This window comes from Rattus norvegicus, chromosome 15 (assembly GCF_021556685.1).
Source record: "Rattus norvegicus strain SHRSP/BbbUtx chromosome 15, alternate assembly SHRSP_T2T, whole genome shotgun sequence".
Classification (NCBI taxonomy): domain Eukaryota; kingdom Metazoa; phylum Chordata; class Mammalia; order Rodentia; family Muridae; genus Rattus; species Rattus norvegicus.
In genome coordinates, this window is record NC_141548.1 from 10,892,524 (window position 1) to 10,964,612 (window position 72,089).

The 72,089-nt window shown below is 42.8% G+C and overlaps 1 pseudogene; it reads left to right on the plus strand.

Annotated features, from left to right (window-relative positions):
* The first annotated feature begins 20,981 nt into the window (after positions 1 to 20,981).
* Gapdhl7 (glyceraldehyde-3-phosphate dehydrogenase like 7) lies at positions 20,982 to 28,141 on the plus strand (annotated as a pseudogene).
* Positions 28,142 to 72,089: the final 43,948 nt, after the last annotated feature.

Sequence of the window (72,089 nt, forward strand, 5' to 3'; positions counted from 1 at the left end):
CACCTAAACCACACAAAGGCCCAACAAAGAAAGAGAACTTCAGACCAATTTCTCTTATGAATATGGATGCCAAAATACTCAATAAAATTCTCACAAACTGAATCCAAGAGCACATCAAAAGATCATCCATCACGATCAAGTAGGCTTCATTCCAGGGATGCAGGGATGGTTTAATATACAGAAATCCATCAGCGTTATCCACTATATAAACAAACTCAAAGGAAAAAATCCACATGATCATCTCACTAGATGCTGAGAAAGCATTTGACAAATTCAGCACCCCTTCATGATAAAAGTCTTGGAAAAATAAGGAAGTCAAGGCCCATACCTAAACATAGTAAAAAGCAATGTACAGTAAACCAGTAGCCAATATCAAACTAAGTGGAGAGAAACTTGAAACTATTCCATTAAAATTACTGTTTAGACAAGGCTGCCCACTTTCTCCCTATTTATTCAATATAGTACTCAAAATCTTAAAGCGATTAGACAACAAAAGGAAGTCAAAGCAATACAAATTGGAAAAAATGAAGTGAAAATATTACTATTCGCAGATGATATGATTGTACATTTAAGTTACCCCAAAAGTTCCACCAGAGCACTTTTAAACCCGATAAACAGCAAAGTGGCTGGATATAAAATTAACTCAAGCAAATCAGTAGCCTTCCTCTACTCAAAGGATAAACAGGCTGAGATCTAAAGTACGGAAAGACACCCTTCACCACAGTCACAAACAATATAATATACTTTGGTGTGACTCTAACCAAGCAAGTGAAAGATCTGTAGGAAAATAACTGCTAGTCTCTGGGGAAAGAAATTGAAGGTCTCTGAAGATAGAAAGCTCTCTCATGCTCAAAAACTCAGGTTACAACAGATGCTGGTGAGTATGTGGAGAAAGAGGAACACTCCTCTTCCATTGTTGGTGGGATTGGAAGCTGGTACAATCACTCGGTAAATCTGTCTGGTGGTTTCTCAGAAAATTGGACACAGTACTACCTGAGGTAACTCCTGGGCATATACCCAAAAGATAATCCAACATATAACATGGACACATGCTCCACTATGTTCATAGCAGCCTTATTTATAATAGCCAGAAGCTGAAAGAACCCAGATGTCCTTCAACAGAGGAATGGATACAGAACATGTGGTATCTACACAATGAAGTACTACTTAGCTATTAAAAACAATGACTTAATGAAATTCATAGGCAAATGGACGGACCTAGAAAATATCATCCTGAGTGAGGTAACCCAATCACAAAGGAACACACATTGTGTGCACTCACTGATAAGTAGATATTATCCCAAAAGCTCAGAATACCCAAAAAACAATTTACAAACTGTATGAAGCTCAAGAAGGGAGACCAAAGTGTGAATGCTTCAGTCATTCTTAGAAGGGGGAAGAAAATTACTCATATAGGAGGAAATATGGAGACAAAGTGTGGAGTAGAGACTGAAGGAAAGGCCATCCAGAGACTGCCCTACCTGGCAGCCACCAAACCTAGACAATATTGTGGATGCCAAGAAGTGCATGCTGTCAGGAGCCTGATATAGCTGTCTCCTGAGAGGCTTTGCCAGAGCCTTATAAATACGGAGGTGTGTGCTTGCAGGCAATCATTGAATTGTGAACAGTGTCCCCAAAGGAGGAGAGAAAGGCCTGAAGGAGTTGAAGGGGTTTGCAACCCCATAAGAGCAACAATAACCAACCAGACCCCCAGATTTCCCAGGGACTAAACCACCATCACATGAGCACACATATATAGCAGAGGATGGCCTTGTTGGACATTAGTGGTAGGAGAGGTTTTTGTTCCTGTCAATGCTTGATGCACCAGTGTAGGGGGGCATGTCAGGGCAAGGAAGTGGAAGGGAGTTGGTGGGTGGGTTGGGGAGCACTCACATAGAAACAGGGGAGTGGGGATGTGATAGCAGGTTTCTGGAGGGGAAACCAGGAATGGGGATAACATTTAAAATATAAATAAAATATATCTAAGAAAAGAAAAACATAAAAAAAGAAATGCTAATACTCACTTTGTCAGGATAGTTATTGAATTGATAACCAGAAAGCATGTGGTTTGCTCATGCTCAGTCTAGGGTCATATAGCAAAACTATAACTGCTTTAGGCTTTCTGCACATCTGCAGATTATTCAGATTGATAATCTGGGAGAACAGGAAGTGGGAAAAGAACCTCCCATTCTGCACTGTCCCCAGTCTATTGTGTTTCTGTTATTCCATGCCTATTAGCTTTGTTTCCAGCGTGGTTGTTCCCACCCCCACTCCCAATATCAATGCATGCTATGATGCTTAGCCTTGCCTCCCTTCCAAGACTAGCACTTAACCTCTTACAGTGTCCAGACACCTTCCTGTGGTAATGGATATCCAAGATAATCTTGGCAATCTGCACTGATGTGTATTTTGGCTCAGGCACTAGCTTGTGGCACAAGTCCATGGCTTAGGTTTCATTACTGCACTGTTTTATCTGTCCATGTAAGGTTGCCAAAGACTACGGTGCATTTCTGGATCGCTACTTCAAATGAGAACAATATTCTGAAAGGTCAATGGGACAATCTTAGAAGAAATTCAGTGGCCTTGGGGATAAAAGGGCAGAGGAAAGGAACTTGGCTTTAACTTGAGTCTGATAAGGCCATTAGAAGAGTATATTTTAAGCTAGGCATGGTTGTTACAATTCCAGCAATTGGGCGTGCCGAGGCAGGAGGATTACTATGAATTGTGGCTAGCCTCAGTTATAGAGACTTCCTTAAGATCAAGCTATGCCCTGTGTTACTCTATGTTATATAAAATAGTGATTTTGCATGTTATACACTGCCATAGGGGACCCCATTTTACAAGCAGCTTTTTTTTTTAATTTTTTTTTTTATTAACTTGAGTATTTCTTATATACATTTCGAGTGTTATTCCCTTTCCCGGTTTCCGGGCAAACATCCCCCTCCCCCCTCCCCTTCCTTATGGGTGTTCCCCTCCCAACCCTCCCCCCATTGCCGCCCTCCCCCCCATAGTCTAGTTCACTGGGGGTTCAGTCTTAGCAGGACCCAGGGCTTCCCCTTCCACTGGTGCTCTTACTAGGATATTCATTGCTACCTATGGGGTCAGAGTCCAGGGTCAGTCCATGTATAGTCTTTAGGTAGTGGCTTAGTCCCTGGAAGCTCTGGTTGCTTGACATTGTTGTACATATGGGGTCTCGAGCCCCTTCAAGCTCTTCCAGTTCTTTCTCTGATTCCTTCAACGGGGGACCTATTCTCAGTTCAGTGGTTTGCTGCTGGCATTCGACTCTGTATTTGCTGTATTCTGGCTGTGTCTCTCAGGAGCGATCTACATCCGGCTCCTGTCGGTCTGCACTTCTTTGCTTCATCCATCTTGTCTAATTGGGTGGCTGTATATGTATGGGCCACCTGTGGGGCAGGCTCTGAATGGGTGTTCCTTCAGTCTCTGTTTTAATCTTTGCCTCTCCCTTCCCTGCCAAGGGTATTCTTTTTCCTCATTTAAAGAAGGAGTGAAGCATTCACATTTTGATCATCCGTCTTGAGTTTCATTTGTTCTAGGGATCTAGGGTAATTCAAGCATTTGGGCTAATAGCCCCTTATCAATGAGTGCATACCATGTATGTCTTTCTGTGATTGGGTTAGCTCACTCAGGATGATATTTTCCAGTTCCAACCATTTGCCTACGAATTTCATAAAGTCGTTGTTTTTGATAGCTGAGTAATATTCCATTGTGTAGATGTACCACATTTTCTGTATCCATTCCTCTGTTGAAGGGCATCTGGGTTCTTTCCAGTTTCTGGCTATTATAAATAAGGCTGCAATGAACATAGTGGAGCACGTGTCTCTTTTATATGTTGAGGCATCTTTTGGGTATATGCCCAAGAGAGGTATAGCTGGATCCTCAGGCAGTTCAATGTCCAGTTTTCTGAGGAACCTCCAGACTGATTTCCAGAATGGTTGTACCAGTCTACAATCCCACCAACAATGGAGGAGTGTTCCTCTTTCTCCACATCCTTGCCAGCATCTGCTGTCACCTGAGTTTTTGATCTTAGCCATTCTCACTGGTGTGAGGTGAAATCTCAGGGTTGTTTTGATTTGCATTTCCCTTATGACTAAAGATGTTGAACATTTCTTTAGGTGTTTCTCAGCCATTCGGCATTCCTCAGCTGTGAATTGTTTGTTAAGCTCTGAACCCCATTTTTTAATAGGGTTATTTGTTTCCCTGCGGTCTAACTTCTTGAGTTCTTTGTATATTTTGGATATAAGGCCTCTATCTGTTGTAGGATTGGTAAAGATCTTTTCCCAATCTGTTGGTTGCCGATTTGTCCTAACCACAGTGTCCTTTGCCTTACAGAAGCTTTGCAGTTTTATGAGATCCCATTTGTCGATTCTTGACCTTAGAGCATAAGCCATTGGTGTTTTGTTCAGGAAATTTTTTCCAGTGCCCATGTGTTCCAGATGCTTCCCTAGTTTTTCTTCTATTAGTTTGAGTGTGTCTGGTTTGATGTGGAGGTCCTTGATCCACTTGGACTTAAGCTTTGTACAGGGTGATAAGCAAGGATCGATCTGCATTCTTCTACATGTTGACCTCCAGTTGAACCAGCACCATTTGCTGAAAATGCTATCTTTTTTCCATTGGATGGTTTTGGCTCCTTTGTCAAAAATCAAGTGACCATAGGTGTGTGGGTTCATTTCTGGGTCTTCAATTCTATTCCATTGGTCTATCTGTCTGTCTCTGTACCAATACCATGCAGTTTTTATCACTATTGCTCTGTAATACTGCTTGAGTTCAGGGATAGTGATTCCCCCTGAAGTCCTTTTATTGTTGAGGATAGCTTTAGCTATCCTGGGTTTTTTGTTATTCCAGATGAATTTGCAAATTGTTCTGTCTAACTCTTTGAAGAATTGGATTGGTATTTTGATGGGGATTGCATTGAATCTGTAGATTGCTTTTGGTAAAATGGCCATTTTTACTATATTAATCCTGCCAATCCATGAGCATGGGAGATCTTTCCATCTTCTGAGGTCTTCTTCAATTTCTTTCCTCAGTGTCTTGAAGTTCTTATTGTACAGATCTTTTACTTGCTTGGTTAAAGTCACACCGAGGTACTTTATATTATTTGGGTTTATTATGAAGGGTGTCGTTTCCCTAATTTCTTTCTCGGCTTGTTTCTCTTTTGTATAGAGGAAGGCAACTGATTTATTTGAGTTAATTTTATACCCAGCCACTTTGCTGAAGTTGTTTATCAGCTTTAGTAGTTCTCTGGTGGAACTTTTGGGATCACTTAAATATACTATCATATCATCTGCAAATAGTGATATTTTGACCTCTTCTTTTCCGATCTGTATCCCCTTGATCTCCTTTTGTTGTCTGATTACTCTGGCTAGAACTTCAAGAACTATATTGAATAAGTAGGGAGAGAGTGGGCAGCCTTGTCTAGTCCCTGATTTTAGTGGGATTGCTTCAAGTTTCTCTCCATTTAGTTTAATGTTAGCAACTGGTTTGCTGTATATGGATTTTACTATGTTTAGGTATGGGCCTTGAATTCCTATTCTTTCCAGGACTTTTATCATGAAGGGGTGTTGAATTTTGTCAAATGCTTTCTCAGCGTCTAATGAAATGATCATGTGGTTTTGTTCTTTCAGTTTGTTTATATAATGGATCACATTGATGGTTTTCCGTATATTAAACCATCCCTGCATGCCTGGGATGAAGCCTACTTGATCATGGTGGATGATTGTTTTGATGTGCTCTTGAATTCGGTTTGCCAGAATTTTGTTGAGTATTTTTGCGTCGATATTCATAAGGGAAATTGGTCTGAAGTTCTCTTTCTTTGTTGTGTCTTTGTGTGGTTTAGGTATAAGAGTAATTGTGGCTTCGCAGAAGGTATTCGGTAGTGATCCATCTGTTTCAATTTTGTGGAATAGTTTGGATAATATTGGTATGAGGTCTTCTATGAAGGTTTGATAGAATTCTGCACTAAACCCGTCTGGACCTGGGCTCTTTTTGGTTGGGAGACCTTTAATGACTGCTTCTATTTCCTTAGGAGTTATGGGGTTGTTTAACTGGTTTATCTGTTCCTGATTTAACTTCGATACCTGGTATCTGTCTAGGAAATTGTCCATTTCCTGCAGATTTTCAAGTTTTGTTGAATATAGGTTTTTATAGTAAGATCTGATGATTTTTTTGAATTTCCTCTGAATCTGTAGTTATGTCTCCCTTTTCATTTCTGATTTTGTTAATTTGGACGCACTCTCTGTGTCCTCTCGTTAGTCTGGCTAAGGGTTTATCTATCTTGTTGATTTTCTCAAAGAACCAACTTTTGGTTCTGTTGATTCTTTCTATGGTCCTTTTTGTTTCTACTTGGTTGATTTCAGCTCTGAGTTTGATTATTTCCTGCCTTCTACTCCTCCTGGGTGTATTTGCTTCTTTTTGTTCTAGAGCTTTTAGGTGTGCTGTCAAGCTGCTGACATATGCTCTTTCCTGTTTCTTTCTGCAGGCACTCAGCGCTATGAGTTTTCCTCTTAGCACAGCTTTCATTGTGTCCCATAAGTTTGGGTATGTTGTACCTTCATTTTCATTAAATTCTAAAAAGTTTTTAATTTCTTTATTTCTTCCTTGACCAGGTTATCATTGAGTAGAGCATTGTTCAATTTCCACGTATATGTGGGCATTCTTCCCTTATTGTTATTGAAGACCAGTTTTAGGCCGTGGTGGTCCGATAGCACGCATGGGATTATTTCTATCTTTCTGTACCTGTTGAGGCCCGTTTTTTGACCAATTATATGGTCAATTTTGGAGAAAGTACCATGAGGAGCTGAGAAGAAGTTATATCCTTTTGCTTTAGGATAGAATGTTCTATAAATATCTGTTAAGTCCATTTGGCTCATGACTTCTCTTAGTCTGTCGACATCACTGTTTAATTTCTGTTTCCATGATCTGTCCATTGATGAGAGTGGGGTGTTGAAATCTCCCACTATTATTGTGTGAGGTGCAATGTGTGTTTTGAGCTTTAGTAAGGTTTCTTTTACGTATGTAGGTGCCCTTGTATTTGGGGCATAGATATTTAGGATTGAGAGTTCATCTTGGTGGATTTTTCCTTTGATGAATATGAAGTGTCCTTCCTTATCTTTTTTGATGACTTTTAGTTGAAAATTGATTTTATTTGATATTAGAATGGCTACTCCAGCTTGCTTCTTCTGACCATTTGCTTGGAAAGTTGTTTTCCAGCCTTTCACTCTGAGGTCGTGTCTGTCTTTGTCTCTGAGGTGTGTTTCCTGTAGGCAGCAGAATGCAGGGTCCTCGTTGCGTATCCAGTTTGTTAATCTATTTCTTTTTATTGGGGAGTTGAGGCCACTGATGTTGAGAGATATTAAGGAATAGTGATTATTGCTTCCCGTTATATTCATATTTGGATGTGAGGTTATGTTTGTGTGCTTTCACTCTCTTTGTTTTGTTGCCAAGACGATTAGTTTCTTGCTTCTTCTAGGGTATAGCTTGCCTCCTTATGTTGGGCTTTACCCTTTATTATCCTTTGTAGTGCTGGATTTGTAGAAAGATATTGTGTAAATTTGGTTTTGTCATGGAATATCTTGGTTTCTCCATCTATGTCAATTGAGAGTTTTGCAGGATACAGTAACCTGGGCTGGCATTTGTGTTCTCTTAGGGTCTGTATGACATCAGTCCAGGATCTTCTGGCCTTCATAGTTTCTGGCGAGAAGTCTGGTGTTATTCTGATAGGTCTGCCTTTATATGTTACTTGACCTTTTTCCCTTACTGCTTTTAATATTCTTTCTTTATTTTGTGCGTTTGGTGTTTTGACAATTATGTGACGGGAGGTGTTTCTTTTCTGGTCCAATCTATTTGGAGTTCTGTAGGCTTCTTGTATGCCTATGGGTATCTCTTTCTTTAGGTTAGGGAAGTTTTCTTCTATGATTTTGTTGAAGATATTTACTGGTCCTTTGAGCTGGGAGTCTTCACTCTCTTCTATACCTATTATCCTTAGGTTTGATCTTCTCATTGAGTCCTGGATTTCCTGTATGTTTTGGACCAGTAGCTTTTTCTGCTTTACATTATCTTTGACAGTTGAGTCAATGATTTCTATGGAATCTTCTGCTCCTGAGATTCTCTCTTCCATCTCTTGTATTCTGTTGGTGAAGCTTGTATCTACAGCTCCTTGTCTCTTCTTTTGGTTTTCTATATCCAGGGTTGTTTCCATGTGTTCTTTCTTGATTGCTTCTATTTCCATTTTTAATTCCTTCAACTGTTTGTCAACTGTTTGATTGTGTTTTCCTGGAATTCTTTCAGGGATTTTTGCGATTCTTTCAGGGATTTTTGCGATTCCTCTCTGTAGGCTTCTACTTGTTTATTAATGTTTTCCTGTGTTTCCCTAAGGGAGTTCTTCACGTCTTTCTTGAAGTCCTCCAGCATCATGATCAAATATGATTTTGAAACTAGATCTTGCTTTTCTGGTGTGTTTGGATATTCCATGTTTGTTTTGATGGGAGAATTGGGCACCGATGGTGCCATGTAGTCTTGGTTTCTGTTGCTTGGGTTCCTGTGCTTGCCTCTCGCCATCAGATTATCTCTAGTGTTACTTTGTTCTGCTATTTCTGACAGTGGCTAGACTGTCCTATAAGCCTGTGTGTCAGGAGTGCTGTAGACCTGTTTTCCTCTCTTGCAGTCAGTTATGGGGACAGAGTGTTCTGCTTTTGGGCGTGTAGTTTTTCCTCTCTACAGGTCTTCAGCTGTTCCTGTGGGCCTGTGTCTTGAGTTCACCAGGCAGCTTTCTTGCAGGAGAAAAGTTGGTCTTACCTGTGGTCCCGAGGCTCAAGGTCACTCGCGGGGTGCTGCCCACGGGCTCTTTGCTGCGGCAGCAACCAGGAAGACCTGTGCCGTCCCTTCCGGGAGCTTATGCAGCCTCAGGAGTGCCCACCTGACCAGGCGGTGAGGTCTCTTTCCCACGGGGTCTGGGAGCAGAGAGCTGCTGCGGGCCGGGATCCGCGGGTGTGGGACTTCCGGTAAACACAGGACGTGCCCGGTCCTAGAGGAATTCTGCCTCTGTGTGTCCCGATTTCATCAGGCAGCTTTCTTGCAACAGACAAGTTGGTCTTACCTGTGGTCCCGAGGCTCAAGTTCGCTCGTGGGGTGCTGCCCAGGGGCTCTCTGCAGCGGCAGCAACCAGGAAGACCTGTGCCACCCCTTCCGGGAGCTTCAGTGCACCAGGGTTCCAGATGGCCTTTGGTGTTTTCCTCTGGCGTCCGAGATGTATGTACAGAGAGCAGTCTCTTCTGGTTTCCCAGGCTTGTCTGCCTCTCTGAAGGTTTAGCTCTCCCTCCCACGGGATTTGGGTGCAGAGAACTGTTTATCCGGTCTGTTTCCTTCAGGTTCCGGCGGTGTCTCAGGCAGGGGTCCTGCCGCTCCTGGGCCCTCCCCCATGGGAGCCCAGAGGCCTTATACAGTTTCCTCTTGGGCCAGGGATGTGGGCAGGGGTGGGCAGTGTTGGTGGTCTCTTCCACTCTGCAGCCTCAGGAGTGCCCACCTGACCAGGCGGTGAGGTCTCTTTTCCACGGGGTCTGGGCTACAAGCAGCTTTTAAGTCCATTGTGAGGGAGAAAGATGACTGCAGCCCAGACATTCATCATCTATTTGGAACAATCCACACAGCACAGACTTACATATGATGTATTCCTGGGAATATAAGGTCCTGAGAATTAAAACCATGGGGGCACATGAATACATTAAAGTCATACCAGGGAAACCAGGCCAAGAACTTACCAGACACAGCAGACTGAAGAGAGGGTGGAATGCTCTGGGCCAGAACCCATAATGTGATAGACACAGCATGACTTTATAGCACACAGCATCTGATACCTGGTGTGTGTCTCCCTGACTCATCTGGTCCTCGCTATTGAGACAACTTACCTGACTGCATGTCTTTTAGCTTGCTTGCTTTGTTTGAACCAGACTGGTCAGTTCCTGCTCTGGACTCAACATGACCTTTTTACCTTGGATTCTGTAACCTCGATCTCAAGTCTGACACCAGCAGTTTCTACTGTCAGCTCCCTCATGGCACTGGCCTGGTTATCTATTTTTAATTTCATGTGTGTGGGTGTTTGACTGCATGTATGTCTCTGTAAAACCTTCATGCAGTGCCCAGGAAGGATCCCTTTGAACTCTGAGTTATAGATGGTATGAGTTGTCAATGTGGGAACTGAAAACTGAATCCAGGAAGAACAGTCAGTACTGGACTGGTCTTGTCTGGACTGGTCTGGTCCGGTCTGGTCCAGTCCTGTCCGGTGTAGACCAGTCTGGTCTGGTCTGGTATGGTCTGGTCTGGACCCATCTGGTCCGGTCTGGAACAGTCTGCCCCTGTCTGTTTTGGTCTGTTCAGATTTAGTCTGATCTGTACTGTTCTGGACCAGACTGGTCTGGACTGGTCCGGTGTGGTCTGATCTGAACTGGTCTGGACCAGTCTGGTCCGGGCCGGTCTGGACCAGTCAGGTCCAGCCCGGTCCAGTCCAGTCTGCTCTGGTTTGGTATGGACGGGTCCAGTCTGGTCAGGTCCAATCTGGTCCGGTCTGATCTGGACCAGTCTGGACAGGTCTGGTCTGGTCTGGTCCAGTCCAGACCAGTCTGGACCTGTGTTGTCCGGTCTCATCTGGTCTGAACTGGTCTGGACCTGTGTTCTCTGGTCTGGTCTGGTCTGTTGTAGTTCAGTCTAGTCTGGTGTGGACTGGTCTGGACCAGTCTGGTCTGTTTTCTATAAGAATTATATTAAAATATTAAAATATTATCCCTACCATAGAAGCTTTGAAGCTGCTGGCATCTTTAAGATCAGCTCATGTAAACATTTAGCACCTGGGGAGCTTCCCCAGCTGACCTAGGCTCCTAGCTACAGGCGCAGGACTCCAAAGGCCAATTGAAACTGCTTTTTTATTATTTATTATATATAAGTACACTGTAGCTGTTTTCAGACACACCAGAAAAGGGCATCCGATCTCATTACAGATGGTTGTGAGCCACCATGTGGTTGCTGGGATTTGAACTCAGGACTTCTGGAAGAGCAGTCAGTGCTCTTATCCACTGAGCCATCTCTCCAGCCCTGAAACTGCTTTTTATTTATTTGTTCCTTTCTTGAAAGGAGTTAAAACTAAATCAAGAGGTGAATCAACCAGCATTTAAAGTTTTAACCATTTTTTCTTTTAACCATGAAACACAAAACATTCAAGCAACGAGAAGCAAAACCCAGACATAAATTGACATCCGTGGACAGCTTGGTGCAACAAGGACAGACAATACACATAGACGGAAGGAGCTAGATGGTGTCCCACCAAAGGGACCCAGATACCCTACTTAAAGGACCCAGAACCAGAAATAAGCACTTCTCCAATAGGAGCCAGCAAGTAGGCAGGATGTCCCTAGGAGAGCTCTTAAAAAGCTTAATCTCATTTTCCTTATTTCACCAAAGCATCTGTGGAGAGTCTGGGAGGAATGTTTTTCTAAAACCATTTTCTCTCTTGTCTAGGGTGTAAACTGTTTCTAGTCAGGGTCCAAAGACTAAAAGCATCTATGCTTCTCTAGATTTTAGCATAACTCTAGAAGAACACATACACAAAAACATTTTACCATTATTATCTTGTCCCTTTTAACCTGTTTCCAATCTGGAATATTCAAACTGCCATTAGCTATAAACCAAGGACTGACTTGTTCTATAGTTTTAACAAACTCTTGGGCTGTCTTTACCTTAATATCAGTACCTTGTTGTTGGAGTAAATTTACAAGCTGATCTACGACCAATAATGAGGAACTTGTAGTTCCCATGGCTAAGACAAAACCTTTGTAGCGCTACTTATTTTGTTTTGTCCTGTGGTCGCCACTTGTCCCCAATACATTCCGCTTCCTTGCTGGCTGGTCTTTTGGAATGATCCCGTCAGGTTGTCCTCTCTTTCCCGATCTCGGTGGGACCTCCAAATGATGGCGACACGCCTGTGCCATCAGTGTGTGAATATCGGGCATAGGTCTGGGGGATTGAAAGAAAACACATACACGGGTAACCCGTTTTCAGAGAGTGCCACCAAGGCTTTACTGAGATCTCCTTATATACCCGAGGCAAAAGCAGTGGAAAAAACAACAAGGCAGGTGAAAATCCCCAACCAGGAAAACAGGAGAACAGGAAAATCTGTGTCGTGGAAAGTCCTGGTCCCGCAAACAGGTCCGTAAACAATTTCTTAATAACAACAAGCTGAAAGGCTCGGTGAGGGAGAACAGTGCCATGGAAGGTCTCGGGCCCAAAACAGGGCCAAGAGCAGCTGCCAAGGGTGTAAACAACTTCTTGCTATAACAGGCTAAAAGGGTCAGCAAGGGGGAAGGGAAACACCAAGGTAGGGCCCAATAAACATGGTCTTAGGAGGCAGCTCAGAGCAGGACGTCTGCATGGCCTTTGGTGGTAGCAAGAGTCAGGGACATTGATATAGACGCCTGCTGCTACAGGGCCATGGACTCAGCAGCAGTACTGGCAGACTTCACAATGGCCTCAGGTGGCAGCACGGGCTACTAACATTGGGTTATTTCTCCTCACCCTCTTGTTTCCGGTTCTACCTCTCTTCATAATGCTTAACCCATTCTGCCTCTCTTTCCCATCTCTCCACCACATATATTTGCACATCAGAATGGCAGGCATGGCTGGTGGGCCTCACAGAGTTTTTTACCTGTTCTCAGTGAATGCTGACTAACGCTACAAGAAAACTATCTCATACGTTGTTACTACTGCTACAAGGAAACCCTTACATGTTCTATTACTAGGATCTTCATCCAAGTTCTGTTAAGCTTTGGTATTCTTGGAAACTAATCAGAATAGAGGTCAGTTAGAAATGCTTTATATAGATAGCCACAGTAAGTTTGGATCTGCGACCTCCGTGGAATTGTCATCCTATTTGGCAGAAAGAGACATGGGTAACTGACATTCCAGTCCGCAAGTTGGGACATGAATGCTAGGCAAGTCAAGTTGTCCTCACAGTTGAATAACCCAACCAATGAGAGCAGGATAAGATAAGGTTCCTAAGGAAGTCTCCTGTCCCTAAATTCTGATTGGTGGAATAACTTGGCACAGATGTTTGTGCATTTCAGGCTCAAAAGCTCTGTAGGATTATGGCTTGGGGTTTTAATCAGCTCCCGAGTATAGTCTATGGCCCTGATCAATCAGTCTTGGGGCTAATGCTCAATTAACTATCCCTGTCTGACTGAGACCGGTGTTCATGTGGTGAGTAGGGCAAGTCCTGGATCCCAACACTACATCTTGTGCATTTATTGTTATTCAATGAATTCTAACATTCTGGAAAGACACAAGCAGGTCCATCCATGTTCCTGGCATGGATTGGAGTCTTCAGCACAAACTCCTCTCCAACCAGCAGGAAACAAACACCCAACTTCTCTACTAAAACTTCCAAACAAAAGCAAAATGAAACTGTTGCAGCAGCAGCAGCAGCAGCAACAAAACCAAACCTTTCAAAGGTTAAATAAATTTCAAAACTTAAATTAATCCATTTTCTTCTGGTTAGATTTTTTTTTTTGACAGCCTTGCTCTGTACCCTGGCCCTGCACTTGCTAGACAAATGCTCCCTCTGAGCCACCCCTAGCACCAGCTCTCCCTGCTTCTGACCTTTGCTTTTCAAACAGAGCTCTCTTGACAACTCTCAAGTTTGTACCTTCTCAGCCTCCGAGTGCTGGGATGACTGATCTGAGTCACCACATCTGGTTTGGTGAGAATGTTAATGTTATTTTTATAGTAATCACATTGTTGAGTTTTGTTTCTTGGAAGTCAAGGGTGGATCAAATGATGTATTATGAGTCAACACCCTGGAGCCTGAATGCTGCTTGGATGGTTGATTTTTAAGTTGATTTTTGTTGTTTTAAACTTTGAAGAGCATTTTTTAAAGTTTATTTATTCATTATATATAAGTACACTGTAGTTGTTTTCAGACACACAGAAGAGGGCATCGGATCTCATTACAAATGGTTGTGAGCCACCATGTGGTTGCTGGGATTTGAACTCAGGACCTCTGGAAGAGCAGTCAGTTCTCTTAACCACTGAGCCATCATTCCAGCCCTTGAAGAGTATTTTTACAACCAAATCACCACCTATGGGGATTGTTGGATGGTATTTGCCAAGCATTTTGGTTTTAGAGTTGATCCTTTGTATTGGTAGAGAATTGGTGTTTATGGTCCTCCAGGCCAGCCTTTAGTTTTGGCTTTCGAGTCTGTCATGTTAGAACCCCCAGCAGGGTTTGTATTGCAATAAGTTTAGCAAGCTTTTAACAAACCACTCAGCACCAGAGACAGAGGAAAACCCCTTGTATCTTTGAAAAATTTCTCAGCTTTCCTCAAGGTAACAGAACCAAGCTGATCTTGACTACTCAAGACATTTCCAGTTCACAAGAACAGTTTCCACTGTTTTACTCCAAATTCTGAAATACAGTGACTCACGTGTTGACTCTGGAACTACTGAACTTGGGGTTATCTGCTTGTTCCGTCTCCAACTAGCTGTCTCTATTCCTGATAATGCCAGTTCAAGACATGAAAGTCAAGTCAGACAGAGCGCTGGTGCATCTGTGCTGAGGGTCTCCAGATATGGTCGCCATTTTCATCTGCTATCTCTCTGCAGTTCTGAAATATAACATCTTCAGAAGCAACAGATGCTGTGAGGGTAAGGACTAGACTCTAGGCATACATAGTCTAGCTGACCTGGAATGAGAAACAGCTGAGTGGGATGGGATGCTGCCCACTTTCAGCTTATTGCATTCTGTCTGTCTGCCTGCCTGTCTGTCTGTCTCTGGACCCTTAGGAGTCACTCTGTTTAGTTCTGCTTATGCATTAAGCATTAAGGTCACTCATAGGTATTTGAGTGAGAGGAAGTGGGGTAGCCATGTGTAGGACAGTGTTGTCTTTCGAGAGAGTGGCTCATCCAGGCTCCTGCAGGGGAGACGGAGTGTCCTGGTGTTGGGATGGACTGCACGGTAGGCACGGATTTCAGTCTCCCACACTGCTCAGCCTCTGACTAAGAGAATGGGTTTCATGGAGAGGGCAGATCACTGAACTGAGAGTCAGTTATGAAGTAATGATCCCAAATCGAAGACACCAAGGGCACTCGGTGTGGAGAGGACATAGAGACAGGCTTTCTGAGTGGGAGAAATGCACATCGTGCCTTTCCTGGAGCACAGCTATGTACCAATACATACCTTCCCTTCTGGTCCTAGTTCTAGGAACTGATCTGAAGAGTATAAGGATACATGTGGGCCTGTGTACACACAGGTGTCCACCTGAACATATACTGCACGGTACCCTCTGGTTATGCTGATTAGAGCACAGTGCAGCCTTGATTCCTGTTTTCAATAGTTGAAAATTACACTTAGGTATTTAATTTGTGTGCATGTATGTGTGTGTGGGGGTGGGAAGGGAGGGCACATGCTAGGGGGGCTTTATGAGGTCAGAGTTGGTTCTCTCCTTCTACTAAGTGTGTCCTAAGGCTTGAACTCATGTTATCAGGTTTGCTGGCAAGAGCCTTTACCTGCCGAGCCATCTCTCTACAGCTTTACTTCCTAATAAGCAATGACTGCTGAATAGATTGTGTTTGCTCATGTGGCAGGGTCCTGGGAAGTAATGCTGACAGATGTTTATTACATGGAAGACCCTAATCATAGCCTGTCACAGATACCCAGCTAGGTGAGGTTTACTACTCTTTTGTTTTGTTTGGATTTGCGGGACCCTGAATCACTAAAATCCAGCCACAGATTTACTTTCCCTCAAACACTAAAGCATCCTCCCAGTGTTTTGGAATTAAAGGTGGTAAGCGTGAGTGTGGTGGAATACACCTATACACCTTTAGTCCTGGGAAGCAGAGGTAGGACGGTCTCTGTGAGTTCAAGATCAGCCTGGTATATGTGGTGAATTCCAGGAAAATCAGGCCTACAAAGAAAGACCCTGTCTCAAGCAAGCAAGCAAGCAAACAAACAAACACAACACAACACAACAAAATGCCACCCAAACCAAAACAGCACACTCCCAAAATTTAGGCTGGAAAGATGGCCCTGCAGTTAAGAGCAATGGCTGCTCTTTCTGAATACCTAGTTTCAATTTCCAGCATTTACATAGTGTCTCACAACTGTAACTCCAGTTCTGGGGATCCAAGGCCCTCTCTGTCCTCCTTGAGCACCACATACATGCGAGCAAAACACCCATTTACATAAAATAAAATGGGGGTGGTGGTGGTGGTAAGCACCGAGCCTCTGTAAGAGCTGAGCCTCTGTAAGCGCCCAGCCTCTGTAAGAGCTGAGCCTCTGTAAGCACCCAGCTTCTGTAAGCGCCCAGCCTCTGTAAGAGCTGAGCCTCTGTAAGCACCCAGCCTCTGTAAGCGCCCAGCCTCTGTAAGAGCTGAGCCTCTGTAAGCGCCCAGCCTCTGTAAGAGCTGAGCCTCTGTAAGCACCCAGCCTCTGTAAGAGCCGAGCCTCTGTAAGCGCCCAGCCTCTGTAAGCGCCCAGCCTCTGTAAGAGCCGAGCCTCTGTAAGAGCCGAGCCTCTGTAAGCACCCAGCCTCTGTAAGAGCCGAGCCTCTGTAAGCGCCCAGCCTCTGTAAGAGCTGAGCCTCTGTAAGAGCCGAGCCTCTGTAAGCGCCCAGCCTCTGTAAGAGCTGAGCCTCTGTAAGAGCCGAGCCTCTGTAAGCGCCCAGCCTCTGTAAGAGCCGAGCCTCTGTAAGCACCCAGCCTCTGTAAGAGCCGAGCCTCTGTAAGCGCCGAGCCTCTGTAAGAGCTGAGCCTCTGTAAGCACCCAGCCTCTGTAAGAGCCGAGCCTCTGTAAGCGCCGAGCCTCTGTAAGAGCTGAGCCTCTGTAAGCACCGAGCCTCTGTAAGCGCAGGGCCTCTGTAAGCACTGAGGCTTCTTCCTGTCGTCGTGAATCCCTTCCTTGCCAAACAGTACTTACATTTGGACATCTATACTCAGTGGGTCCTTGGGGGAACTCAAGAGGCCAGTAAAAGTTTTTCCATCTCTCTATGGACAAACCTCCTTTGAAAGTGCAGCGGTGAAGTGGGAGAGATTGACATGACGGCACTCTCATCCCAACCGAGAGAACGGGTCCTCTGAAGAGCAAGGATCGCTCTTAGCTGCTGAGCCATCTTGCCAGTCCCCAAAACTGGTACTTTGTGGGTATGGAGTGGTGACTTGGTTTTACCTTTTGCTATTTGGCTTTATTTCCAGTAGCATTTATTAAAATAGTCTTTTCTTCCCTGCAGTCCTCCGTGGCTTATGTCTAGAGTCTTCTCTGTTGGCTGTGATGCAATCCACGCTATAAGGTTTGCCATATTTAATCCTTATTCTCCTTAATTCGAATAATGTAACTACAAAGATTGAAGGCAGTGGAGTTGTGTTGGATGTTATTGTATCCTTTTAATGCATGTACTGAGACAAACATTTTGATATATTTTGTTCATTGTGTTTTAATACTTTCTTAAAGAATCATTTTCAGCTTTTTTATTTGCTGTTGTTTTTCTTAAAATTTCTGCTTGTCTTCAATCTGTAATAATAATAATAATAACATTATCATCATTATCATTATTAAGTTTATTGATCTCTTTTTTTTATATATTCAAGATCTGTCCTTTCTTACTTTTTTAAAGAAAGGATATATCTGTATAGCCCTGGCTGTCCTGGACCTAGCTCTGTAGACTAGGGTGGCCTTGAACTCACAGAGATCTGCCTGCCTCTGCCTTCTGAGTGCTGTAGCTAAAGGAGTGCAGCACCACCCAGCTCCTTCCTTCTCTAATGAATGCAGGTGCTGCACACGCTGGGCATGTGCTCTAACCACTGAGCCACACCCTAGTTCCATTCTTTTTTTTTTTTTTTTTTTTTTTTTTGCTTACAGTTGCTCTTTTAACATTTAGTGTGAGACAGAGGATGGCTTAGAGCTGGTGATTCCCCTGCCTCAGCTCCCTCAGGCTTGGAGTATGGATGCACACCATCACAACCAGTAAGAATTCATGTTTCTATTCATTGGGCTTGATTTTTTTCTCTTTATTTCTTTTCCTCTCATATATTACATTCCCACTGTAGTTTCCCCTCCCTCGTCTCCCCGAGTCCTTCTCTCTCCCCTCCTCATCCTCCCACTCCCACTCTTCCTCCCCAATTTACTTCCTCTCAGAAAAGATCAGGTCTTTCAGGAACACCATATTTTATTTTTTTATATGCCCAGGAGATTACATTTGTTAATTGTTTTGTTTAAATGTTCTATATTTCTTTTTAGAAAATTATGAGGCATAGCAAAGGCCAAGATTGAAGTAGTTCTGTTTCCCTAATCAGATATCAGCCATGGACGAAGTCTTTACTATTGATTTTAAAAAGATGGACACATGATAATTCCACCTGCTTATGTGATGTGATGCCGTATTTCCACACAGGTGTGCTATGTGTCATGATCAGATCTGAGATCCTTACCGCAGATCTCCTCATTTCTTTATTTGAGGAACATTCAGAACCCTTTGTAGGCTATTTAAACCCACAGAGTCACTTGTGGGGAACCACTTAGCAGACCCCGTCCTATATAGATCACTAGGCATGCTTACCCTGTGCACCCAGGACCCTATGACAATCTCTCTCCACCATCACTTACCTTTACCAGGCTCTGCTAATATTTATTCTATTTCCTATTTTCATGGGCTAAACTGTCAAAGTGTCCACATGTGAGAATATTCAGTGTTTGGCTTCTATGCTGACATAGTACTTACTTACCATAACACCATCTAGCTCTGTCCACTGAATGAGTGATAGGCCTTTATTATTTTACTGAAGAATAGCATCCCATTGTATATAACGTCATCTTTCTTTATCGACTCCGAAGTCACTGGATACCAGTTGAATCAATGTCTTGGCTATTACGCATAGTGACACACATTAAACACGAAGGGCAGGCGTCTCTTTGACACACTTTCTTTTTTCTTTTTTTTTTTTTTCTTTTTTTTCTTTTTTCCGGATCTGGGGACCGAACCCAGGGCCTTGCGCTTTCTAGGCAAGCACTCTACCACTGAGCTAAGTCCCCAACCCCTCTTTGACACACTTTTAACCGTGTTTTGTGAGGATTTAAATTTTTGCACTATTTTAAGTGACATGTGCATACTTTGTCTCCCAATGACCCCATTTTTCACCTCCTAGACATCATCACCCTTGGTTCACACTCCTACCGTCACACAGATCTCTCTAGTGAATTCACATCTGTTTTTAAACTCCTTTTTAACTTTAATTCATTCATTAACTTTGCGGCCCAGCAAGATTAACCTAGGCCACCATTGTGACCAAGCGTTTGCTGCTGTCAGTTGAAGCCACAATTAAAGCCAGTGAATCGTCTTCCAGAACCTTCGGTGGCCATAGTTCAGGGGTGTCGGGGAGACTCTAGGAGCTCCTTCTCCTTCCATAGCAGATTGTTGATCTGGTCAGTTGTGGGTAGGTGGGCTCAGGGCAGGTGCCGTGAGTTAATGATCACAGTAGCTAGATCGATAGTGTTTCAAAGCCCTGTCTCTGTTCCTCATGTCTTACACAGTCCCTCTCTTCTTCCACAAGCATCCTTAGAGGGGGTGGTACAAGTGACTCTCTAGGGCTGACTCCATAGCTGTCACTTAGTTTTGTGCCTCTGCATTCATCCCTGTTTCTTGTACAGAGGGCTTCTCTGATGAAGGTGGGGGCTATGGGCCCGGGCTTTTGATTTAGTTATACACCAAGACAGGGAAGTGAGGGAGAAAAACTCAGAATGCCACACTGGGAAGTCCAGTTACATTCTTCCTCGTAAAAGGAAATGACGGTCTCAGCTTGCTGGTCACATCCTTGGTTACTAAAGGAAGTAGTTAGGAATTTTCATTCAATACTGCTAAGATCAGATCTCACAGAAACACGTAGCCTAAATTCTTGACACTATGTGGTAAACATGCATACCTCACGTGTGGAATTTATTTATTTTTCATTACCGTATATTAATTGTATGCCACAGTGGGTTTTGCTAGGATATTTTTATCAAATAGAGAATTTAAGTTACCTCTAGGTTATCAATATACCAAGACACATGACAGAAGCAAACACGAATCCTCTCTGGGGGAAAAGGAAAGAAAGAAAACTGTAGAAGAATGAGCAGAAAGCACAGTGCAGCCCTGCAGAGCGAAGGAGAACAGGGAGAGGTTGCAGACGGCACGAGCAGCCCTCAGCCCCACACTAGAGTGACAGAGGCACAAGGAAAAGTAAACAATAACGGGCAGGATCTTGGAGGCAGGAGCTGATGCAGAGGCCGTGGGAGTTCTTATTCCTTTGGTCTTTAGAGTCTGCTTTCTTGTAAAGACCAGAACCACCAACCCAGGGGTGGCACCACCCTCCATGGGCTAGGCCATCCCCTATTGATCACTAATTGATAAAATGTCTTACAGCTGAATCTCATGGAGATATTTCCTCAACTGAGGCTTCTTCCTCTCTGATGGCTCTAGCTTGTGTCAAGTTGATACACAAAATCAGCTGGTACAATAGGCGAGCACTCTATCAAAACAAGCTATAGACTATCCATAGGTTCACACATTTGCACATTTGATTCCTGGTTGATGGCACTGTTCTGGGAATTTGCAGAACTTGGGGGATGTGGTACCCATATAGCAGAAACCTATCTCTGGGAGTGGGCTTCGAAGGTCATATCTTCCTCTGGCTTCAGCTTGAGTGCTCTGAGTTTTGGTCCTCAGAGATGTAACAAGCCTTGCCTTGAGCTTCCACTACTCAGGGTGGACTGGTCTCTCTGTCCTTCCCCCCACGAGGGCTAAACGGGACTTCGAACTGTGAGCCTACGAAAATCCTTTACCCTTTAAGTTGCTTCACTCAAAGCGGCAAGAAAAAACACTCTCCTATCAGAACAAGCTTCCCCAGACTTAAAATAGACACAGGCTGAGCACACAGAGGAGTCGACATGCAAGTCTATGGACTGCCAGTTGCGTCCGGACAGTCTCACGTCTCCAGCAAGTCTCTCTCTGCTCTACAACTTCTATACTTCCGCCACACTTGAGGGCTCACACAGCGTGTCCGTGGGCATCCTCTTGCGTCTGCAAGACCCCACTGAGACACTTGTGAGTCTCATGGCTAGGCTGAGTGATATATAATTAATTAATTAATTGTGTGTGTGTGTGTGTGTGTGTGTGTGTGTGTGTGTACACAGACACATACATGTGTATATATACTTCTGTCATAGCATACGTTTGGGGAGTTTTTGAGGTTAGTCCTTCCTTCCCCCTCATGGGTCCTGAGAAGCAAACAGAGCTGTCAGACTTGGTGGCAAGCATCTTTATTGCTGAGTCATCTCTCTGGGCCCACATGAATTTTTGGGAGGGAAACGTTCTTTTTATTTATTTTTAAATGCATTTCCTTCCTTCCCTTTGTTCTTTCCTTTCTTTTTTTTCTTTCATCCTGACTGCAGTTTCCCCTTCCTCCCCTCAGTCTCTTCATAGCTCCTCTCTGCCCGACTCATCCACTCCTCCTCTGTTTCTCTTCAGAAAAGGGCAGATCTCCCGTTGATATCAACCAGCCATGGCATATCAAGTCGCAGTCAGACTAAGGTCCTCCTCTCAAATTGAGGCCAGATGAGGCAACCCAGTAGAAGGAAAGGGCCCCTAAAACAAGCAAAAGATTCAGAGACAGCCCCGTTCCCACTGTTAGGAGTCCCACAAGACCAAGCTACCCAGCTGTAGCGCATCTACAGAGGGCCTGGGTCAGTCCCACGCCGGCTTCTTTGTTGTCAGTTGTTTAGTCTCTGAGAACCCCTATGTGCCTAGGGTGGTTGATTCTGTGGGTTTCCTTCGGGGTGTCCTTGACCCCTCTGGTTCCTCTAATCCTTCCTCCCCCACTTCAGCAGGATTACCTGAGATCCACCTAATGGTTGGTTGTGGGTCTCTGTATCTGTTTCCACCCATTGCTGGATGAAGCCTCTCTGATGGGTCAGCCACCACTCTATGGGTATAGCAGAATATCATTAGAAATCATTTCCTTTCCTAGGTCTCTGGGCGATCCAGCCTCTGGGTCCTGACCCTCCAGACAGTGTCTGGGGTGAGCTCCCTCTCATGACATGGGTCTCAAGCTGGATCAGCCATTGGTTGGCCATGAGGCAGGTTCTTTAGAGACCTAAAACTGTTAGTCCTCCTGCCTCGAGTTCTACAGTGCTGGGATCCTCTGAGTGTGCTGCCACACCCAGCTTTTAGCATACACGCCAGTTGCTGCAGCTATGTAAGAAATCCTAAATGTCTTTGAAATACCTTATGCCACAGGCACAGTATGACCTGTGCCAGAGTATATCCTGAGAGTATGGAACGGGGAACAAGAAACAGCCACAGTCATGATGTCTGTGGGGCTTATCTCTGATCTGTGCCGATTTTGTTTTCTGGAAGATGCAAATGCCACCCAAGACATTACCCCAGAAGGATGGACCAGCATGTTGACTTGGAACGAAGCAGAAAGGGGGAGGGAAACCGACCATAAAAAAATAACATTCTCACTGGAGACTGAGTTCCAGAAATAACTTCAGTTAGCCAAAGAACAAATGATCGCAAGAAAAACACGAATTCAGCCTCGGCGCGGGCTGGTCCCCGTGCTTTGGAGAGCTCAAGACTCGAGACCTAAGTTGAAGGCATGTGGACATAATGGATGCCATGGAGACGCTCTGTTAAGAAACATTAAAAATAATCCACTTCCTTAGAACTGAACACCAATCCCAAGTCGACAGCAGTGCTTGGTGAGAGACAGAAATAGCTTCTCCGCTCCTCAGGGCTTTTTGCCTCTCCCTTTTCATTAGTGGCCGTCTTCACAGCTCACCTCGTCTATTTACTTAAAATGGGACTCCAGACGCCAAGCAGCCCAGCCTCCCCAGCTTGCACGGCCCCCACCCCAAGAAAGTGGGGATTATATAACTTGTTTTCAATTGTGCAGACGGTGGAGGATTCACATGTCCGGGCTGGTGAGCTTCCTGGACAGAATTTTAAAGTGTTTATCTGAAGTTTATCCAGACAGGAAGCCCAGCTGAAAGCAGAATCGGGCCGGGCTCCCAGGGGAGGAAGGCTTAGAGACCCACTTGGCCAGGTTAGATCTGAGTTATGGCACTCCCTAGGAGTCACAACAGGGAGACTAGGGGCCTCTGTTTGACTTAGCATGTTCCTGATGGGTTATCATATCAGGAGTGCTTACTGGTTCCTGTGGCTTTATGGTAAGCTGCCGTGGCACTGCCAGGTCCCGACACTCTGGTGCTCAGGGTCCTTATGAATCTGGAAAGAGCTGGGTAGATTTGTCACCACCTGAAGGCGCTTCCAGGCTTTGATGAGACAGGCTGTTGACCTACCTGCTGCTGGGACCCTGCCTGGTTTGCTACTGAGTGCCATTTTGGTGGTCAGCTTGCCACATGGAAACTGAATCCTGGGGAAAGCTCCCTGGCAGACGTGAGTGGCTTTTCTGACCTGATCTCTTGATCATACGACTGTTAGGTCAAAGTAGTTCCCAGCCCATTGGTACTCAATGGAAGAAGACACATCTCTCATAGGGGACCATGCAAAACCTCACTCCACAGTATTAGACATATGTATTCAATCCCACAAAGCCTTACAAGACATATTATACTACTATAATTCTCCACGTTTTATAGCTGAGAAGGTGCAGATTCAGAGCAATTAAGTATCTTGCTTTAGGTCACATAGCTAATAGGTGCTTGGGACAGTATGAGAACCCAAAGCTGTCTGTCTCTAGGTAGCTGGTACCTCTTCACAGCTGCAAGGTGCTTTAAAGGCCCAAACATGTCAGCTGTTTTCAGTGTTTAGGAAACTCTACCCATCAGGGAATGCTAATACGTGAAGCGTCAGTAAGGTATTCCGCCAGCCTCTTCAAAACCAGGGCACTGGCCTTGGGGTGTAGTCATCAAGTTAGGTAGAGCGGCATTTTGGGTAAGGTTTCAGTTGCTTATCTGCAGATGAGGTCTGGGCCACTCAGGTAGCCTGCACGATGCACGGACTATAGTGACTTTTCCAAGACCGAAGAGACAAGAAACAGGTGGGCCATTATAGGAGTTCACAACTGATTGTTTGCCAGGCAGTGCAGGCTTAACTCCTTGCCTGCCTGGACACACGGAGCCACACAGAGGGATGTGGAGACTCTGTGGCTGAGGTAGATGCTGTCCCTCATTATCCCAGCTGAGTGGAATACTACGAGAAGCAAAGCTGCCACTTCAACCAGGGCAGGGAGGAGGCCAGGAGGCTCCACCTGGGGGAAGCTGAGGTGGAGTTACAGACCTTGGAGGACTAATTTCCATGTTCTTCCTCAATCCTTCCCTCTCTTCTATGGAAGGTTCTAGAAAGAGACCTAGACCAGAAGGTGGGTGAACCAGGGCAAGATTCCTACCTTAGACAGGCGTCAAGGGAGATTGTTGACGTTACACAGAGACTCATCTAGTTGGCAGCCATAGTCACAGTTCGTGTAGAACCCTGTCTCTCTACCTGTTCTTTCCTCTTTTCTGTAAGGGTGGCTTCTGGGGCGGGACAGCTTTTTCTTTTTTTTTTTTTTTTGGTTCTTTTTTTCGGAGCTGGGGACCGAACCCAGGGCCTTGCGCTTCCTAGGCAAGTGCTCTACCACTGAGCTAAATCCCCAGCCCCATGGGACAGCTTTTTCTATAGCTCCCTTGCAACTAGGTTGGCCAGCGGGATACTTCAGACTTCTAGGTCCTATCTCTAAGATGACAAGTTTCCCCCCTCCTTTTCCACCACAAGGAGATGGTGACGGTTTGAGCAGACACCTCAGACAGAGATAGAAGTTACTGATGTTATCTTACTAGCTTATCCCCTTTGTTATTATGACAGAGTAGCTTTTAAATCTCCAACCAATACAGAGATGGGATAATCTACTGCGTTTTAAACATCAGCTTTCACTTCAGCTCATCCTTCTGTGGCGAGAGCCACATAGTTCCCACTGGGCTCTCCCATGTGTCAACTCCTAAATCCATTGGAACTGGAAACTGGAAAGAACCGGGCCCAGGACTGGGCTTACTTAACAGGCTTGTCTCTAAGTTGGGCTTCCTATCTAACACCTTTGCAGACATTCTTTTTTAAGCCACAGACAGAGCACCTTGGTGACTGACCTTGGTGTGAGTTTTTGAATTAGCTAGCTGCTGTGTGCCCCATGCTGACTTTTCCCTCCAGGGTACATTCCCCAGCCTGTCATTGGCTTGCTCCTTAGGGACAGAAAGCCATTCTCTAGGGTAAGGTTTCTTTTGTAAGGACCCCAGGCTCACCTCTTACAGTAGGTTCCACAAGAGTTCCCTAGGACTCACTACACTAGATCTGAGCAAATGCACTTCACCCAGTTCTGGGGCTATGCTGTTATAGACATAGGACTCACTGATTTTTTTTTTTCAGGCTGACTCTGAGAACCATGCTCTGTGTCAGCCTGACAAAATCGCAAGTCACACCGTGCAAGTGAGGCTAGCGAAGGCATGTGCAGGCCAGTGTGATAGAAAGCGCTTGCTTTGCCTACCCTCAATCTGCTAGTCCACCTGTGTTACTACTAATAGAGTATTTCCAAATAAATGATTGCAATTCAAATCTATGGCCTTGGACATGCTAGCAAGTACTTTACCACTGAGCCATGCCCCGAGTACCCACAAAACCTCTGTCTTTTTACTGGTGGATGTTAGGTCAGGATTTTACTGAGCTATATCTGCAGCTTTTAACACGTATTTTTTATCATAGATAGACTCATTAGGTATAGAGCCTAGGAAGGCCTTGAACTTGCAATCCTCCTATCTCAGCCTCCTAAGTAGTTACTTAGTCACAGTCTTACCCCACTTCTTCCTCTCGGGATTGTATTTCCCAAGCTTTTTGTGGGCCCAAGTATCTATCCTTCCGGCTTCTTAGTCATGGTCCCGTCAAAGCAGTTGATCAGAAAGCAATTTAGAGGGTTCTGAACGAGCAAGTTGGGAGTCAGGAATGAGGCTTAACGGGTAGCACACTTGCCCAGCATGCCCAAAGTAGGTTGGATGCCCAACGGACATAAAACTAGGTGTGGCAATGCCTGTAATTTCAGCACCTGGGAGGCAGAGGTAAGAAGATCACGAGTCCAAAGTCATCTTTGTTTTAAGTGAACTCAAGGCCAGTCTGGCTTACCAGAGGCCCTGCCTCAACAAGCAAACAGACATCAAGGTGGACAGACGTGGTATAGACTGAGAGGGAGATCGCCATGTGGGGAACCCATCCAAGTGCCTCTCCTCTGTTCGTTGCTTGGAGCTGCCAAACCCTTTGTCCCTCTAGTCCTTCGTGTCTCAAAAATGAAGAGCTGAGTCGTATCGATGACTGGCATTTTACTTGAAAATTTGTGTCAGCGATGAGCCCAAATCGTTTGCCCTTGCACTGGGCAGGCATTTTTTTTTTGCATCCCCAGCATTGTCTGGTCTCTCACAGCTCAGGTGGGACTTCTGACTTAAGGCTGGTTTTCACTTGTATGCGTTCCCCGCCTTGCTGGTTTGTTATCTGGGCCATCTTTGAGCCACTTTTCTTTCTTAACTTTCAAGTCCTCCCTTCCAGATTGCCATCATCTCTGCCACCAGCCTTTGACTGATGGGCACATAAGACTGCAGCTCTGATGGCTGGGTGTTTGTGATCCCATGAAATCTGGGGTTGCATTCCTGTTCCTTCAGCTATCGGCCTTGGGGAGAGCCTCAGTTTTCTCATTTGAAAATGAGGACGATTGTCCTCTGCTCCTCTCTGTTCCACAGACAGCTGCGTCTTCGTGTGCGGCATCAGCCTTGTTCCGTAGATGAGATGGTGAAGGTTAGGTGTGAATGGATTTGGCCGTATTGGGTGCCTGGTTACCAGGGCTGCCTTCTGCTCTGCACTTGGCAAAGTGGAGATTGTTGCCATCAACAACCCTTCATTGACCTAAACTACATGGTCTGTATGTTCCAGTATGACTCTACTCATGGCAAATTCAACAGCACAGTCATGACTGAGGATGGGAAGCTTGTCATCAACGGGAAGCCCGTCACTATCTTCCAGAGCGAGATCCCGCTAACATCCAATGGGGTGACGCTGGTGCTGAGTATGTCATGGAGTCTACTGGCATCTGCACCACCATGGAGAAGTCCAGGTCACACTTGAAGGGTGGGGCCAAAAGGATCATCATCTCTACCCTTCTGACAATGCCCCCATGTTGATGTTGGGTATTGTCTTAGTTATAGTTTTACTGCTGTGAACAGACACCATGACCAACGCAAGTCTTATAAAGGCAACATTTAATTGGGGCTGGCTTACAGGTCCGAAGGTTCAGTCCAGTATCATCAAGGCAAGAAAATGACAGCATCCAGGCAGGCATGGTGCAGGCAGAGCTGAGAGTTCTACATCTTCATCTGAAGGCTGCAAGTGGAAGACTGACTTCCAGACAGCTAAGGTGAGGGTCTTACGTTCACACCCACAGTGACACACCTACTCCAACAGGGCCACACCTCTTAATAGAGCCACTCCATAGGCCCAGCATATATAAACCATCACAGGTGTGAACCATGAAAAATACAACAACGCAAGATTGTCAGCAATGCATTCTGCACTACCAACTGCCTAGGTCCCCTGGCAAGGTCATCCATAACAACTTTGTCATTGTGGAAGGGCTCATGACTGTGGATGACCCCTCTGGAAAGTTGTGGGGTGATGGCCGTGGGGATGCCCAGAACATCATTGCTGCATCCACTGGTGCTGCCAAGGCTGTGGGCAAGGTCATCCCAGAGCTGAATGGGAAGCTCACTGGCATGGCCTTCCATGGTCCTACTCCCAATGTATCTGTTGTGTATCTGACATGCCACCTGGAGAAACCTGCCAAGTATAATGACGTCAAGAAGATGGTGAAGCAGGCATTCGAGGGTTCACTAAAGGGCATCCTGGGCTACACTGAGGACCAGGTTGTCTCCTGTGACTTCAACAGCAACTCCTACTCTTCCACCTTTGATGCTGGGGCTGGCATTGCTCTCAATGACAACTTTGTAAAGCTCATTTCCTGGTATGACAATGAATATGGCTACAGTAACAGAGTGGTGGACCTTATGGCCTACATGGTCTCCAAGGAGTAAGAAACCCTGGACCACCCACCCCAACAAAGACACTGAACAAGATAGAGGCCTTCAGTTGCTGAGGAGTCCCTGTCCCAACTCGGCCCCCAACACTGAGCATTTCCCTCACAATTTCCAACCCAAACCCCTATAATAACAAGAGAGGCCTAGGGAGCCGTACCCTCCCCTCTGCCCCCGGTTTGTCAAAGCAATTCAGCAATATTCCTGTTTCTTTTTTCTTTTACATTTTTTCTTTTATAGAGTATTTTTATTTACATTTTAAATGTTATCCTCTTTCCAAATTTTCCCTCAAGAAACCTGCTATCCCATCCCCTCTCCCCCTGCTTCTATGAGGGTTCTCCCTCACCCATCCACTTACTTCCTCTCACCTCCTTGCCCTGACATTCCCCTACACTGGGGCATTAAGCCTTGACAGCATCAACAGCCTTTCCTCCCACTGATGCCCGACAAGTCCATGCTTTGCTACATATGCGGATGGAGAAATATATCTGTCCCTGTGTGCTCTTGGGATGGTGGCTTAGTCCATGGGAATTCTAGGGGAGGGAGTCTGGTTGGTTGATATTGCTGTTCTTCTTATGGGGTTGCAAACATCTTTGGCTCCTTCAATCCTTTCTCTCACTCCTCAACTGGGGACCATTCTCAGTTCAATGGTTGGCTGTGAGCATCTGCCTCTGAATTTGTCATGCTCTGGCAGAGCCTCTCAGGAGACAGCTATATCAGGCTCTTGTTAGCATGCACTTTTTGGAATCCAAAATGTTGTCTGGGTTTGGTGTTTGTTTATATTCGGGATGGATCCCAAGGTGAGTCAGTCTCTGGATGACCTTTCCTTCTGTCTCTGCTCCATACTTTGTCTCCATATTTCCTCCTATGACTATTTTTGTTCCCCTTCTAAGAAGGTCTGAAGCCTCTACACTTTGGTCTTTCTTCTTTGTGAGCTTCATATGGTTTGTGAATTTTATCTTAAGTATTCCCAGCTTTTGGGCAAATATCTGCTTATCAGTGAGTGTATACCATATGGTTTTTTGTTTTTTTTTTTTTTTTTGTGATTGGGTTACCTCACTCAGGATGATATTTTCTAGGACCATCCGTTTGCCTAAGAATTTCATGTAGTCATTGTTTTTAATAGCTGAGTAATATTCCATTGTGTAAATGTACCACATTTTCTGTATCTATGCCTCTGTTGAAGGACATCTGAGTTCTTTCCAGCTTCTGGATATTATAATTAAGGCTGCTATGAACATAGTAGAGCATGTGTCCTAGTTATATGTTGGATCATCTTTTGGGTATAGTCTCAGGAGTAGTATAGCTAGGTCTTCAGGTAGTACTATTTCCAATTTTCTGAGGAACCACCAGACTGATTTCCACAGTGGTTCTATCAGCTTGCAATCCCACCAACAGTGGAAAAGCATTCCTTTTTCTCCACATCCTTGCCAGCATCTGCTGTCACCTGAGATTTTTATCTTAGCCATTCTGACTGGTGTGAGGTGGAATCTCAGGGTTGTTTTGATTTGCATTTCTCTGATAACTAAGGATGTTGAACATTTCTTTAGGTGCTTCTCAGCCATTCGATATTTCTTGGTTGAGTATTCTTTGTTTAGCTCTCTACCCCATTTTTTTCTTATAATTTTATTTGGTCATATTTTCTTTTTTCCTCCATCTTTATTAAATTGGGTATTTCTTATTTACATTTCAAATGTTATTCCCTTTCCCGGTTTCCAGGCCAATGTCCCCCTAACCCTTCTCCCTCTCCCTCCCCTTATATATGGCTGTTCCCCTCCCCATCCTCCCCCCATTACTGCCCTCCCCCCCAATAATCCCGTTCATTGGGGGTTCAGTCTTGAAGGACCAAGGGCTTCCCCTTCCACTGGTGCTCTTACTAGGCTATTCATTGCTACCTATGAGGTTGGAGCCCAGGGTCAGTCCATGTATAGTCTTTGTCTACCCCATTTTTTAATAGGGTTATTTGGTTCTCTGGAGTCTAACTTCTTGAGTTCTTTGTATGTATTGGATATGAACCCTCGGTCAAATGAAAGAAGGTAAAGATTTTTTTCCAGTCTCTTGGTTGCTGTTTTGTCCTAATGACAGTGTCCTTTGTCTTACAGAAACTTTGCAATTTTGTGAGGTTCCATTTGTTGATTCTTGATCTTAGAGCATAAGCCACTCGTGTTCTGTTTAGGAAGTTTCCCCCTGTGCCTATGTATTCAAGACTCTTCATACTTTCTCTTCTATTAGTTTGAGTGTGTCTGGTTTTACGTGGAGGTCCTTGATCCATGTGGACTTTTGTTTTGTACAGGGTGATAAGCATGGATCGATCTGCATTCTTCTACATGCTGACCTCCAGTTGAACCAGCACCAATTGTTGAAAATGCTATCTTTCTTCCATTGTATTTTAGTTTCTTTGTCAAAATAAAGTAACCATAGGTGTGTGGGTTCATTTCTGGGTCTTTAATTCTATTTTACTGATCTACCTGCCTGTCTCTGTACCAATACCATACAGTTTTTATCACTATTGCTCTGTAATACTGCTTGAAGTCAGGGATGGTGATTCCCCTGGAACTTCTTTTGTTGTTGAGTATAGTTTTCACTATCCTGGGTTTTTTTGTTATTCCAAATGAATTTGCAAATTGCTCTTTCTAACTCTATGAAGAATTGAGTTGGAATTTTGATGGGGATTACATTGAATCTGTAGATTGTTTTTGGCAAGATGGCCATTTTTACTATATTAATCCTGTGAATCCATGAGCATGAGAGATCTTTCTATCTTCAGAGACCTTCAATATCTTTCTCCAGAGACTTGCAGTTATTTTCCTACAAATCTTTCACTAGCTTGTTTAAAGTCACAGCAAGGTATTTTATATTGTTTGTGACTATTGTGTAGGGTGTCATTTCCCTAATTTCTTTCTCGGTCTGTTTATCCTTTGAGTAGAGGAAGGCTACTGATGTGTTTCAGTTAATTTTATATCCAGTCACTTTGCTGAAGTTGTTTATCAGGTTTAGGAGTTCTCTGGTGGAATTTTTGTGGTCACTTAAGTATGCTATCCTATCATCTGCAAAGAGTGATACTTTGACTTCTTCCTTTCCAATTTGTATCCCTCTGATCTCCTTTTGTTGTCTGATTGCTCTGGCAAGGACTTTGAGAACTATATCAAATAAGTAGGGAGTGAGTGGGCAGCTTTGTCTAGTCCCTGATTTTAGTGGGATTGCTTCAAGTTTCTCTCCATTTAGTTTGATGTTGGCTACTGATTTGCTGTATATTGTTTTTACTATGTTTAGGTATGGGCCTTGAATTCCTGATATTTCCAAGACTTTTATCATGAAGCAGTGTTGAATTTTGTCAAATGTTTTCTCAGCATCGAAAGAAATGATCATGTGGTTTTATTCTTTGAGTTTGTTTATAGTCGATTACATCAATAGATGTAATATATTGAACCATCCCTGCATCCCTGGGATGAAGCCTTCTCGATTGTGTTGGATGATTGTTGTGGTGTGTTCTTGGATTCAGTTTGTGAGAATTTTATTGAGTATTTTAGCATCGATATTCATAAAAGAAATTGGTCTGAAGTTCTCTTTCTTTGTTGGGTCTTTGTGTGGTTAACATATGTGCGTAATTGTGGCTTCATAGGAGGAACTGGGTAGTGTTCCTTCTGTTTCCATTTTGTGGAATTGTTTAGAGAGTATTGGTATTAGGTCTTTTATGAAGGCATGATAGAATTCTGCACCAAAACCACCTGGTCCTGGGCTTTTTTGGTTGGGAGACTGTTAATGACTGCTTCTATTTTTTTAGGATCTATGGGATTGTTTGGATGGTTTATCTGATCCTGATTTAACTTTGGTACCTGGTATTTGTCTAGAAAATTGTCCATTTCATCCAGATTTTCCAGTTTTGTTGAATATAGGCTTTTGTAGTAAGATCTGATGATTTTTTGAATTCCTCAGATTCTGTTGTTATGTCTCCCTTTTCATTTCTGATTTTGTTAATTTGGATACACTCTCTGTGACCTTTGGTTAGTCCGACTAACTATCTATCTTGTTGATTTTCTCAAAGACCCAGCTCTTGGTTTTGTTGATTCTTTGTATTCTTTTTGTTTTTACTTGCTTGATTTCAGTTCTGAGTTTGATTATTTCCTGCCATCTACTCCTCTTGGGTGCATTTGCTTCTTTTTGTTCTAGAGCTTTTAGTTGTGCTGTCAAGCTGCTAGTGTGTGCTCTGTCCAGTTTCTCTTTGGAGGCACTCAGAGCTATGAGTTTTCCTCTTAGCACTGCTCTCATATTGCCCCATAAGTTTGAATATGTTGTGCCTTCATTTTTATTAACTTCTAAAATGTTTTTAATTTCTTTCTTGACCAAGTTATCATTGAGGAGAGCATTGTTCTGTTTCCATGTGTATGTGTGCTTTCTGTCTTTCTTCTTCTTTTTTTGTTATTGAAGACCAGCATTAGTCCATGGTGATCTGATAGGAGGCATGGGATTATTTCTATCTCCTTCTATCTGTTGAGGCCTGTTTTGTGACCGGATTTTATGGTCAGTTTTGGAGAAGGTACCATGAGGTGCTGAGAAGAAGGTATATTCTTTTGTTTTAGGATGAAATGTCCTATAGATATCTGGTGAATTCATTTGGTTCATAACTTCTGTTAGTTTTACTGTGTCTCTGTTTAGTTTGTGTTTCCATGGTCTGTCCATTGATGAGAGTTGGGTGCTGAAGTCTCCCACTATTATTGTATGAGGTACAATGTATGCTTTAGTAAGGTTTCTTTTTATGAAATTGGTTCCCTTGCATTTGGAGCATAGATATTCAGAATTGAGAGTTCATCTTGGTGGATTTTTTGTTTGATGAGTATGAAGTGCCCTTCCTTATCTTTTTGATAACTTTTGTTTGAAAGTGGATTTTATCTGATATTAGATTGGCTATTCCAGCTTTTTTCTTGTGACCATTTGCTTGGAAATATTTTTTCCCAGTCTTTGACTCTGAGAAAGTGTCTGTTGTTATCAATGAACTGTGTTTCCTGTATGCAGCAAAATGCTGGGTCCTGTTTGCATATCTAGTCTGTAAGTCTATGCCTTTTTGGGGAAATTGAGTCTACTGATGTTGAGAGATATTAGTGCCCAATGATTTTTGTTTCCTATTGTTTTTTGTTGTTAGAGGTTGAATTATGTTTTTGTGGTATCTTCTTTGGGGTTAGTTGAATGAAGATTACTTTCTCGCTTTTCCAGGCTGTAGTTTCCCTCCTTTTATTGGAGTTTTCCATGTATTATCCTTTGTAGGGCTAGTTTTGTGGAAAGATATTGTGTAAATTTGGTTTTGTCATGGAATATCTCCATCTATGTTAATTGAGAGCTTTGCTTTATATAGTAGCCTTGGTTGGCATTTGTGTTCTCTTAGGTTCTGTATGACATCTGTCCAGGATCTTCTGTCTTTCATAATCTCTGGTGAGAATTCTGGTATAATTCTGATAGGTCTGCCTTTATATGTTACTAGACCTTTCCCCCTTACTGCTTTTAATATTCTTTTTTTGTTTAGTACATTTGGTGTTTGACTCTTATGTGAAGAGAGGAATTTCTTTTCTGGTCCAATCTATTTGGAGTTCTGTAGGCTTCTTATATGTTTTTGGGCATCTCTTTCTTTAGGTTAGGGAAGTTTTCATCTCTAATTTTGTTGAATATATTTACTGGCCCTTTACATTGGGAATCTTTGACCTCTTCCATACTTGTTATCCTTACGTTTGATCTTCTCGCTGTGTCCTGGATTTCCTGGATGTTTTGAGTTAGGAGCATTTTGTGTTTTACATTTTCTTTGACTGTTGTGTCAATGCTTTCTTTGGTATCTTCTGCACCTGAAATTCTCTCTTCTATCTCTCGTATTCTGTTGGTGATGCTTGCATTTATTACTCCTGATTTCTTTCCTAGATTTTTTTTTGTCTCCAGGGTTGTCTCCCTTTGTGATTTCTTTATTGTTTCTATTTCCATTTTTAGATCCTGGATGGTTTTGTTCAACTCCTTCACCTGTTTACCTGTGTTGTCCTGTATTTCCTTAAGTGAGTTATTTATGTCCTTCTTAACTTCCTCTAACATCATCATGAGATGTGATTTTAAATCATAATCTTCCTTTTCTGGTGTGTTGGGGTATCCAGGACTTGCTGTGATGGGTTAAGTGGGTTCTGAAGATTGAATTGACCTTGGTTTCTGTTGCTTAGGTTCTTGCACTTGCCTCTTGCTATCTGGTTATCCCTGGTGTTAGCTGGTCTTGCTGTCTCTGACAGTGGCTTGACCTTCGTGTAAATCTGTGTGTCAGCATTTCTGAGAGACCAGCTCTCTCCCAGCTGGATTTGATTACTGAGAGGTGTGGCACAGTTTTAGCTCTAGGTGCAGACAGTAACCAGAAAGATCATCCTACCTACTCTCTTGAATACCATCAATAACATTGACCACACTCCTTCCCCCAGCCCCCCAATAAAGAAAATGAAATGAGGACAATTACTTTTCGGGAATGCATGGTAACAAATCCAGTATCCAACATAAAACAAGTTCTGTAATGCTAGGAAAGGTGACTCCTCAATTATATGGGAACTTGCTTCAGAGTTTGTCCTCTTCTTCCTATGAAACTTAAATATAGGTGGTATGACAAGTTGGGAACAAAATAGTCAACAGAATTCTCTCTAATCAGAGCCTTCTTTATTCTTCTGTACACTCTATGCTTGTTGGTAGAACTTGCTCTGGCCAACGACGTAATAGCAATCGCACCCCAAGGAGACATTTTGTTCATTAGAGCATCTGGTTCTGCATCTGAGCCTTGGTAAGAAGTGCAGAATTACCTGACAGAGCACAACCTCAACTGCAAAATTACAGACCCTAGAGGTCATAAATTGCTGTTAAGTCACCCTAGTTTGGGTCAGTTTGTTACACAGCAATTGGTGACTGACACACTGTGGTGTTGATCATCTTAAAGAATAGCTGTAAGAACAATGTCTCTCTGCTTAGGTGACCATTATGACTGTGGAGTATATGTGGCTTTCAGAATTGTCTGTATTGAGGTAAGGGGCTTCTTATGCTACTCGGGTATGACACAATCTCAGGACTCCTTTCTAGACTTCAGGGATCTCCCTCCATATGACTATGGCCACTCCCAGTTGAGGTCAGTGCTCCCAGCATTAGGGCTTTTCATTCCACCACTGTGTTTGCTGATTCTAGTTAGCTGACTGTGGGCTGAAAAACATACAGATTTCCATCTTTTTTGAATTTTAAAGTTAAAATTAGGTAGGAGCCAGCTTACTATAGGCATTAAGGAATAGGGCCCATGCCGAAGACCACAAATTGCTCATACATGTTGCAATGAAAACAGATGCTATGGTTAAAAGAAGATTTAGGGTTAAAGTAGCAGGGCTAGGAATCCCAAGGAAAGTATGCTAAGAAGGCTAGCAGCTGGGTATGTGGTGGCCAAACTGACCTGTTATGAGGCAGATAGGCTCTGAGAGCCAAGGGTAGTGTGGGCTGCCTACCTGTCTGCCTTCTAGCTGCCTCCCATGACCGTCGTTTTTTAATAGAACACATGAGGTACTGTAGTCATTCCAATGTTATCATTTCCAACACAGTTAATGGTACAAGGGTCCATAGTGTGTGTGTTCTTCTAATAAGAAGCTTCCACCTGTTCCCAAACAGAGATTCCTTCCAGATCCTTCCATAGACAAGGAACTCAATATGAACTAATCAAGAAAGATTGTAGCTATACCTTGTAAGCTGTAAAAGAATCAACTCTCTGCCATGGTAAAACTATAAGTTAGTCACATGAATGTGAGAAGACAGGCAATTTAGTCCAATTATCAGTTAACAAGGCACATGCAAGATTGATAATGACAATGCCAGCCAGAGCTAACAAGGTCCGCGGCCAATAAAATAGGAGTCAGGATGTAGAAATAGTGGGTGTCAGTTAGCTTTAGTGGGATGGGCAACACATGAGTCAAGCACCATCATTTCCCTGGTTGGGCTCATGAAACAAGCATAGAGCATGGGCCCTCTAATTGCTCAATTAATGAAATTACTCAGTCTTTGTCAAGTTTCAGTTTTAAGTCCTATGAAACTCACTACACAAAGCTAGACATGGTGGCACACACCATTCACACACTCCAGCTCTCAGGAGGCAGAGGCCGAGGCGGGACGGGGACAGGGATGGGGGTGGGGGCGGGGGCGGGGCGATCTATCAGTTTGAGCCCAGCTGGGTCTAGATAGTTCCAGTCCAGTCCAGTCCAGGCTACCTAGTGAGATACAGCTCAAAAAGAAAACTCATAGACAAAAAAGTTCAGTGACCTTTTCCTTTTTTAGGAACTCCACCCACTCATAGGAATTTGTTCTTATTTTCCTCAGTTTTTCACTTAAAAACACTTCTCTTAATGAAGCTTTTTTGTACTTTGCTTGCTGTCAGGAGGGCCTACGTCTTAACTTCCATTGTCACGAGAGAACAAACTCAAGAGCCACTGTGTCAGATTGGCTTTCGATGGCTGTTGAGTTTCCTACTCCTTTTTTTTTTTTTTTCGGAGCTGGGGACCGAACCCAGGGCCTTGCGGTTGCTAGGCAAGCGCTCTACCACTGAGCTAAATCCCCAACCCCAGAGTTTCCTACTCCTTAAACCCTTGGCTCAAGCACAATTGGATCATGAAAGGTCCCATTTGTCTCAGAACTACACCAAAACTTCTAAAGCAAAGGCCAGATTGCACTCTTCCCTGCTTTTATTGAAGGTAGATTTTTCTTACATAATATATCCTGATTAGAGTTTCCCCTCCCTTTACTCCTCCAAGCTTCTCCCCACCTCTCTATCCATCCAGATCCACTCTCTTTCTGTCTCTCTTAGAAAACAAACAGGCTTCTAAGGGATAAGAATAAAATAAAATATAATAAACAAAAATGAATACATCAAAATTGGACAAAACAAACAACTAAAAGCGCCCCCCAAACAGGGCTCACTCATACACTCAGGAATCCCATAAAGATACTAAACTGGAAGGCATAATATATACAGAGGACCTGGTACAGACCCACGCAGGCCCTGTGCATGCTACTTCAGTCTCTGTGGGTTCATATGATCTTTGATCATGTTGATCTTGAGGGCATTGTCCTCCTGATGTCTGCCAATCCCTCTGGTTCTTACATTCTTTGTACCTCCTCTTCCATGGGGATTTCTGATCCCTTGGGGGGAGGGATTTGAAAGACACATCCTCTTTTAGGGCTTAGTGTTTCAAGGTCTCTCACTCTGAATAATGTCTGACTGTGGGTCTCTGTATTTGTTTCCATATGCTATAGGAGAAAGCTTCTATGATGATGGCTGTGTGTGGCACTGATCTATGAGTACAGCAGAATAGCATTAGGAATCATTTTATTACTACATTTTTTTTAAAGGCCAGGATTATTTGGTTTTACTGTAGATCTTTGGACTATTTTCTTTCGGGTTCTTGGTCACCCAAGCAGTGTCAGATGTGGGTTCCACACTGATTTCTGTAGTGGGTAGACAAGTTTGTACATTTATCTGCAACAAAGGAGTGTTCCCTCTGCTCCACAACCTTGGAAGCATGAAGTGTCACTTGTGTTTTGATCCTAGCCACTCTGATAGATGTAAGACGAAATCTCAGTTTTGATTTGCATTTCTAGATAGATAAGGACACTGAACATTTCTTAAATTGTCACCCATTTGTGTTTTCTATTTAGATCTATACCAGATCTATACCTCATTTTAAATTGGATTATTTGTTTTTTTTTCATATCTAGTTTCTTGAGATCTTTATATATTTTGCATATTAGCCTTCTATTGGATCTGTAGTTGGTAAAAAAGTCTTTCCCAATCCTGTAACCTTCTTTGGACAAATGATGGTATCTTTCGTCATGCAGATGATTTTCAGTTTCATGACATTGCCTTTATTGTTCATCTTACTGACTGCTCTAAAGGAGTTCTGTTGAGACAGTCTATGAGAACGAATTCAAGGCTATTCCCCATTTTCCCTTCTATCAGGTTCAGTGTATCTGGTTTTATGTTGAGGTCTTTGATCCATTTGGAGTTGCGTTTTATACAGGGCAATCAGTATGGATCTATTTGTGTTCTTCTACATGCAGTTATCCAGTTTGACCAGCACCATCTGTGTTTTTTCCAGTGTGTATTTCTGGATTCTTTACCAAAAATCAGGTGTCTCTCCATAGGTGTGTGGATTTCTGTTTGGGTCTTCGATTCTGTTTAACTGACAGATGTGTCTGTTTTTGCGTCAACATCATGCTCTTCTTATTGCTATAGTTTTGTAATACAACATGAAATTCTTTCCACATGAAGCTGAGAATTGTACCTTCAAGATCTGTGAATAATAGTGTTGGAATTTCTATGGGGATCGCATTGAACTTTTAGATTGATTTTGGTAGGATGGCCATTATTACTATGTTAATCCCACTGATCCATGAGCATGCGAAATCTTGCCATCTTCTGAGATCTTCGATTTCTTTCTTGACTTAAAATTCTTAATCACATGAGTCTTTTACTTGCTTGGTTAAAGTTATTTACCCCAAGATGTTTTACATTGTTGGAGGCTACTGTGAAAAGTGTTGTTTTCATGATTTCTTTCTCCATCCATTTGTTATTTGTATGTGGGAGGGCTACTGAGTTCTGAGTTAATTTTGTATCCAGCTACTTTTCTGAAAACGTTTATCATCTGTAGGAGTTTTCCCAGTGGAATGTTTGGGCTCGCTTACGTACACTATCATATTATGTGCAAATAAAGGTACTTTGACTTCTTCCTTTCCCAAGTGTATCCCCTTGATATCCTTCAGTTGTCTTGTTGCTCTAGCTGAGACATCAATCAAGTACTATACTGAATAGTTATGGAGAGAGTGGTCAACTTTGTCTCAATCCTGATTTTAGTGGAATTACTTAAGAGTTTCTCTTCAGTTAAGTTGATGTTGGCTATGGGTTTGGTGTAAATTGTCCTTTGTATCCCTGATCTTTCCAGGACGTTTTTTAATCATGAAAGGGTGTTAGATTTCCTCAAAGTCCTTTTCTGCATCTGGTAAGATGATCACAAGGTTTTTATCTTTCAGTTTTGTTTATATAGTGGATTACACTTAGCAATTTACATAGGTCTTTTTTCTTTTTTTTTTTTTTTTCAGAGCTGGGGACCAAACCCAGGGCCTTGCTCTACCACTGAGCTAAATCCCCAACCCTACATAGGTTTCAATATTCCTCCACCTCTGGGATAAAGCTTTCTTGCCCATGATGGATTATCTTTTTGATGTGTTCTTGGATTTGTTTTGAAAGTATTTTGTTGAAAAAATGTGCATATATGTTCATAAGGGAAATAGGTTTGTAATTCTCTTTCCTTCTTAGGTCTTTGTGTGGTTTGGGTATCAGGGTAACTATGGCTTCACAAAATGAATTGGGTAGTGTTCCTTATGTTTTTAATTACTGAACTAATTTGTGAGGTATTGGCATTAAATCTTCTTTAAAAGTCTGGAATAATCCTGTGCTCTAACCATCTGACTCTGCTTCTTTTGTTTTTGTTTTTATTTTTCCAGGAAAACTTTTAACCACTGTTTCTACCGTTGTTAATACCCAGCTTTAAGCATTAGTGGTCTCATAGGATGCAGGGTGTTATTTCAATTTTCTTGTATTTGTTGAAGCTTATTTTTTGTGTCTCAGTATGTGGTTAGTTTTGGAGAAAGTTCCATGAGGTGCTGAGAAGAAGGTATATTTTGTTTTTTAGATGAAATGTTCTGTAAATATCTCTTAGGTACATTTAGTTTATAATATCAGTTAGCTCAAACATCTCTCTGGATGACTATGTATCGATGAGAGAGTGATATTACAGTCTCCTCCAATCAACATGTGAGGTTCAATATGTAAGCTATAGTAATGCCTTAGTGTTTCGAGCATAGATGTTAAGAATTGCAATGCCACATTGGTAGATATTTTTCTTTTGATGAATATGTAGTGTCATTCTGTATTTCTTATGATTAGTTTTGATTTGAAGTCTAATTTGTTAGATATTAAAATGGCTATGTTAGCTTGGTTTTCAGGTCTATTTTCTAGGAACATGTTTTTTGGTTCTTTTACTCTGAGATAATGTGTGTCCTTGATGCTAAGGCGAGTTTCTTGGATGCAACAGGATAGATCCCATGTTTGTACCCATTGTATGACTTGCTGCGTTTTCCTGGAGATTTGAGTCTATTGATGTTGAGAGATATAAGCAGTGTTTGTTCATTCCTGTTATTTTGTTGTTGTGGTGGTAGTGGTGGTGGTGTGTGTGTCTATCCATGCTAATGTGTGTTTCCCCTCTTTTGATTTGCTTTCCATGGTTGTAGTTAGCCTCCTTAAGTTTGAGTTTTCCTTTTAACATCTTTCATAGGGCTGGGTTTGTAGATATTGTTTAAATTTGGCTTTTTCATGAAATATCTTATTTTCTCCATCTTTGTCGATTGAAAGTTTTGCTAGGTATAATAATCTGGACTGGCATCTGTGTTCTCTTACAGTCTGCGTCTGTCATGGCCTTTATGGCTTTTAAAGACTCCATTGAGAGAGCCGGTGTAATTTTAATAAGTCTGCCTTATATGTTACTTTGTCTTTTTCTCTTGCAGCTTTTAATATTATTTCCTTGTTTTGTACACTTAGGGTTTTGATCATTATGTGCTGAGAAAACTTTCTTTTCTGGTCTAATCTATTTGGTGTTCTGTGTGCTTCCTGTATCTGAATAGGCATTGTTTTTTTCTTTAGGTTAGGAAAACTTTTCTCTATAATTTTATTGAAAATATTTTCTGGGCCTTTATCTGGTTCCTTTCCCTTATTCTCTTCCTGTTATTTTTAGATTTGTTCTTTTCCATAGTGTTCCAGATTTCCTGGATATTTTTTTGTCAGGATTTTGTTTTTTTTGATTTAACACTTTCCCTGATAGAAGTACCCATATCGTCTGTTGGTGTCTTTAATGCTTGATCGTCTCTCTTCTATCTTGTCTCTGAGGTTCCTGTTTGAGTTCTTAAAATTTTCATTTTCAGATTTTGCTTTAGTTGTGTTTTCTCTATTGATTCTTTTTCTGCTTGAACTGCTTTATGTGTCTTTTTGTGTTCTCCAAGATTTATCTGAGATTTAGTCATTTCTTCTTTAAGGACGCATTCTCAAAAAGGCCCTTTTAAGGTCTTTTTCTTGTACTTCAGCTATGTTGGAATATAGGGCCTGCTGTGGTACGGATGCTGGCATCTAGCGGACAGATACTGTCCTGGAAGTTCCTCGCTATGTTTTGATGATGTCATCTGGATTTAAGAAGAGTGCAATTCTAGGTGCTGATGATATCTGGTCTTGCCTTTGTTGGGTGGGTGTTTCATTCCTTGGTTTCTGTTAACCTCTCTGGGTCCTAAGAGAGTGTGGTGGCTGTTTGTTACCCGTCAGGAGAGTCTTCTGGGATCCTGATAGGTATGGCCGCTGGGTGGTTCTAGGTAAAACATGTTTCTAGGTTTTGGGACACTTAGGAATAGGCAGGTAGTTGCTGAGGGCATCCACAGGAGGGAGAAAAGCAGGGCATTCCACCAGGATCAGCTCAGTCCTCCTGGAAATGGGGGCAGAGAGTGGGGAGAGGCCATAGTAGGTCTTCTACAGAGCTGGGGATGAGAATGAGGGATTGTACTTGGAGGAATGGAGGGAGAGGGAATATTCTTCAATTAGCCTACTTGCTTGGCTGGCCAAGTGGCCTGCAGGTTCCTAGGAGTCATTATTGGAGTTTGAAATAGAATAAAGCAATGAGTGAGGTAAAGGGAATTTAAAGAGGAAGATCTGTGTGATAAATGCCCACGTTAAGTTACTTTTTTTTTTTCATTTGCTCTGAGAAAATAATGACTAATAAACAATGAAGGAAGGATGGATTTTTGGTTTGTGGTTTGAGGAGGTGTGGTCCATCAGAGTAGAGAAGGCTCGGTGGTAGAAACATAAGGCAATTGTCAAATTGCATCTACAGTTACAATCAGAAAGAGGTGAATGCTAGAGGCATTTTATCCAGAGTATTCACTCTAGGACCTCAATCTGCTGCTAGTTACAGTCAGGGTGGTTTTCTCAAATCCGACCTCTCTGGGAACTCATCAATTCTATACCTGGAGATGTGTGTCTAGGTGATTCTCAATGCAGTTTGGTTTTATTCTAATTACTTGAGATTCCTGGTTTAGTCACTTGCTTTTATGGAAAAAATGTAATTCTCTAGCATGTTTTATATTTTCTGTTTCAGCATTTGTTTGGTAAGAATGTGTCATGAAAGAAATCTTTTAAAAATAACATTTATTTTTAGTTCCTGCAAAGAATAGTTTTAGAGTGCATTTGCAACTAGAATAGGAGAACAAATAATTGTGGCCATTTCTATTCTAGGCTGGCTCTAAACTTTCCTATTATTATTGTTATTATTTGAAATGAAAACACATAGTTCTTTATCTTAAAAGCAAATTCATATTTGGAATACTACTCAGGGAAAAACCAGTTATTTGATCAAATAATTCAGTGTTTCAGATACACTTATTTCAAGGAAGGCTGTGACAGCCAGGATGGGGAGTGGCCTTGGCTTACTTACTGGGCCTTAGGGGTGATGGCTGAATGGCAGCTGAAAATGAGTGGGCAGAAAAACACGCTCCATTATTTCTTCATGTAAAAATGCCAATGTTTGAAAACCAGGAACTTCTATCCATGTGGCTATCTTCAAAACCCATGTCAACAGGATTGGTTGTTCAGAGTCAGCTTGGAAAGGTATGGTTTTGGGATATCCTGAGGCTTTTCCTTTTGCACAGTTTTGGGAAGTGATTTCCAGGCCTTTTTGAGTTGTTGAGTGTATCTCTTATTTGATTGTGTCTTTCCTTTACTCTGTTATAAAAGTTACCATACCTGGAGTCATCTGTAAAGAGTTCTCCAGTGTCCCAGCACCTCCCTCTTCCTTTACTCTGTGTATGTTGGGAAAAGGCTACTAGGCTGTGTTTTTTAACAGGATTCTGGACTTTTGGGACACATGAGTCCTTTTCACTCTAGAGATTACTGAGAATTATCAATTATCTGTCAATATATACTATAAAAAGCATTTATGTACAATTTATTAGAAATAGCAATTAAATTCTGGGCAGTGGTTGTGCACACTTTCAATCCTAGCATTTGGGAGGCAGAGGCAGGTGGATCTCTGAGTTTGAAGTCAGTCTGGCCTACAGAGTGAGTTCCAAGACAGCTAGGCTACATAAAGAAACTCTGTCTCAATACAAACAAACAAACAAACAAACATGCAATTATAGATCTATTTTTACATCATTAATAGTATATATTAGTTATAATATATGTTTAGTTATATATACAAAAATATATATTTAGTTATAAATTAAATGGTTCCAAACGAATACTATTGACTGCATTGTTTTACATTTTGCCTTGTCAAGCAGAAAGCTACATTCTTAGAGCTATTTCTGCATTCAGCCTCTTAGACTACTTGTTATGTGGTCTGCAAAAGTATCACTATACCTTGGGGGAAGGGATGAAGGGGAAATTGGGGAGTTTTAACATTAACCTAAGAGTAATCGAGACTTTGTGGAGCCCCTCAGGCCCCCTGACTGTCCTGTAGAATCCATAGATGCCTTTAGCCCTGTGTATATGTTATCACGGGGTAGTATTCGGGTCCTCACCAAGGGTCATTTATCCTCATGCAAGAACACTATGGCAACACCTTCATTGCTCTGTTGCTCAGGTATACTGGACTAGGGGGTGTTGGCTAGCAGATCAGAGGCAAAATGAGCTCTGTCAGCCAAAGAAATGATAGATATGATGGCAAGGGGACTGAGAGATGTGAACCAGTAGAGAGACAGATTTAAACCCTGAAGTTATAGCATAGTATCATAAGAATATAATGTGAATGCATGGGGGGTATTGTGGAAAGAGTTCTTCTTGAACAACCACAGCCATTGGTAAGTTTCTTGACATTGCACTTTCTGGAGCTGTGCTCACTGGACTCCCAGGAAGGAGTTCTGGATGCTAATAGCTACCGGACAGCTGGTAGTCCCTGAATTTCCAGAGAATGTGGCATCCATACTCATTCATTTCTAGTTTCTAATCATATGTCTATATATGTATCTGAGTGTGGATTTGTGCATGTATGTATGTACACTGTCTGTGGAGTGGATTTACTGGTTGTGGGTAGCCCAACATGGGTGCTGGGAATAGAACTCAGGACTTCTGCAAGAGCGTGTGCTGTGAGTCACCAACCACTTCTCCAGTCCCTAAAGTAGTAATTGTTCCAGGGACATGTGTGGAGATCAGAGGACAAGTTTGGGAATTGGTGTTCCATTTCCACCACGTGGCTCCTGGGTGGATCAAACCTACATGGTTAGGTTTGTTGGCAAAAATCCTCTATCCGCTGAGCTGTCTTTCAGGGCCCCAAACTAATTTTTTCCCATTATGGGACAGGGCCATATAACCTATATAAGAGGAAAAGAGCAAAGATCTGGCATCTTCTCCTGGAACGCAGATTTGTATGGGCCTGGAATGGCTAACATACAGGCACATTTTCTGCTCTGCTGCCTAAGTGATTCCCAAGCAGATGAGGGTGTCACAGTGGCAGTTCATGGGTGGATTAAGGTGCGGAGAGGCCCCACAACAGCATTTCTCGGGGTTTTAATAGAACCCTCATTCTTTCAAGGATCCTGGACGAAGGGAATGTATTCATATATTCTGCTGCGCAAATAGTAAAACATCAGAGAATTTAGTTACCTTAGAGACATGAGAGCATACTGCAAGAATCTGAGTGTGCCCTTAATGCTCTTCGAGTAAACCGGGAGTTAAATGTTGAGGTAAAAAGAACAATAGACAGATCACTGAGTATTGAGAAAACTCTGAGCAATTTCACAGTGAAAGCATCTTGACTTCTGGACAGTGTTTTGGGTATTGTGGCTGCACTTGGGAGCTTGCTGTGCAGCTGGCCCTTTGTGCCCACTGTGGTCTGGTCAGAGTCAAGTCTCCACCCCTGGAGTTCCCCAAGTACTGACTCCCTTGCAATTTCTAATAAATAGCTCAGAGCTACAGCATCCCCTAAGTAGTGTCTCATTTTCCAGTTCAGGAGAGAAACTCAGGGTTCCCTTAAGAAGTCGCCTACATGTTCCCTTGAAGTCATGAGAAATGGGAGGGTTTCCACAGGACTGGTTGATTTCAACTGAGTTTTTGTGGCAGGGCAACAACTGCTGGTGCACAGCACAGCTTCCCTAGTAATTATTAGAAATTTAAGTGAAGCAGTTTCTTTTGCCTCTGTGGCGCTTCAAAAGGCAACAAACATTTGCTTTAAAGACAGAAAATTTCTGCTCACATTCCTGGCCCAAGAGGAACCTGCCTAGAGCCCCCAGGACACAGGAACCCAGGAGAAATCGGGGACAGGACCTTAATGATTTCTGCCTGTGCCTGGAGCTCACCGGGTTCCATGGCTTTCTGTACCCAAATCCTGTGGGGGGAGAGTGCTGGACTCTCAGAAGTGCAGACAATCCTGAGAGCTTAGGGGAGACGATCACTTCTGCTCATACCCAAGAGGAACCTGCCTAGAGCCCTCTGGACACAGGAACCTAGGAGCAGTCAGGGGCAGGATCACTCTAGCCTCTGCCTGTGCCCAGAGCTGAAAACCAGTAGCTAGGAGTGCTGACACACTGAGTAGAGGTAAGACCACCACTTCTGCTCCAAGGGACTCACAGGACATAGGAACCCAGGAGAAGTCTGGGACAGGATCCTTCTAGTTTCTGCCTGAGCCTGGAGCTGACCCCGTCCCATAGCTCTTTGTACCTTGATCCGGCTGGGAGAAAGCCGGTCTTCAGGATTGCTGAGACACAGGCTTACAGAAGGATCAAGCCACTGTCAGTCACTGCAAGACACCAGAGAAAACCAAATGTTGAGAGTCAAGTGCAGGGACCTAAGCAACAAAAACCAGGACTACTTGGCATCATCAGAGCCCAATTCTCCCACCAAAGCAAATACTGGATATCCAAACACACCAGAAAAGCAAGATTTGGATATAAAATTGCCACTCAGGATGATGATAGAGGACTTTAAGAAGGGCTTAAATAACTCCCTTAAAAAATACAGGACAGGGGTTGGGGATTTAGCTCAGCGGTAGAGTGCTTGCCTAAGAAGCGCAAGGCCCTGGGTTCGGTCCCCAGCTCCAAAAAAAAAAGAACCAAAAAAAAAAAATACAGGACAACACAGGTAAGCAAGTAGAAGCCCTTAAAGAAGAAACACAAAAATCTCTTAAAGAATTACAGGGAAACACAACCAAACAATTCAACAAAACCATCTAGGATCTAAAAATGAAAATAGAAACAAAGAACTCACAAAGAGAGACAACCCTGGAGATAGAAAATCTAGGAAAGAGATCAGGAGTCATAGATGTAAGCATAACCAACAGAATATGAGAGATAGAAGAGAGAATCTCAGGGGGAGATGATAACCATAGAAAACATTGACACAATCTGCAATGTAAAATGTAAAATGCAAAACGCTCCTAACCCAAAACATCCAGGAAATCCAGGACACAATGGGAAGATCAAACTTAAGGGTAATAGGTATAGAAGAGAGCAAAGATTCCCAACTTAAAGGGACAGTAAATATCTTCAACAATAATATAGAAAAATAAACTTCCCTAACATAAAGAAAGAGATGCCCATAAACATACAGGAAGCCAACAGAACTCCAGATAGATTAAACCTGAAAAGAAATTCCTCCCTTCACATAATAGTCAAAACGCCAAATGCACAAAACAAAGAAAGAATATTAAAAGTAGTAAGGGAAAAAGGTCAAGTAAGATATAAAGACAGACCTATCAGAATTATACCTGACTTCTCAGCAGAGACTATGAAAGCTGGAAAATCCTGGGCAAATGTCATACAGACCTTAAGGGAACATAAATACCAGCCCAGGCTACTATATCCAGCAAAACTCTCAATTAGCATAGGTGGAGAAACCAAGATACTCCAGGAAAAAACCAAATTGACACAATATCTTTCCAGAAATCCAGTCTTACAAAGGATAATAGAAAACTCCAACATAAGGAGGAAACGTACACTATAGAAAAAGCAAGAAAGTAATCTCCCTGCAACAAGCCCAAAAGAAGAGATCCACACAAACACAACTCCATCTCTAACAACAAAAATAACAGGAAACAACAATCACTATTCTGTAACATCTCTTAACATCAGTGGATTCAACTCCCCAATGAAAAGACATAGACTAACAGACTGGATACATAACGAGGACCCAGCATTTTGCTGCATACAGGAAACACACCTCAGCAACAAAGACAGACACTACCTCAGAATAAAAGACTAGAAAACAGATTTCCATGCAAATGGTCTGAAGAAACAAGCTGAAGTAACCTTTCGAATATTGAATAAAATCAACATTCAACCAAAAATTATCAAAAAAGACAGTTGATATTCATCAAAGGAAAAATCCACCAAGAGAAACTCTTAATCCTGAATACCTATTCTCCAAATGTAAGGGCACCTACATTCATAAAAGAAACTTTACTAAAGCTCAAAGCACACATTGCACCTCACACAACAATAGTGGGAGACTTCTAATCCCCACTCTCATCAATGGACAGATAAAGAAACAGAAACTAAACAGAGACATAATAAAATGAACAGTAGTTACGAATCACATGGATTTAACTGATGTTTATAGACCATTTCACCCTAAAACAAAAGAATATACCTTCTTCTCAGCATGTCATGGTACCTTCTCCAAAATTGACCATATAATTGGTCACAAAACAGGCCTCAACAGATACAAGAAGATTGAAATAATCCCATGCATCCAATCAGATCACCACGGACTAAGGCTGGTCTTCAATAACAACAAAAATGATAGAAAGCCCACGTATACATGGAAGTTGAACAATGCTCTGCTCAATGATAACCTGGTCAAGGAAGAAATAAAGAAATTAAATAATTTTTAGAATTTGATGAAAATGAAGGCACAATGAACCCGAACTTATGGGACAAAATGAAAGCAGTGCTAAGAGGAAAACTCATAGCTCTGAGTGCCTCCAAAAAGAAAGTGGAGAGAGCATACATCAGCAGCTTGACAGCACACCTAAAAGCTCTAGAACAAAAAGAAGCAAATACACCCAGGAGGAGTAGAAGGCAGGAAATCAACCAAGTAGAAACAAAAAGGACTATACAAAGAATCAACAAAAACAGGAGCTTGTTCTTTGAGAAAATAAACAAGATAGATAAACCCTTAGCCAGACTAACCAGAGGGCACAGAGACAGTATCCAAATGAACAAAATCGTAAATGAAAAGGGAGACATAATGACAGAATCAGAGGAAATTTTAAAAAATCATCAGATCCTACTACAAAAGCCTATATTCAACAAACTGGAAAATTTGGAGGAAATGGACAATTTTCTAGACAAATACCAGATACCAAAGTTAAATCAGGATCAGATAAACCATCTAAACAACTCCATAACTCCTAAAGAGGTAGAAGCAGTTATTAAAAGTCTGCCATCCAAAAAGAGCCCAGGATCATATGGGTTCAGTGCAGAATTCTATTACACCTTCATAGAAGGCCTCATACCAATAATGTCCGAACTATTCCACAAAACAGAAACAGATGGAGCACTATGAAATTCCTTGTATGAAACCAGTATTACCCTTATACTTAAACCACACAAAGACCCAACAAAGAAAGAGAACTTCAGACTCATTTCCCTTAAGAATATTGATGCAAAAATACTCAGTAAAATTCTTGCAAAGCGAATCCAAGAACACATCAAAACAATCATCCACCATTATTAAGTGGGCTTCATCCCAGGGATGCAGGGATGGTTCAATATATGGAAATCCTTCAGTGTAATCCATTATATAAACAAACTCAAAGAAAAAAACCACATGATCGTTTCATTAGATGCTGAGAAAGCATTTGACAAAATTCAACACCCCTTCATGATAAAAGTCCTGGAAAGATCAGGAATTCAAGGCCCACATCTAAACATAGTAAAAGCCATATACAGCAAACCGGTAGCTAACATCAAACTAAATGGAGAGAAACTTGAAGCAATCCCACTAAAATCAGGGACTAGACAAGGCTGCTCACTCTCTCCCTACTTATTCAATATAGTTCTTGAAGTCCTAGCCAGAGCAATCAGGCAAAGAAAGGAGATCGAAGAGATATAAATTGGAAAGGAAGATGTCAAAATATCACTATTTGCAGATGATATGATAGTATAATTAAGTGACCCCAAAAAGTTCCACCAGAGAACTACTAAGCTTGATAAACAACTTCAGCAATGTGGCTGGGTATAAAGTTAACTCAAATAAATCAGTAGCCTTCCTCTACACAAAAGAGAAACAAGCCGAGAAAGAAATTAGGGAAACGACATCCTTCATAATAGTCTCAAGTAATATAAAATACCTCGGTGTGACTTTAACCAAGCAAGTGAAAGATCTGTATGAGAAGAACTTCAAGCCTCTGAAGAAAGAAATTGAAGAAGACCTCAGAAGATGGAAAGATCTCCCATGCTCATGGATTGGCAGGATTAATATAGTAAAGATGGCCATTTTACCAAAAGCAATCTACAGATTCAATGCAATCCCCATCAAAATTACTACTCAATTCTTCATAGAATTAGAAAGATCAATTTGCAAATTCATTTGGAATAACAAAAAAAAAAAACAAAAAAACAAACAAACCAAAAAACCCAGGATAGCTAAAACTATCCTCAACAGTAAAAGGACTTCTGGGGGAATCACTACCCCTGAACTCAAGCAGTATTACAGAGCAATAGTGATAAAAATTGCATGGTATTGGTACAGAGACAGACAGCTAGACCAATGGAACAGAATTGAAGACCCAGAAATGAACCCACACACCTATGGGCACTTGATTTTTGACAAAGGAGCCAAAACTATCCAATGGAAAAAAGATAGCATTTTCAGCAAATGGTGCTGGTTCAGCTGGAGGTCAGCATGTAGAAGAATGCAGATCGATCCATGCTTATCACCCTGTACAAAGCTTAAGTCCAAGTGGATCAAGGACCTCCACATCAAACCAGACACACTCAAACTAATGGAAGAAAAAGTGGGGAAGAGTCTTGAACACATGGACACTGGGGAAAATTTCCTGAACAAAACACCAATGGCTTATGCTCTAAGATCAAGAATCAAGCCAAGGATGCCCTTGTTGGGCATCGATGGGAGGAAAAAAGGGTTTCTCCTACCACTGTATGGGAGTATCAGGGCAGGGAGGCTGAAAGGGGTGGATGGTTGGTTGGGGGAACACCCTCATAGAATAACAGGGAGGGCGATGCGATAGGGAGTTTATGGTTGAGAAACCGGGAAAGGTGATGACATTTGAAATGTAAATAAAAATATCCAATAAAAAAAGACAGAAAAATAAGACTCCTTGTTTCATCTCTTCAAACTTTATATCAACACAATAAGGAGGATAAGCAGAGGATATTTAAGCTCTACTTCATCAAGTAGGGGTTGTGTAATTTCTGGGTAAAAACTTGAAGACCATTCCAGGGGCCTGGGGATGCCAGCATGAACTTGATAAGAGTTTCAAAGGATAGAATCCCATCAGTTAAGTAGTTTGAGGTAATTTCTCAGAACAGAAGGGCTTATGCCTCCAATACGAATTAAAAAAACTTCACCAAGACAATTACTATAAAGACTTTGGCTCTTGTTAGAAGGTTCTAGAACCATTCGGAGATTAAAATGTTGGCCACATACAGAGATAAATAACGCTCCAGTCCTTTCCACCGACATAGTAAATACTAGAACATAATAAATGGGAGCCTTTACATTTTATGGAAATAATTGTCTAAGTAAGGCAAATTTTCTCTACAAAAAGCCTACTCAATGACGTGTGGGAGGAGAACTCAATCACCACTCGACAGAGTTCTGAGCATTTTATTTCTAAAGGGCGTTAGAAAGTACACCAAGTAGGGGGTCAAATAAGACACAGGATGCAGAAAATATGAGATTACTGCGAGCCTATTCATGCTATGGGACCAAATAGACTATGAGAGCATCAGTGCACAGCAGATGTGTGTAGCTGGGCTTACGGATATATATATATGTATATGTATATGTATATATATATATGTATATGTATATGTATATGTATATATGTATATATATACTTGGAGAAGAGGAGTATAGCCTTAAGAATGTTATTTCCAGCTAAAAGGCAGTTAGCTAACTGCTAACAACCTGTTTGAGCGTGTGGGGAATATTAGTTAGGTGTTTCTTGCAGTATGAAGGAGTTTTATGAGCCCTGTGAGAAGGGTATATGAGGGATTTGTAAGGCTAGAGAGCTGTGGAGAGTTGAAATATCTTGTCGATAGCCGGGAGTTGGTAAAGTCCAAAATGGTTGAATTCCCAGACAGGAGCCTGGCACTGAGAATGATGGTGGATCAGGACATTTTCTGTGTTTAAAGGATGTCTTTTGAGTGCAGGCTTAAAAGACTGTATATTTAGAAACCCACGGTTGGTCACTATGATATTGGCACTATCTCCTGTTCCTGTTGTCTGTTTTTATTCTGTTGGCATACGAGGACATTTTGATCATGTCAGGGACTGTGCTGAAGCATTATTGGTGGTTGGGTAACATCACCTTTGTCCAAAGGCCTCCGTTTCTCTCAGGCAGGTCATGTTGGAGTGCACTTCTGAACTGATGCGAAGTTTGGGGCGCACCCTCGTGAGGTCTGGGATACATCAGTACAGCCTTACTCTGAGGGTCTGTCTCTTTGAACCTCCTAGTTAAATATCAGATCCTCTGCAGAATCACCCTTACTGAGCTAGCTGTGAGCTCCTGGTTTTCTGTTCCCGTGTGAGGTGGTTGATAGTGTGTCTCCTCTATTCTCTTCCAGACGTCTCTTGGGGAGAGTTACCTTAATGAACAAAGCACTTCTGAATTTTTGGCTTAGGTTCTGCTTCTGAAGAATCTAAACATTTACCATCAGAGCAAAACTAAACAGGTAGACAAGAGACGAGCGTGTGACTTAGAGGCACAGAAGGCTACCTCAATTACGACAGCGCGTTTTTACAGCCCACATAAGGTTCCATCACACGAGCCACGAGAAAGTACACCTTATTTTATTTTGATGATTTATTTCATAGTGGCTGATTTACTTCTGTCCTGGCAGCAGCTAGGCAAGAATGAAGGCTTAGATATTTGTTAGCGATTTGGTTTCCGTTTGCTTGGCCTGGCTCTGCTGTAAGAAAGCCATAGGTGGGGCCTGAGCTTCTGGTTCCCTGTGCACATCTGGAATTTGCTTTTATAGCAGAGTCATTTCTCCCTTTCTCTGTTGCGCTCACTGCGTTTGTTTGCTAGGTTACTCCCTAGGGGGTGTGGCTGAACAACTAGGAGCCTGCAGCCTCTGAGGCATCTATACCTGGACTTTTTCTTTCTCCCATTTCGGCCTCAACTAACCAATGACCCAACCTACCCAGCTAAAATGATAACCTTGGAGACCTTAAAGACGGAATCCAGTAAAAGATGTTTAGAAAAATACGAGTTAGTTTATGGCACAAAAATATTTTAAAATTAATGTTTTAAGTTAGCAAGCGAACTAACAGCTCTATCATCACATTTCACACATACGTGTCAGTGTGCTTGGTTCTTCCTCCCATGCCCTCCCCGAGTCCTCCAGGCCCCGTTGCTGGCTTCTTCCTCCCCCCTCTGGCGGTTCCCTTCTCTTTCCATGTCACGGGCATTCCATCACTGTCTCTTTAAAATGAAATTTAGTCTTCCCAGGCTGCCATGACAAAGACCACAGTTGGGGCTTTAAACAGAACTGTGTCTCCCCGTCCTGGAGTGTGGGGCTGAGGTCATGTGCAGGCAGTCAGGTCCTAGTGATGGCTCTCTTCTTGGCTTATAGACAGCTGTGGTTTTAAAAAAAAATGAAGCGCGCATGTGTGTATGTGTTTGTATGTATGTATGTATGCATATTGTGGGGGGGGTATAGTGTGAGTGTATAGTGTGTATGTGTGTATAGAGTATATTGTGCATGTGTATAGTTTATATGTATAGTATGTATTTGCATGCATATAGTGTATACTGCATATGTGTATAATGGGTATATAGTATGGTGTGTGTTTAGTACATGTACGTGTATAGTGTGTAAGTAGTAGTGTAGGTAGTGTGTGTCTACTGTGCATTTACTGTGTGTGTATATAGTGTGTATGTGTATACTTTTTGTGTATAGTGTGTATTTGTATGTATGTAGTGTGTACTGTGTATGTGTATAGTATGTGTACAGCGTGCATTGTATATGTGATAGTGTGTATGTGTGTAGTGAATGTATATATACTGTGTGTTTATGGTGCGTGTATACAGTATGTGTTTAGTGTGTGTATATAGTATGTGTATAGTGTGTGTATAGTGAATGTGTGTTTAGTGTGTGTGTGTGTGTGTGTGTATATAGTGTGTGTCTGTGTGTACACTCTGTGGTTACAGAGGCCAGAAGAAAATACAGGGCTAACTCAGCATAAGACTCTTAGGGTCATGGGTTTGAACCTCACGTTGGACACAAATTTGCTGCAGTAAATATCCAACCCCAATAAGACCATGCAAAGAACACACAACTTAGTCATAATGTTTATAATCTGCATGCCTAGATTGGGCAGATACACCACTAGAGTACTCTATTCCCCAGTTATGAGATACCTTGCTCCTTGTGGCTTCTCCAGGCCACATGGTTCTGCTCTCTCTTCCTTCCACTTCCTCTTCCTCTGACTTTCTCTGTCTCCTTCATCTCCTCATCTGCCCCTCTCCTTCCTCTCTTCTCCCTCTCTAAAACCTCCCGTCCCACCTTTCTCTTCCCCTGCCCGGTCACAGGCTCCAGCCTTTATTTGACCAGTTAAAATGGGGGAGAGGTTCATATGAATTCACCTGAGTTCATGATTCACTTCTCATGGGGCGACCCCTCTTGAGGAAGTGGAATTAACATCAAAATCCAAACGGTGCCAGGGTAATCCACAGCATTAGTCTACCATTCTTCAGCAGGGTTCTCACTGATCATGGAGCTAGGTCAGCAGACAGCAAGCACCAGCAGCCCTCCTGCCTCCTCTTATGCCTGCACTCCTGTCCCTGCATAGCACCTGGGCAGGTGTGCCTGCCCACAGCTCAGGTCCTCCTGCTTACACCGCAAGCACTGCCCACTGGGCCATCTCTAAAGTTGCCTGGTTACCATGTCCTTACACATGGAGACAGAAGGTTTAGGAGTAAAGCTGTGGGCCACTTCATGTAACTTACTAGTGCCTTGTGGGCCTGTTCGGGTCAGATCCTATGTATCGCACTACCAGGTAGTGATGTACACTGATGTAGATCTTGGTAGGACAGAAATAGTGGGCAGCATAGGACCTGTGGTATTCTGATGGTCCACAGCTAAGCACTGTGATAGCTTCAGTGAGATGCTCCCCATACTCTTGGGAATTTAATACTTGGGCATTTAAAAGTTGGTGGCACTGGGGGTTGGGGATTTAGCTCAGTGGTAGAGCACTTGCCTAGCAAGCGCAAGGCCCTGGGTTCAGTCCCCAGCTCCGAAAAAAAGAAAAAAGAAAAAAAAAAGTTGGTGGCACTGTTTGGGGGTGGGTGTTAGGAGGAGTGGCCTTGTTGGAGGACAGCAGACTTTGGGATTTCAAAGCTTTGGTTAGATGTATATGTAGCTCGTTTGGTAGGGTACCTACCTGACATGCGCAAAGCTCTGTGGTTGATCCCTGAGCTCAAAGTCAGTCTGGGCTACATGAGATCCTGTCTCAACAAACAAACGAATGAATGGATGAATGAATGAATGAATGAATGAATGAATGAACAAAACAAACCTTGCGCTGTTCCCACTGTGCTCAGTTCGATTTCTGTTGGCCGTTGAAGATGTGTCCCCAGCTTCCGCTCCAGCCGCCAAGTCCATTGCCTCCACTCTGCCGTCACGGGCTGAGTTTAATTCTTCAGGACTGGAAGCCCAAATAAATCATCTTCTTTAAGTTGCCCTGGCCATGGTGTTTTATCATAGCAATAAGAAATTAGCCAGTATTAGTGCTCTGTCTCGGCTACGGTACACTCGGGAGGGACAAGGGATCCACAGAGCACGGCCAGGCTTAAGTCAAAGCTCCAAGCATCCACGCTATGGGTTCCACGCAAAGGCCCAGCAAAGGCTTTAGACAGTTCCTCCAACAGCCAGTGGCAGCTCAGGCAGTGCCGAGTTGGCCAAATCTCACAGTCAGGCAGCCGTTTGCGAGCTTTCCGTTGTTTGAGGTACCATTTGAAACAAGCAGCTTTTGCAGGTCGTACAGAAACAGGCTCTGGTCGCCATCTTCCAAGCCATGAACACCAAGTTGTTTTTCAAATCCAAAGAGCCCCCCTGGGCATTGCATCTCTTTTGCAGTTACAAGAGCAACAAGTTTTGCTGAGCTTTGCAAGGACTTTTCCAACACACCCTACCTATCTATACCACAGGACTTCCAAAGCTTTCTCAGAGGTGAATGCCCTTGATGTGCCTGAAGTCTCGCCAGATTTACATTTTAGCCCCCTTTATGCAAATTCTTACTAATGAGTATATAGTAGTTGATACTTTTAAAAAAATATTATTTTAAGCTCATTTTGACAGTGTTATACATGTATGTGGAGGGCCATGAGGTCCTTGCACTCAAAGATAAACACCAGAGAAAGCATGAATGTTAAAAACGCAGTGTTGTCTCTTCAAGGAAAGACATATATAACTTATTTTCCACCCAGAGGTTGGGAGTGGGCGTAATTAGTAGTCTGGTGACCTGTGTTATATCTTCTGCAGGGCCAGGCCACATTTGACTACTCCAGACTCTTTATTCTTGTCTTGGTCATTCTTCCTAGACCTTTATTTTGTGGGTTGTTTCCCAGTCAATAGCATCCATCCTTATAGGAGGTCTCAACTGTGCTTTACCAGTGAAACAGAGATGGGTGATAGCCTGGTGACCTCTGCACTGTCCGTATGACTGAGCCCACATCAGAACCTTTCCTAGGCTTTTAAGATAACACCCGTGGTCAATCTGTAGAACCATCTTTATGGAGGAGGTCATGTACTTTTCAAATAGTTTCAATGTTGTCATGCCTTTAAGCTTCATTGCACACAACAGATTGAGTTCATCGTTGCCGGGAATCTTCTTTCCAAAATTGTTCTGTACTTAAATATGAGCCTAGGGTCAGACTCGTGGTGTTGAAGTGGATTTCCTTTTTGTCTCCTGTGAATTGTTACTCTGTTGGCCCTGGTGATTGCAGAGCCTCCCACATATACGTACTATATCTTGGTAATATTTACCTCTAACTTTTCCCTGTCTCAGATCTAGGGCTTATGACCTCGGTATCTCTTAGTTTTTGGCTAGCTTCACAGTGCCAGGCGTGAACTCCCTCTTTTGGAGCAGGCCTCAAAACCAACCAACTGGAGAGTAGCCGTTTACCCCAACAGTCATGCCACTATTGCACCACTGAGTAGTCTTGCCTGGAGGTTGCTCTTATCGTGAAGCCTTCAAAGCTGGGTAGAACCGTTGACGGCTTTTCTTCCTCACTGGTATTTATAATGCTCCCTTGACATCATGAAAGCCAGCCAGAAACGAGGAAGTGGCCTGATTAGTTTCAGCTTCCGTTCTCTATGACTTACAACTAAAGCGTGTGACATCTTCAGCAGTAGGGTCTGACCGTTTACTAAGATCAATAGTAATGGCTTGCGTTGTTTCGGGTGTCCCTGGAGCACTGAAACCTCACAGGGAGGTATTTAACACCGTCTACTGAGGTTTTTGTTTAAGAACTTACGTCTTCTCAGAGCAGCATCACTTAACAATACAGGCCCTATTCAAAGTCCATATCTTAAAAAATAATAAATTTTGATTGTATTACATATTAGTGAATTTTCATGTGGATTTTAAAATTTAAATATTGTATTTATATAATGTATAATATATTATATGTCCGTTCCCCTCTTTAATTAAATATAGATTCCTTTCTCATACAATATATCCTGATTATAGTTTCTCCTCCATTTACTCCTGCTAGTTCCCTCCCACCTCCCCTACCATCTAGATTCTTTTTCTTTCTTCCTCTCATTAGGAAAGAAAAGGCTTTTAAGGTAACAAGACATAAAAAAATAAAATATAGTCAAGTAAAACAAAATCTGTCACAATAAAAGTTGGACAAGGCAAACCAATAGAAGGAAAAGAGCCCCAGGAGAAGGCACAGGAATCAGACCCATTCACTCGCACATTCAGGACTCCCAACGGACAACGGCAACTTCTTCTCAGTCCCTGTGGAGGGACAGGGAAACTTTAGAATAACTTGAAAAGAGATGTGCTGAGCTGGGCATGGTGGGATGCCTGTAGGGTCATGACGTAAGCACGCAGGGGTAGAGGCAGGAGGGCCTTGAGTTGGAGGCCAGCCTAGGCTACACTGGGACAGCATTGCAGAGGTGGCTCCACCCTTAAGGGCACACACACACACACACACACAGACACACAGACACACAGACACACAGACACAGACACAGACACACACACACACACACACACACACACACACACACACACCAAAACAAAACACGATGATGACACAGCATCCTATTTAAAAAAATTATAAGACCAAATAGAATGAAGGGGAGCGGGCAAAGACCATCTTTACACCTTATCCACAGAGGCCATTTTTTTCTAATTTAATTCATTTTTTTATGTATTCATTTCACATCCTGCTCACTGCCCCCTGTCAAGTCCTTCTCCTTTAAGTGGGTGGGGACCCCTCTGGGTATCCCCTGACCCTGGCACCTCAAGTCTTTGCAAGGCTAGGTGCTTCCTCTCCCACTGAGGCCAGACAAGGCAGCCCAGCTAGAACACATCCCATGGACAGGCAACAGCTTTTGGGATAGGCCTGCTCCAGTTGTTCAGGACCCATGTGCTCCGTATGTGCCGGGAGGCCCAGGTCCAGCCTGTGTATGTTCTTTGGTTGGTGGTTCACACTCTGAGAGCCCCGAAGGTCCAAGTTAGTTGACTTTGTTGGTCTTCCTGTGGAGTCCCTACCCTCTTCAGGGCCACAATCCTTTGTCCTATTCTTCCAAGACTCCCCAGGCTCCATCTGTTGTCTGTATCTGTCAGAGTCAGCTTCTTGGTGGAACTCTCAGAGGACAACTTGCTCCTGTCTGCAGGCATAACAGAGTATCATTAACAGTGTTAGGGATTGGTGCTTGCCCACGAGATAGGTCTCAGGATGGGCCAGTTATAGTTATTGGTTGGCCGTTCCTCAGTCTCTGCTCCATCTCACTTCCGAGGCCGTTCTTGCATTTCCTCCCTTAGGACACAAACCCCCTGATGCTGAGTCTGGTGGTTTCACAGTCCCAAGCTTGGCACAGTCCCCGCCTGTTGCGTTGAGTCTGTGGTGTCCTTGCCCCAATGATTCACTGGTCCAGCCCTCCAAGATACACTTTGGTTCTTGCTAGATTGCACCCCGCAGCAGAATTCGTTCCCCAAGCGCGTACCTTCTGTCCTGGATTTTACTTCCAACCACTGGACTTAAGTTCGAAATGAGATTCAGTTTGTCTTTCAATGATTCCTTTAAGTTTACGATCAAAATAATTTACCTCATAAAACAAAACAGATCCATGCTGGGAACTTAAAATACTCTCTTGACTCCATTAGTCCCATTTGTTTTGAAATCATAAGATTTTTTTTTTTTTTACAACTTTCTTTCATTCTTTCAGTGGTCAAGATACGGGCTGTACTTTCAAGACAGCTCAATTTACCATTTTATACTTTAGTAGCTATTCCTAGATTACAGCTGACAACTATTGCTCCAGACCAGAGACACCCTCCCTCCTTTAAAGCAGTCGCTCCACTCACTCCCAGAGGTTTTTGTCATCCACATTATACTATTTAAATCGATTTGTTAATTTACTCCCTCTCTCTTGCTAATTGGAACATATTATAAACTTTACTAATCTTTAAACATCCAGCTTATCTTGTTTTTACATAGTTTCATTTCCATTGCAGAGATATAAAACAGCCTTCGGTCCAGTGAGAATGAGAGACTGGTATGAGCCATGAATGATCATGACCCAGCAACACAGAGTTTCATTGCTATGGCTGACATGTCCACTGTGGAAATGTCCTAGGAATGTTTGATAATCACAGGAGAAAAGAAAGTCATTTGGACAAAGGATTTGCCAGGAACACTGGTGGAGGCATCAAATAATGGGGATAGGATTTAAGCTATAGGTTTTGATGACAGTCTCAGCTTTTGGGTTGGTGGAAGTGTTAAGCAGTGTGGTAAGAACATTTTCTAAAAGCTTTTCTTGATTGGCGAATGGATGTTAGATTAAATGGGGGTGGGGGTGGGGGTGGGGGTGGGGCAATGAGTGACCATCAAAGGGACTAAAGATAGCCCAAGACGGGGGCTTGTCTTAGTCAGGGTTCTATTGCTGTGAAGAGACCATGACCACAGCAACTCCTATAAAGGAGAACATTTAACTGGGGCTGGCGTACAGTTTCAGAGGTTTAGTCCATAATTGTCATAGCAGGAAGCACATAGGCAGACATTGTTGCTGGAGAGATGGCTGAGCGTTCTACTACTGGATTCACAGGCAGCAGGATGAGAGAGAGAAAGAGAGAGAGAGAGAGAGAGAGAGAGAGAGAGAGAGAGAGAGAGAGAGAGAGAGAGAGACAGAGATTGGGCCTGTCTTGAGTATTTGAAATCTCAAAGCCCACTTCACTGACACTCTTCCCCCATCAAGGCCACACTTCCTAATCCCTGTTAAGTATTGACACTCCCTAATGACCAAACATTCAAGTATATGCATTTTTATTCAATCTCCCCACCACATGGCTCGAGAGATAGTTAAGTGATTCTCATTCTTCCAAAGGACCCAAGTTCAGTTCCCAGCATTCCCATCAAGAGACTCATCTGTTTGTAACTCCAGCTCCAGAGAATCCAGGACCCTTTCTTTCCTGGGCTCTGTGCATGTGGCCTACATTCACACTGAAACACACACAAATGCAGAGACTCACACAGTCTTAGACACACATACACATACGCAAATGAAAAATCACGAGAAGAAAGATCAAAGCTCCAAGTAATTTTGGCTCTGGATCTATGACAGTCAACTTTCTGCGGCTCCAACCAATCAGCAGGCTGTGTAGAATCACGTGAGGCTGTTTCCCGGGAGTGGGGGGGAGGGGAGCTTCAGCTCACAGATATATAAACCGCTTTCACTTTGTTTTCCGTGGGGGACTTTTCACTTTCCTCTCAAGCTATGGAAATATAGCTTTCATTTTTTCTTTTCTTTACTATAGTAGAAGAGAAACTAGTCACTGCTTTGAGAGAACTCCATCAGTTTTAATATAGAGATGTGCCAAAAATATTCTGTTAGGTTGGAATTTTTCCTTGACGTCGAGAGTATGTAAAACACGTACATTTCATATGATGTAAAGCCTTTACATCAGTCCTACATTTAAAGCTCATATATATTGAGATATAATTTATGTAAATCAAAATTGTATCCCTCCTAATCACAGAGTTTAATGGGCTTTAATATCCCCAAATCATGTGGCAAAAATCCCAATGCCCCTTTCTGGGCAGTCCCCTGTCCTCCTCCTGGCTTCTGGCAGCCAGTGATCTGTCTTGTTCTGCCATTCCTGTGTCCTGGAGCACTTTCCTCTGATATGAAGCACCCATCCTGGATCTGCTTCTGGAGGAGGCTTGTTAAAGCTCAGAAAGTAAACCAAGTTACCAGGCTCATGCATAACTCCTAAGACTCAAGAAGTTCCTGCAACTCGAAAGATCCACAAGGCACACCCCAGATCGTACGAGCATTAAGGACTGCTATGGAGAGGAGACCTTTAACCTGGCAAACTGCCTGCCTGACACACAGGGAGCTCCATGGTACTACTTTTGGGGGTCATCCCCAAGGCTCCGGTGTGTCTCTTAGTGACATATCTGTCTCTGAGTCATCTGCCCTTTTGCAAACAACCCAGATAAACGTAGTGGATTGCCAAGTTGGACTTCGATGAAGTCATTTCCTTGGTTCTGTTGTCCCCGCCCTGCCTGGGGTGAACCCTCAGTTACTCCTTACCGCAGCTCGCTTTCAGGTTTCTCCGAGAGCTTCTGTGCCATTTCTACAGGCACTTTGCCCACTGTGACTCTAGTGCTTGATCAAAGGGAGCTGTGGGAATTGGCAAGTGGGGAGCATGGAGAAACAGCATGGCATAGGCATTGAAAAGGCACAAAGATCAGAGCGGGGTTTGGAGAGATGGCTTAGTGGTTAAGGACACTGGCTGCCCTTTCAGATGACTGGGGTTCAATTCCCAGCACCCACGTGGCTGCTCAGAACTGTCTGTAACCCCAGTTCACGAGGATCTGACACCCTCACACAGATATACATGCAGGTCAAACACCAATGCACATACAATAAAAATAAACAAATCATTAAAAAAGGACAAAAATCAGAACTGATGAGAAACCACATGCGAATCCACATGTGTACTACCACATGATTTTCAACAAATGTGCTAAGAATACATAGCAAAAAAAATAATATCTTCAGGAAATAGAGATAAAATGGGTAGACATATGAAGAACAAGACTAAGTTAAACTGGTGAGAAGGGTCAGTGAGAATCGGTATTTGACATGGACCTAACAGACGAAGCTTACGCTCTGCATCCAACCAGGTTTTAGACAGAATGGAGTCCTGAAAGTTGTCTTCGGAAATACACACACACACACACACACACACACACCCATACACATTCATGCACACATACACACACACACTCCATATACATTCATGCACACACATACACACACACAAATACACACACACCCCATACACATTCATGCACACATACACACACACACACCCCATATACATTCATGCACACACATACACACACACAAATACACACACACCTCATACACATTCATGCACACACATACACACACACAAATACACACACACCCCATACACATTCATGCACACACACACATACACACACACACCATATACATTCATGCACACACACACACACCCATATACATTCATGCACACACATACACACACACAAATACACACACACACCCCATACACATTCATGCACACACATACACACACACATATACACACACACCCATACACATTCATGCACACATACACACACACACACCATATACATTCATGCACACATACACACACACACACACCCCATATACATTCATGCACACACATACACACACACACCATACACATTTATGCACACACACACAAATACACACACACACCATACACATTCATGCACACACACACACACACACACACACACACAGAAAGTGCATGTTAAAGACTAGATTATTACCTCTCACCATACAAAGAGATACATAAAACTACTGAAGAAAACATAGGGAAAAATACTTCAGAACATTAATCTTGGCAAAGATTTTTATTAAAAAAATGTTGTGAAAAAGAAAAGCAATAAAAGCAGAAGTAGAGACAAGCTTGCACCAAACCAAAATATTTCTGTAAACCAAGGGAAAAATCAAGTTTGGGCCACTTAGTACACTAGAAGGGGAGAAAATATTGGCAAACTAATCACCTAAACAAGTGGTTAATATCTGCGATATGTGAGACCATTGACTTAATAACCATGACAATAACAGTCACGATCAGCATCTAAATTTTAAAAGTGGTACTGATCTGCAAAGATTCTTCTCAAGGGAAGATACACGAATGGCGGGAAAGCGTACGAAATGGTGGTCACCATTGCTGAGTGTCAGGGAAGAACGAGTCAAAATGACAGCGAGACGTCACCTGTGTTCTAAGTACAATTGGCAGAGAAGACAATAACGCCTTCCAAAGTCTGGAGAGACGAAGGCAAGAAACGATGATGTGATGATGTCGCATACTTTTGGCTTCCTCTCCTTCCACGTTCCGTAAACCTTGAAAGGCATCGGTACAGATGTGACATTTAAGCAGACACTTATTTTCAGCACCTTGCTTAGCTACGAGTCTCTGAATTAACTACTTCCCATTGCAACACGGTTGAGGACAGTGTTAACCTATGAGCATTAACAAAATACCAGAAGACAGTTTGGTGACAGAACGTTTAGCCAAACACCAGTAGCAAGTCCCCTTAGGGCCTCTCACCTCACAGCTGACGGCTTTGGACAAGGTTTTCAGTACCAGGCCTCATATCCAACCAGAAAGCAGTTGGTCACCTCCACGATAGCCACATTACTGTTGTAGCACTGGGCGTATCTCTCCTCGTAGGTTAGTATTTTAGCGTTCTTAGTCTGTGGAACATGGCAGTGAGAAGGCACCATGACCTCACCAGTTCTAATGAAGGAAAGCATTATATGGGAGCCTACTTACAGCTTCAAAGGTTTAGTCAGTTGTTAATCATGGTGGGAACATGGCTGCACGCATACAAATAAGGTGCTGGGAAGGAAGCCGAGTTCTACATTTGGGTCTGCAGGCAGCAGGAAGAGAGAAAGCCACAGGGCTTGGTGTGGGCTTTTAAAACCTCAAAGCCCGCCCCCACAATGACACACTTCCTTCAATGAGGCCACACCTCCTAACCCTTCCATGTGATATCACTTCCTGATGACTAAGCATTCAGGTAATCCCTACATGAGCTTACGGGGGCCATTCCGATTCAAACCATTACACACTAAGTAAAGTCATTGAAATCTTTTCTCCCTGTGGTCTATATAGTTAGCCAGCAGGGAAGAAGATTCCGGATCAGTTCCAGCTTGGTTTCTGTCCTATACCAAATATGTGGTGTTTTCAGAAGTAATGTTTCAATATCTACTTATTATAGACAACTAAAAGCAATAGCCTGTGATGTTCTGAGAACCCCTGGGGCATCCCTGATAAACAACGTGTAGGTGAGGCATCATGCCCTTCCTCGCCTAGGGTAGCCAGGCTTGTTGTGCATTTAGCTGGACTGGAGGGAGGGAAGCTTAACCAGTCCGGGTTGGATGACATGGAGGGGTGAGGGGTGGGGGATGGGAGGGTGGGAGGCTTGAGTGAAGGATCTTGGACTGTGATGAGTGTGTGGTACCCAACATAGCCAGGACTAGCTTTGGAGAACTGATTCATTTATTGGGGTGGGGGTGGGGGCAGGGTTATTTATGCCCCTGGGGAGATGGCCAGGGTCTCTGGGGCAAAGTTTGTGTGGCTACATATCATTGGCCAGGACACGGGTATTGGAAGATGCTTCATCTGCATATCCAGGGACTCTAGGGTGTGTGTGTGTGTGTGTGTGTGTGTGTGTGTGTGTGTGTGTGTGTGTGTGTGTGAAGCTTATAAGGTCAGACAAGGAGTAATGCCTGGCAGCTGTAATAAATTCTGACTAGGGTGAATTGTGGGGAGGTGACTTTATGGTGTCAGTTAGGAGTGGAGAGGGAGCCAACCTCTGTCCTCCTCATGTTTGAGGTATCCTGGGCTGAAGCTCATCGACACTTCCTCCATAACCCTGGGCCATTATGGTCCCATAGTGTCCCATGCCTGGCACTGAGATATTCATTCAATAACCCTTACCTTCTGAGAGCAGTAGCATTGACCTCTGGGAGGCACCTATATTCAAACTTCTTTTTCCTTTGTAAACTATATTGTGAGTTAGTTTGTAAGGTAGAGAGTTTCCATAATACTTTTTTTTTTCATACATTTTTAGCTTTCATCGACTCACCCTAATTCCTTCCTCTCCCACATGGTCCCTGTTCCCTGCTTTAACCTGTGACGTTCCCTCTCCCTTGCCAATCCCACGTGATCTGCTCTTCCCTTCCCCCACTAAGGTCCCTTTCATCCCCTCTCTCATGGGTCCTTACTGGCATTTTGACTTACACAGATACTCCAAGTTAGACACACAAATCTAAATGTCTAAAGCTATGATACGCACACGAGAGAAGATGTGGCATCAGTTTCCTGGCTGGCAGTTTTCCCAGTTCCCAGTTTACCTCCAAATTTCACTTTTTCATTTTTCTTTACCTGTACCATGTCTTTCCTTTACGTGCCCTTTATCTGTGATGGGACCTCAAGGCTGCTTCTATTTCCTAGTTACTGTGTCCAGAGCAGCTATGAGCAGGGATGCGCAAATGTCTTTGTGCTGATAGAGACACTCCTTTGGGTGTGTAGCCAAGGGCGGAATGTCAGGGCTATATGGTAGGCCTGTTTTCAGCTTTCAGGAAAACTTCCACACTGATTTCCACAGCGGTACACACTAGTACACACCAATGACAGTGGATAGGGGTCCGCTCTCCCCAGATGCTTGCCAGCCTGGTTTGCATCTGATTGCTTGCCAGTAGCTATTCTGACCAGGATGAGAATCTCAGAGTAGTTCTCACGTGCGTTTCCTTGATGGCTAAGGGTGTTCACTAGCCATACGTTGCTTCTTTTGAGAACCTTCCGCTCCTCGGCCCAGTTTTGTTTGAATCGTTTGCTCCCTTGATGATTTGTTTGTCCAGTCCTTTGTGTATCCTAGATTTTAATCCTGTACGATTGGGGAAACCAACCAAGGTTTCCCCCACCACTCTGAGGGAGCTCCACTTGACAAGTATCTTTTCCTGCACAAAGCCTTTTAAGTTCGTAGTCTCATTTGTCAATTATTGGTCAGATTTTCTGAGCAACTGGGATCCTGTTCACAAAGTCCTCACATACACCGACGTCCTGGAGAGTACTCTCGACTTTTTCCTCTGGAAGTTTCAAAGCTCATGTTGAGGCCTTCATCCACTTTATTTTTGTGTACAATTAGAGGTCATAGATGATTTTCTAAGGTCCACGACTTCATGAGCCCCACGAGGCTGAGCAGGTTTTCCGTGCCAAGCCTGACCTCTCTCCTGTCGTATGAGCCTTAGGCTCAGTGAGACCGCTGTAGATCGTTATTAACATGTGAGCAGCACATTTGCCCCCTCATGCATGTCTTCTCGTGCTGGTAATTGTTGGGTTTTACAGGTGTTGTAGATAGGTGGGACTTTTTAACAGCTTGCATAGCATTTTCCAGAACCATGGAAGCATGGCCTCAGGAAAGAGGCTTTCAGGTCAGATTCTGTTTGAATTCTCTGAGCTCTCTGTTCTGAGCAGTCTTTCCAGCCCATCCTCAGCCCTCGAGGGCCAATCAGAGGCTACAACTATACCGTTTGCAATGTCACTAGGGCTATCCTGACCAGTCAATGATTGATCTTTTTAATGGATTGTTGAATTCAGTTTACTAGTGTTTGGGGGAGAAATTTTCATCTATGTTCATTATGGAGACTAGTTTCTCTCTCTCTCTCTCTCTCTCTCTCTCTCTCTCTCTCTCTCACTCTTTCTCTCTCTCTCTCTTTCCCTCCCTCTCCCTCCCTTCTACCTTCCTTCCTTCTCCTCTTCTTTTTGAGTTTTTATCTGCTTTTGATATCTGGAAAATACTAGTTTTGCAAAATGAGTTGCAATGTTCTGTTTTATGAAATAGTTTAAGAAACATTGGTGTTAGGTCTAGTAACATTCACTAGGAAATCTACCTGGCCTATACTACTCATAGTTGGGTAATTTTGGTTTTGTTTCAATCTCCTTACTTGTTACATGTCTGGTTAAATAGTCTTATCTCATCTTGGTTTAATTTTGATGGGTCCTACACATCTAGAAATTCACCCATGACTTTTGAATTTTCCAATTTAGTGAAATATTTATTTTAAAGGTAAGACCTAATGATTTTCTGAATTTTATTGGTGTCTGTTATAATAGATACCAATAACTTTTCATCAACTTTTATTAATTTCTATCTTGTCTTTCTTATGGTTAGTTTGAGTAAGTTTTAATCAGGTTTTTAGATCTTTTTAGAGAACCAACTTTTGCTACACTGAACCTGTGCTTTTGCTGTTGTTGTTTTGTTTGTTGGTTTGTTTTCATTCCATTAGTTTCTGCCTGAGCTTAATGATTTATTTGGTCTACTGATCTCCCTGCTCTAGTTTGTGTCAGCCATGACTGTCTCTCTGAGTTGCTTCCACTGTATCCCATAGATGTTGGGATGCTGGGCTTTCCTTTTTTTCCCTTGAGAGACAAAGATTTCTCTTTTTTTTCTTTTTTTATTGGTTACTTCCTTTACTTACATTTCTTTAAGAATTTTTTATTGGATATTTTATGTATTTACATTTCAAATGTTATCCCCCTTTCCCCCTCTATCATCCCCTCATTCTGATTCTATGAAGATGCTTGCACTCCCACCCACCTACTCCCACCTCAACCCCCTGGCATTCTCCTTCACTGTGGAAATGAGCCTTCACAGGACCAAGGACTTCTTCTCCTACTGATGTCAGACAATGCCATTCTCTGTTTATATGCAGCTGGAGCCATGGGTCCTTCCATGTGTACTCTTTGGTTGGTGGTTTAGTCCCTGGGACTTCTGGGGGAATCTGGTTGGTTGGTATTGCTGTCTTCCTAAGGGGTTGCAAACCCATTCAGTTCCTTCAGTCCTTTCTCTAACTCCTTCATTCAGGTCCCCATGCTCAGTCTGATGCATGGCTGCAAGCATCCTCGTCTGTATTTGTCATGCTCTGGCAGAGCCTCTCAGGAGACACCTATATCAGGCTCCTGTCAGCAAGCACTTCTTGGCATCAGCAATAGTGACTGGGTTTGGTGGCTGTATATGGGATGGATCCTCAGGTGGGGCAGTCTCTGGATGGTCTTTCTTTCAGTCTCTGTTCCACTCTTTGTCCCTGTATTTGCTTCTAAGAAAGACCGAAGCATCCACATTTTGGTTTTCCTTCTTCTTAAGCTTCATATGGTCTGTGAATTGTATCTTGGATAATTCAAGCTTTTGGGCTAATATCACTTATCAGTGAGTGCACACCATGTGTGTTCTTTAGTGACTGGGTTACCTCACTCAGGATGCTATTTTCTAGTTCCATCCATTTGCCTAAGAATTTCATGTAGTCATTGTTTTTAATAACCGAGTAGTACTCCCTTCTGTAAATGTACCACATTTTCTGTATTCATTTCTCTGTTGAGGGACATCTAGGTTCTTTCCAGCTTCTGGCTGTTATGAATAAGGTTACTGTGAACATAGTGGAGCACGTGTCTTTGTTATATGTTGGGGCATCTTTTGGGTATATGCTCAGGAGTTGGATGCTGGGCTTTCCTTTTCACTGGTTTTCTAGGAATGTGCAATGTTTCCTTCCTGATTTTTCCCAGGACACATGCTTCATTCAGTGGTGTTGTCCAATCTCTGTGAATTTGTGTATGTGCTAGGATTTCTCTTCCTGTTGATTTCACTTTATTGTGTTCCAGATAGAACACAGGGATTATTTCAACTTCATATTTTATTGGCTCTTTTTCTGTGTCCTCATATATGCCTCATCTTGGAAAAGTTCCATGGACTGTTATGAAAAACATGTATTCTGCAGTGTTTAGACGGAATATTCTGTAGATGGTTATGTCCATTTTATTCATGAATTATGATGATAATTTATATTATGATGCCACTTAATTTGTTTCTCAGTTTCCTCTTTATTTGGATGATCTGTCAGTTGATGAGGATTGGGTGTTGAAGCTATGCACTAAACATTGTTCTGTGCTTAACGTGTGACTTCACATGTATTTGTTTTACAAAATTAGGTAAAATTGTGTTTGAATGTATATGTTTAAGATTATAATGTATTCCTGATAGACTTCCATTCAGTGTGCAGTGGCTTGATTTCCTCTCACTGGCTTCGTTTTGAAGCCTATTTTGTCAGATACCAGCATGGCAGCTGCTGTTTTCCTAGCTCTCCTTTCTTGGAATATAATTTCTCATCCTCTCACCTGAGGGACTCTCTGTCTTTTGTGGTGAAGTCTTCATGGTGACAAGAAATAGACAGCTCCTGCTTATTGATCCAATCTGCTACTCTGTGTGTTTAGATAGGCAAACTGAGACTATTAATATTCTGAGTTATCATCAAAAGGTATGTATTGATTGTTGTAATTTTGTTGATTTTCAAGTATTTTTTTCCTGTCTTCTCTTGTTTATTTATTTTTTTTATCTTTATTAACCTGAGTATTTCTTATTTACATTTTGATTATTATTCCCCTTCCTGGTTTCCGGGCCAACATCCCCCTAACCCCTCCCCCTTCCCTTCTATATGGGTGTTCCCCTCCCCACTCTCCCCCCATTACCGCCCTCCCTCCAACAATCCTGTTCACTGGGGGTTCAGTCTTAGCAGGACCAAGGGCTTCCCCTTCCACTGGTGATCTTACTAGGATATTCATTGCTACCTATGAGGTCAGAGTCCAGGGTCAGTCCATGTATAGACTTTAGGTAGTGGCTTAGTCCCTGGAAGCTCTGGTTGGTTGGCATTGTTGTTCATATGGGGTCTCGAGCCCCTTCAAGCTCTTCCAGTTCTTTCTCTGATTCCTTCAGCGGGGGTCCTATTCTCAGTTCAGTGGTTTCTGCTGGCATTCACCTATGTATTTGCTGTATTCTGGCTGTGTCTCTCAGGAGAGATCTACATCCGGTTCCTGTCAGCCTGCACTTCTTTGCTTCATCCATCTTATCTATATGGGCCACATGTGGGGCAGGCTCTGAATGGGTGTTCCTTCAGTCTCTGTTCTAAACTTTGCCTCCCTATTCCCTTCTCTTCTCTTGTTTATTATTTTAGCATAACTTATTCTCTCCCATGGTCTTGTGCATGGATTTAGTTTTTCTCTTTCTTCCTTTCTTTCTTCCTTCCTTTCTTTCTTTCTTTCTTTCTTTCTTTCTTTCTTTCTTTCTTTTTTCGGAGCTGGGGACCGAACCCAGTAGTTTTTTTCTTTTAATTGTGTAGTGGTTCTTCTAATCTCTTCTGCAGAGCTGGCTTAGTGACTTAGACTAAATTTCTTTCGTCTTTAGCCAGCCGGTCTGTCTGTCTACTTATTTATTTTGAGATAGGGTCTTACAGCTCACTAGGTAGTGCAGGCAGGCCACAAACAAGATGTGCCTGCCACTGTGTCCCGAGTGGTTAGATTAAGGGTGTGCGCCACTTATCGTGGGACACTTTTCTTCTTCTTCAGTTATGGCGGATTTGAGTCTGTCTGAGATTTTCGTCTAAGTTGGCAGTGTTTTCTTTCTGAACTTGAAACGCATCATTCAACATCCTTCCAGCTTTAAAGTTTCATCTCTGTTACCCTCTGCTATTCCACCAGGCCTGCCTTTCTCTGGGCTTGGTGTTTCTCTCCACTTTCATTGTATTTTCTTTGTTCTGTATATTTCGGTCCTAATTATACACGAGAAGGTGACATTACATTCTGGGCTTGTCTGTTTCGTCTTCCAAATGGCTTATATGTATTAGCATTTATTTTGCCTAATTTTTGGAAATTTTCTGTTGTGATTCTTTTGAAATGTTTTCTATGCCCTTAGAAGAAATTTTTTCTATAAACAGTTTTCTAATGACTTCCACGTGTGCATCAAGTTAAGTAAACAGACATAAAAGACTCAAAAGCTGAGAACCACATAGAATAGAGAGTACCTGAAATTTGTGGTTTCGATCTTGCATGACCTTATTCAATACGGTACTTCCCAGTTCTATTTATTTACGTGCAAATTTTATTATTTTGTTTTTCTTGACAGTTTGATCCTGGGTGACCTCATTCAACAGGGTACTTTCTAGTTCCCTTCACTTGTTTGCAAATTTTATGATCTTATTTTCCCCGATAGTTTCGCCATGTGCACTTGAGTACGTGTGCCGCATCGTCTATATCCACTCGTCTGTTAATGGACATTTACTGTGAATCCGTTTCCTGGCCGTTGTGGAGATGGCAGTAACGAACATGGATGTGTAAGTCCCTTCATAGGATATAAAGTCGTATTTGCCGAGGAGTGGGACATCTGGGCCATATGGCAATTCTATTTCTAGTTTCTAAGGAAGCCTCTAGACCGATTTGCCAAGGGGCTGCATTAGTGTAGACTCGGGAGCGTCCCTTTCTGCAGTCATCGCCACCATCCTTATCCTCAGCACTGCCGCATCTGTTGTCATTTGTATTCCTGCCCCCTAACATTCTGACCGGGGTGACATGAAATCTTACATTTTTTTTTTTTAGTTATAGAAATTAAAAATGTTTGTGTGCCTCATGCCTGTGGAGGCCAGGAAAAGGCGTTTGGTCCCCTAGTTCTAGAGTTATAGGTAGTTGTGAGCGGGCACGTGGGTGCCAGCAACCTAAACCTGGGGTCCTCCTCTAAGCACTGGCAGCCTCAGAGCTGTCTCTTTACAACCCGAGCTAAAATTTGTATTTATTTATTTTTAACTTTTTTGTGTACATATATTTTGCGCACATGTACGTCTATGCACCATGTGTGTTCTTTGTGCCCACAGAGTCCAAAAGAGGGGATAGGATGGACAGGAACCGGGATCACAGATGGCTGAGGGCCTCTGGAAGAACAGCGAGTGTTCTCAACTGCAGAGCTAGGATCTTTGTAAGACCCAGAGTCATTTTATTTTGCGTTCACCTAATAATCAAGGGTGTTGAACAGTTTCAAAAGTGTTTAGTAGCCACTCGTGTTTCTTACTCTGAGAACTTTCTGTTACGTTTCCTAATTGATGATCATAGGTCGGCCCACACCTATAAATCTATGGGTAGCACAGATTGCCTGGGAGGGGTTATTTAAAAATGAGGCATGGAGTTGGGAAGAGGTGACAGTGATCTAGGAGGAGTTAGGGGGCAGTTGAATGAGCATGATCAAAATACTTTGTATCTGCCTCCTGAGAACTGGGCTACAGCCACATACAACCTCGGGGCTTCTGCAGGAATTCTGTTTTTATATCCTGCACACTCTACTTTCCTGAATGATGCCGCTTCCTTTTCCTCATCATGTCTGCCTCAGTATTCCTGTCTACATGAGATGTATCCGTCAGGGACTTCTGGAGATGACAAGGCTGAACAAATCGGGGAAACGTACAACAAGCCGTCAACTCTTGTAAACATGTAACTTATAGTTACTATTCAGAAGAAAACGTTACTCCA